The 71,613-nt window shown below is 43.9% G+C and overlaps 1 protein-coding gene and 1 long non-coding RNA gene across 5 annotated transcripts; both read left to right on the forward strand.

Annotated features, from left to right (window-relative positions):
• The first annotated feature begins 21,372 nt into the window (after positions 1–21,372).
• NKX2-1 (NK2 homeobox 1) lies at positions 21,373–25,897 on the forward strand. 4 transcript variants are annotated; one of them, XM_082737800.1, is made up of 4 exons: positions 21,373–21,701; positions 21,988–22,219; positions 22,903–23,288; positions 24,238–25,897. In XM_082737800.1, the coding sequence occupies exons 1-4, from the start codon at positions 21,629–21,631 to the stop codon at positions 24,978–24,980; spliced, it is 1,434 nt and encodes a 477-aa protein (XP_082593926.1). In that variant the 5' UTR covers positions 21,373–21,628; the 3' UTR covers positions 24,981–25,897. The 4 variants fall into 4 exon arrangements, with proteins under 4 accessions (XP_082593926.1, XP_082593927.1, XP_082593928.1 ...); XM_082737803.1 differs by lacking the exon at positions 21,373–21,701 and adding an exon at positions 22,661–22,805 and having other exon boundaries at positions 22,033–22,219; XM_082737801.1 differs by lacking the exon at positions 21,988–22,219 and having other exon boundaries at positions 21,375–21,712.
• Positions 25,898–42,525: 16,628 nt separating this feature from the next.
• Positions 42,526–51,176, forward strand: LOC309867582. Its single transcript, XR_014313252.1, has 2 exons — positions 42,526–44,494; positions 50,903–51,176. It is a non-coding gene; the product is annotated as an uncharacterized lncRNA (long non-coding RNA).
• The last annotated feature ends 20,437 nt before the right edge of the window (positions 51,177–71,613 follow it).

Below are 71,613 nucleotides of genomic sequence, written 5' to 3' on the forward strand. Positions count from 1 at the left end.
GACAGAGATCACAAGTAGGCAGAGAGAGGGGGAAGCAGACTCCCTGCTGAGCAGAAAGCCCGATACGGCCGGATCCCAGGACCCTGGGATCTTGACCTGAGCTGAAGACAGAGGCTTTAACCCACTGAGCCACCCAAGCGCCCCAATACAGATTTAATACACATCATTTCACAGTTTAATTATGTTTGTCCTTAAACCATCCACTTCCTTTATACATTCCTGCCTGCCTCAAAATCAGCTTTCTTTCCAACTCAGTCTGCTATTCTATATCATCTTTTGTATCTTATTTCATAGAGTTAAGATTTTTTTTTTTTTGAGAACACTAAGCAGATGTCCTGTTCTGGCAGAAAATCTATTTTAAAATATGTTCTTCTTACCCATCTTAAAGCTGTTTTCTCCATTTTTCATTTTTTAGAATCCTTTCCTATCACCTTGTGTTCACTTTCTTTCTATTTATTGTCCTTAAAGAGAAAAGGTCCTCTCGGGTCTGGTTTTCCTCCATAAACAGGGAAGGTGTATTCTGCTTGGTTCCCTCATTGTCCCCAGGTTGTTGTTATCCTTCTCTTTTCAGTTGTAGTCTGGTTAATATAAATTTTGGTAAACCAGAATCCTAGGACCCATGAGAAGAATATTGAAACGCTGAAAAATCCAAGCAGAAGAACTTCCTCTCTCTAGTGTCCCTCCACTCTGTCTACTGAAGCTGTTGTACTGGAAGCTAAACTTCTGTATTCAGACCACTAATACTCTGTTTCCATTTGGCCAGATATTCATGTTAAGTAGAAGTATTTTACAGGGTTTACCCAACTACATAGACACAAGTTCCTGCCACTTGACTAGCTCTGCTCTTGGTGGTTTCCCATTGTCACTTCACTTAATAATGGCTGATTTGCACTGGTGAAATGGAACCAAGTGCTCCTGTGTGGTTTTTTTAATGTATCAACTGGCTGGGCTGAACTACATTTCCCAGAATTCTCTTTCCTGTATGTTTCCAGCTAGGGTGAGCTACTAGAGACATTCATGTATGAGATTTAAAGGGCAAAAATGAGCATGGCCTTTTTTTTTTGTTAATAGTTCGCATACATTTGCACTCACCTGCTAGCTCACATTGTTGGTCTGCAACAACTCCATCTCCCCACTGGATCCTCCTTCAGCTTTTCCAACTCCTAAGCCAGGTGCCAGTTTCTCCTGCGGGACGCTCATTCCATCAAGACCAGAGGCAGTGAGAACTGACACTTTTTTCAGTTCATCCTTGTGGGTTTCAGGTCATGTATTTGGGGTCCAGTTTGTCCTTTCTCCCCTGCGCTTTAGATCCATCTTCCCTTCCCAGATGCCTACCCTGTGAACTCCAAACTCTATTGTCAGGTAAAACCCACAACCTTGGGGCGCCTGGGTGGCTCAGTGGGTTAAAGCCTCTGCCTTTGGCTCAAATCATAATCCCAGGGTCCTGGGATCGAGCCTGCGTTGGGCTTTCTGTTCAGCAGGGAGCCTGCTTCCTTCTCTCTCTCTGCCTGCTTCTCTGCCTACTTGTGATCTATCTCTCAAATAAATAAATAAAATCTTAAAAAAAAAAAAAAGTCCACAGCCTTAAAAGACTTCTGGATTAGCTCCTATAGTTGAGGTCAAATTCCTATAACAAAACACTGTGTGTGTGTGTGTGTGTGTGTGTGTGAAACATATCTCAGTATAACTATCTTAAGCTATCTACCTTATCCCATCTGTCTATCTACCTACCATCTATATTTCCTAGTGATTCCGCTTCTTTAATTGAATCTTGACCAGTAAATCTCCCCGTCTGATCCATGACCCACGTTAATTCCGGTTATTTCACTTCAAAGTTTGGAAATCCTCATTGGTTTCTCCTAAAGTCTCTTCAGTTTAGCTTTGTGGTTATTTTGTTGGTTCTTAGGAAGGGGCTTGCACTTCAACAGTCAGTAACTTCCTTTTCTCCAGTTGAATATGCATTTTTTAAAAAAGATTTATTTACTTATTTGGCAGTCAGAGATCAAAGTAGGCAGAGAGGCAGGCAGAGAGAGAGAGAAAGGGAAGCAGGCTCCCTGTGGAGCAGAGAGCCCGATGCGGGGCTCGATCCCAGGACCCTGAGATCATGACTGGAGCCAAAGGCAGAGGCCTTAACCCACTGAGCCACCCAGGCGCCCCTGAATGGGCACTTATTTAACAGAAACTCCCTCACTTTTTGGGCTCATGATGTTCTCTTCGCCTGGTAAACCAGAAGCAGGGATTGATCCATGAGGGATTTAGGCACACGGGCTTTCATAACCATTTTCTATAGCTGCTTCCGGGGAGGAAAAACATTATCAGCCTAAATCTAATTCTATGTTCTTTGTCCATACAAATATCACTCTACTAACTCTAGCACTTGGTTTGAAGATTTGGGGGAATTAAAAAAAAAATAGACCACAGGTCCCTCTTCTAGCCATGACTAACTGCAAGTAAACAGACGTGTGAAACAAATCTTCAGACACTGGACCACAACTAGTGCAGAACTGCGATCCTGAGAAAGAGATAGATGAGGAGAGCCCTCTGATCACCCCAGCTCTCTGTCTGCAAGGACGACTTAGACAAAGACATGGAGAAGGGATCTCAAGCAGCATGTACTGTTTTTGCTAAGCTGAGACAGAGATCAAAGTTTGAGGAGGGAAAAAAAAAGTTTGAACTTATCAATAACGAAGCTGGAATGTGTGCCACAGTTCTAGAGAGGAAGGATCTATGACAAAAAAGGGCTCCAGAAGTATGCATAACATATCCTTAAGTTTTTGACTGAATGTAAGAAGCACGTACATAGGATGACATTCCAGAAGGCTTAGGTAGGAAATGGAGTTGCCAACTAAAGAGTTGCCATATTTCACACTGGATGAGCGAGTTGTAATAAATAGTGGAATGGGAGGAGTTTCTGACCTTTATGTTGTTGTTGTTTTTCTTTAAGAGAGGCCACAGTTACAACTAAAACTTAGTTGGCCACAGTTTCTATGATGAATCATTATGATGGGTGCCATCCAACATTACTATGGAGAAAAAAGAAAATGAGACCCATACCCAAAAGATAATCTGTGGGATACCAACTCTAGGATGACCCCAATGTTGAAATTAGCAGATAAGCTGGGGCACCTGGGTGGCTCAGTGGGTTAAGCCGCTGCCTTCGGCTCAGGTCATGATCTCAGGGTCCTGGGATCGAGTCCCACATCGGGCTCTCTGCTCAGCAGGGAGCCTGCTTCCCTCTCTCTCTCTCTGCCTGCCTCTCTGTCTACTTGTGATCTCTCTATGTCAAATAAATAAATAAAATCTTTAAAAAAAAAAAAAGAAATTAGCAGATAAGGATTTTAAAGCAGCTATGGTAACTGTGTTCAAGGGCATAAAGGAAAATATGCTTGTAGTAAATGAACAAATAGAAACTATAAATAAGAACCAAATGGCATGGCCACAGCCTGAGCCCCTGGTTAAGGAGGAGTTCATGGCCAAAGCAAGGTGGAAGGCTCTGGAGCAGAGAGAATCCAGACCAAGCAGTAAGTTTAGTTTGTGATGCTTATAATTCTAATTAATGATTTTTAAATTGCAAGTTCACCTGATGCAGTCATGTCCTCTTCATCCAATTTCTTAAGGTCTCTCTCTATTTATTAACCTTTTAAAAGCATTAATCTTCTAAGATGTGATCATTAAACCCTCTGGGATAAATCAGAATATCTTTACAGAATTGTCAAGTTCACATTGCTGCTGTTTCAAAGTCCAGCCACAGATCTTCTTTTCCAACTAGAATATGTGATGATGACTAGAGTACCAAGATCAAGTGGAGCCTGTATTGTGCTTCTTGGACTCGGGCTTTACCCCTTGCAAATAGTCACAGTGATTATCAAAAGAGAAGGTTCCAGGAGCTTGGCTATAAAACGTCTGAAAAGTATTTTCTACTGCTACACGCATCAGGATGTAAGGCCCAGAAGTTTAAACAGGACACAGCCCAGTACCTTGTGAAGTTAAGCATGGAGACTTCTGTTGGATATTTTTCAGCCTCAATAGCATGAAAGATGTTGGTTAAACAGGCCTCGAATCAACAAGTCTTTGAGTAGAAGTGCCACTGAGTTCTCTGACCAAGTATGGCAGATCCTACACAAAGCATTCAATGGTATCATTGTATCTGGGAAGTATCTACCGAAACAACCAACCTATCCAAAATGATCGTGTATATGAGAAACTTATTTCTCCTTCTTGAAGACATGTTGGAAAATATCAACTAGCCGAAGTACATACCAATCTTATGGAGTTCTGGCTATATCCATTGTACTGGAAAGAAATCTTCAGCCACAATTTCAGGATAAAAAAGTAAATCTAGACAAACGGGTGAAAGAAAAATTTCATTAATTTAAAAAAATATGAGATTCAACTAAAAGAAGATGGTAAATAAAGATGATGTGACTTCCTTTTAAAACACTCTTCCCGGGGCGCCTGGGTGGCTCAGTGGTTTGGGCTGCTGCCTTTGGCTCGGGTCATGATCTCAGGGTCCTGGGATCGAGCCCCGCATCGGGCTCTCTGCTCCGCAGGAAGCCTGCTTCCCTCTCTCTCTCTCTCTGCCTGCCTCTCTGCCTACTTGTGATCTCTGTCTGTCAAATAAATAAATAAAATCTTTAAAAAATAAAAAAATAAAAAATAAATAAAACACTCTTCCCAATACTCTGGGGGGGGAAAAGCTGATATATATATATATATATATATAGAGAGAGAGAGAGAGAGAGAGAGGAATATAAAATATAAATGCATTATATATATTTAATTTTATTTTATGTATTTTTAAATTAACATATAATGTATTATTTGTTCCAGGGGTACAGGTCTGTGATTCATCAGCCTTACACAGCACTCACTATAGCACATACCCTCCCTGATGTCCATCACCCAGCCATATTATATATATTTTATAGCTACTTATCAAAAGTTCTGGTGAATTTTCTGCTGAAAGGAGAAGTTAAGTCAAGCAATAGTGAGCCATGTTTTGGTTGGATAGTGAAGCAGGTAGAAGAGGCTTTGCTGAGACACATTGCCCAGTAGTGCAAGTTTTGTTGCTGAAGCTTAATCAGGGCATCCACAATTTAATGGATTGATCATACTGGTGAGGTGTTTGCTACACTGTTGGTGGAATGATTGGACCTCTTGAATGGTTTAACCAATCTAATAGCAAGAGATACCTTTACTCAGCAATAAAAATTCTGGTGGTCATGCTTGAAGCAATAAAAATCTTCACTGAATGATAGAAATGTTTTTAAAACAAAAAATTCCCCTCTGTTTGTTTAATGATTGAAAAAGGCATGAAAATGAATCTTTGCTTTATGTTTTTTGATCACTTGATACTGTCTCCCAGGTCACTGAGCTCTGCTTTTGTTTCTAATCATTTTTCTCTCTGCTTTTCAGATCGAATAATTTCTATTGATCTGTTTTCAAGCTCTGCTGTCTCCAATTTTCTCTTGGAGAAGAGAACTCATGCAGTGATTGTTTTCCCCATTTCATATATTGTGACTCTTTAGTTTTAAAATCTCCATTTGATTTTTAAAATGTTTTCCATTGCCCTGATAATGTTCTCCCATTTATTCAGTTATTATTTTAATACCATAGTTTGTATTTGAATGTATACCTATTTTATTGTATGTATTTGCCTCCTTAAATGTACTTTCTTGCTAATTCCAACATCTTGATTATTTGCAAGTCTGTTTCAATTAACTGCTTTCTCTTTTGACATTAGGAACTATCTCCTATGTCTTCACACGCTTAGTTATTTTTTATTATAATTGACCATTGTTAATAATACATGTTAGAGTTTTTAGATTCTGGATTCTGTTATATTCTGTTATTCTTTGAAGAGTTTTGACTTTTGTTCTACTAGGGACTTAAATTTCCCAGCCGATTTCCCTTGAACTTGTGAGCATTGTTTTTACACGTTGCTAGATATATTTATTTGACCCTCACATTGGAGACCAATCTTTTAGTCCTGTGACATCGCCTTTTCTTCCAATGCAAGCTTTCTTTCAATATTGTTCACCAAATCCATTTAACTTGGTAAGATCAAACTCCAAGCCCTCCTGCTCAGCTTTCACATTCTTGCACGTGCTGTTTCAGCTGAGCTCCTTGGAATACCTCTTGTACATATGCCTTTCAGGAGTTAGCCTATGATTTGAGAGGCATTTAAATCCCAATTTTGGGTCTCCCTTCCGCACTCCCACTCTCACCCTCCAACATGGTTTCCTCTGTTCTGGGAATTCCCTACCTTTATTTTCCAGCTATTCTTGCAGCCCCTGACTCCACCTTCTGATATACGTCAAGCTCAAACACTGGGCTTTTCTGCCCATCCTCTCTCTGCCCTGTGCTGTGTGGTCTGAGTAGTGCCCTCATTGCAATAGCCTTGTAAACGCGATTTTCACCCTGTGAGTCCGTTAGAGACTAGAACTGCCTTCAGTTTCTGTTTCTGCCTGCTTTAGCTCACTTTCTGGTACCTTCAAATAATTGTGCGTATGTTTGTGTGTGTGTTGCCCAGAGTTCATTATTGTTATCTGAGAAGGCTTAGTCTGACATAAGCTACTTTCCATTACCAAAATATACACCTACAGGGGCACCTGGGTGGCTCAGTCTTTGGGTATCTGCCTTCGTCTCAGGTCATGATCCCAGGGTCCTGGGATCGAGTCCCACACTGGGCTCCCTGCTCAGCGGGAAGCCTGCTTCTCCCTCTCCAACTCACCCTGCTTGTGTTCCCCTCTCTTGCTGTCTCTCTCTCTGTGTCAAATAAATAAATAAAATCTTTTTTTTTTTTAAGTATATACACTAAAGCAAGCTTTTCAGGTGATTCTTACACTCTCTAAAATTTGAGAGCTACTGTCTTGATAAAACTTCTGCGCTTAATTTTATCTTTTAAGAAGTCATCTTCTTCACAGCAAAAAAGAATTTAAACTCTTTAAGTACATTAGTCACACTCTTTTAATGGTGAAAGTAAAGTCCTAGAAACAGGATAACTATACTCTTCCCCACAGTGCGTTCCTTTTTACCATATTTTCCTAAAAGGACTGAAACCTCTTGGTTAGAAATCAGGAACATTGTCATAGAGTGGAAAGAGTAGAGTGTAGTCCAGAAGTCCTCGGTTGTTAGGTTTTAAATGTGATCATGTCTAAGGTAAAAATGTAAGAATATCAAAATTCTAGATAATCCTATAAAATGGTGACATAATTTTGTGTATATAATTTGATATAGTAATTTTTATACACATTAAAATTTGAGAACTACTGGGGCGCCTGGGTGGCTCAGTGGGTTAAAGCCTCTGCCTTCAGCTCAGGTCATGATTCCAGGGTTCTGGGATCTAGCCCTGAATCGGGCTCTCTGCTCAGCAGGAAGCCTGCTCCCCCTACTCTCTGCCTGCTTCCTCTGCCTACTTGTGATCTCTGTCTGTCAAGTAAATAAATAAAATATTTTTTAAAAATTTGAGAACTACTGGGCTAGACAAGAGGGGGAAATACAAAAGATTTCTCTAAGCAGGTAAATGGACATTCAAACTATCCTGTTGTCATAATAACAATAGAATTAGAATATATGAATGGGGGATAGATAAAGAATTCTTTAAAGTCCCTGTTTAGGGGCACCCAGGTGGCTCAGATGCTTGAGCTTCTGTCTTCAGCCCAGGTCATAGTCTTGGGGTCCTGGGATCGAGCCCCATATGGGGCTCTCTGCTCCACAGGGAGCCTGCTTCCCCCTCTCTCTCTGCCTGTCTCTCTGCCTACTTGTGATGTTTCTCTCTGTGTCAAATGAATAAATACAATAAAAAAAATAAAGTCCCTGTTTGTCTAGACTATGACTTCTCTTGTGTTTTGGAATATAGCATGCTGACAATCAAAACTTAGCTCTACAACTTACTAGTTATGTAATTCAGGGATGTACTTGAGCCTTCATTTCTTTGTCTATAAAAATTGGGAAAATACTACCTTTCTCTTGTAATACAAATGTCAAAATGCCGGGAACATTTCCTGGGATATGTCCAGGACTTTCCCTTTACCTAAGAGTGTTCCTCAAACTTTGTTCTCAAAATGTCCAGGCAAGTGAATTTCTTACAGTCGGTCTGGAAGTCAATCTATATTTTATTACCTTGATTCTAAAGGGAGAAAGGTGTTTTGTTTGTTTGTTTTCATTTTTTAGTGATTTTTAAAAAGATTTTTTAAAATTTATTTGACAGAGAGAGACATAGCAAGAGAGGGAACACAGGCAGGGAGAGTGGGAGAGGGAGAAGCAAGGGGGAAAGGTTTTAACGAACAACTTCAGCTGAGACACAAGGTAACCTTTTGAAAACGTACATTGTAGTTTCCACCTCACTTTCCCAAAAGAATGCATCTTAATGGATAATTTATAGGAGACTTAGGCAAGAGAAGAATAACCATAACAACATCATTCCATCCTGGAAAAGTCTTAAAATAACAATTATAGAAAGTTTAACTCTAACAGTTCCACATAGAAATATACCAGCTGCTGATTTTGAAGCAATCAGTGGCAGTTTCACAATTTCCATATAGGATGCAGTAAGAAGTAACAATTTTATCTACCCACAAAACACAAAACACAAAAGTGTTTTGGGTAGATGGAGGCGGGATCATGAAACTACTCACACAAGGTAATAAAAACAAACTTTCCATATCAGAGTCTGGAGGGAGTTTATAGAGATTATTGGAGGAGGGGTGAAACCTTCTCAATGCTCTTCACTTTTGTGCTGTCCCTAGAAAGAGTGTAAGCCAGAAGATAAGTAATATTTTAAAAATATTGCAAGAAGAAAACAACAACACTGTCCACCTGTAATTCTATACCTAATGAAAAAGTATCTTTGAAAAATGAAGATAAAGACATTTGAGATAGGTGAAAGCTGAAAGAATTCATCACCACCAGAACTACAAGAGATGCTTTAAAGAATTTCTTCAGGCAGAAGGAAAATAGTACCAGACACAAATGTGGATCTACTGAAAAGCACCAGAAATAACAACTATATGTGAAATATAAAATTTTTTTCCCTTAGTATTTAAATCTCATGAAAAGATAATTGACCATGTGAAACAATGGTAACATTTATTATGGTGTCTATTATATGTTTAGAAGTAAAATATATGACAATAATGGCACAAAGGCCAGAAAGCAAATTAGTTGGTATAATATCATTTGAAGATAAACTGTGATAAGTTCAACTATAAAAGCCACTACTGAAATAATACAATGAAAATTATAGCTAATAAGCCAAGAGAAGGAGGTAAAATGGAATCATAGAGCATTGATTAATCTAAAAGAAGGCAAAAAAGGGGCGAGGGACAAAGAAGTCTCAAATAGACTACAAACAACAAGGTGGTCAATTTTGCCTCAGCAATAGCAATAATCACATCATAAATGCAACTAGTCTAAATATCCTAATTAAAGGCAAAAATTGTCTAAGTGAATTAAAAGCAAGTCCCAGGTATATGCTGCTTCCAAGAACCCACATTAACTGTAAAGACACAAATGTGGGCTAAAAGTAAAAGAAGAAAAATGGATATATGATCCCCATCCAAATCAAAATAAAGCTATATTAATATTGGAGAAAGAAGACTTCAGAACATGGAATAATACCAGAAGGAAAAGGATCATTTAATAATGATAAAGTGTTGAATTCAAGAGATACAACATTCTTAAATGTTTCTAAAAACAGAGCCTCAAAATACATGAAGCAAAAGCTGATAGAACTGTAAGGAGAAGAGAGAAATTCACAATTACAATTGACGATTTTAGTACTTCTCTTGCCTTAACTGATAGAACAGGTAAATGGAATAACAATAAGAGCACAGAAGACGGGGCGCCTGGCTGGCTCAGTGGGTTAAAGCCTCTGCCTTCTGCTCGGGTCATGATCTCGGGGTCCTGGGATCGAGCCCCACGTCGGGCTCTCTGCTCAGCGGGGAGCCTGCTTCCCCCTTCTCTCTCTCTGCCTGCCTCTCTGCCTGCTTGTGATCTCTCTGTCAAATAAATAAATAAAATCTTAAAAAAAAAAAGAGCACAGAAGACTTCAATAACATGAAAAAAGTTGACCTAATTGACATTCATAGAACACTCTGTATTAGTTGAGTAAACATTCTTGTCAAATGTATGCATAGATTTACCAAGATAGACTATATACTGGGCCATCAAGTAAGCCTCAATAAATTTAAAAGGATTTGAGTCATACAAAATTAGTACTCTGATCACAATAGAATCAGGAGTATAACAGAATCACAATATAACAGCAAGATCTCTGGGAAATACCCAGTCATTTGGAAATTAGAGAACATAAATGTGCATAACCCAAGAGTCAAAAAAAGAAAAAAAATGGAAATTAGAAAATATTTTGACTGATTTGAAAATAAAAGTTAAAATACAACTTATCACGGTGTATGGGATGTGGCTAAAATAGTGCTTATAGGGAAATTTATAGCACTTAAATGTCAATTTAGAGAAGAAGGTCTTTGCAGTAGGTCAACCTGTGGCCTCCAATAAGATATGTCCACATTCTAATCCCCAGAACCTGAGAATGTTACTTTATTTGGAAAAAGAGTCTTTGCAGATATAAAGTTAAGAATTTTGAGATGAGGAGATCGGCTGGGCTTATCCAGGTGGGCTCTACATGCCATCCCAGCATTTTGAGAAGCTAAGAGAACCACAGAGGAGAAGACCTCTGTGAAGTGGAGACAAAGTGAAAATAGAGAGAGATTTGAGTAATGTAGTCACGAGTTAAGGACTGTGGATAGCCACCAAAAGCTACAAGAGTCAAGGAACAGAATCCCCCAGAGCCTCTGAGCAGAGGGTCCCTGCTAACACCTACAATTCAGACGTCTGGCTTCCAGACTGGGAGGGAATAAATTTCTGTCCTTTAAGCTTCCAAGTTTGTGGTCATTTTTTTAACAGCAACCACAGGAAACTAATATAGTTTCAAATCAATGCCCTCAGTTTTCATGTTAAGAAACTAGAAAAAGAAGAGAAATACAGCACAATGCTAGCAGAATAAAAGAAATAATAAAAATGTGAACCGAAATTATTGAAATGAGAAACAAAAGCAATAGAGAAAGTCAATGAAACCAAAAGGGGATTCTGTGAGAAGATCAATAAAACTGGTAAGCCTCTAGCTAAATTTATCAAAAAATGAGAGACAGAAGACACAAGTTACCAAAATCAGTAATAAATGAAGTGGTGACATAACTATAGAACCTACAGGTATTGAAAGGTAATAAGGAAATAGCTTACATGAATAATTATTTCAACAACTTAGATGGAATGGACAAATTCCTTGAAAGACAAAAACTATCAAAGATCACTCAGGAAGAAATAGATAATCTGAATATACTTTTATATTTTATTCCATCTTATATAATCTTATGTATCTCATTTATATTATATTGTATTATATTATATTAATTATTTTATCCATGAAGGAAATGCCAGACCAGCTAGCTTCATTGGGGAAGTCTACCAAACATTCAAACATTTAAGAAAGAGGGAGCTACACATTCCTCAGAAACTCTTCCAAAAAATTGAAGGGGTAGGAATAGTTCTCAGCTCATCCTGTGAAGCTACCATTACACTGACATCAAAATAGACAAAACCATTATTAAGAAAGGAAAATTCCAGAATAACATGCTAAGAGCATAAATAAAAAAGTTCTTAAGAAACCTTCAGCCAGGGGAACCTGGGTGGCTCAGTTGTTAAGCATCCACTTTCAGCTCAGGTCATGATCCCAGGGTCTTTCGATGGAGAGGCCCACATTGGGCTCCCTGCTCAGTGGGGAGTCAGCTTCTTCCTCTCCCCCTCCCCCTGCCTGTGTTCCCTCTCTCACTGTGTCTCTCTCTGTTAAATAAATAATAAATAAAATATTTCAAAAAAGATTTTTAATATTTTATAATATATATTTTATATTTTTATTTTTATATTCAGCCCATTGACTATAATAATATCTAAAATGGATAACAAATAATGACCAAGTGGAATTTATCCCAGAAAGGTGAGATTGGTTTAACGTTCAAAAATCAATCAGTGTAACTCACCTTATTAATAGACTAAAAATAAAAAATGAAAAAAATTTAAATTTAAATTTAAAAATGATAGTTTCAGGGCGCTTGGATGGCTCAGTTGTTAAGCTGCTGCCTTCAGCTCTGGTTGTGATCTTGGGGTCCTGGAATCGAGCCCCACGTGAGCCTCCCTGCTCAGTGGAGAGCCTGCTTCTCCCTCTCCCACTGCTTGCTGCTCTGCCTACTTGTGTTCTCTCTCTCTCTCTCTCTCTGTCAAATAGACAAATAAAATCTTTAAAAATAAATAAATAAATAAATAAATAATAAAATGATGGGTTCATCTCAGAAGATGCCGAGAAAATGCCGGACAAAACCTATATCCATTTCTGACATAAACCCTCAGCACATAGAAACAGAAGGGAACTCTCTCAAACTGATAAAGAGCATCTACATAAAGCTTATGACTGACATCATCCTTAATGACAAAAGATTGAATGTTTGACACTCACACATGGAAGCTATTCCACTCCTAGATATTTACCCAAGACAAATCAAAGCACATGTCTTCATAAAGACTTGACATAAATGTTTATAGAATCTTTATTTGTAATAGCCCCGAACTGGAAATAAACCAAATGTACATCTACAGTTGAAAGGATAACACATTTTGGTATATCCATTCAATTGAATACTATTGTAATTAAAAAAAAAACAAAAAACAAACTATGGATACATGTCATAACGTTAATGGATCTCAAAATAATTACACTAAGCATAAAGATCCAGACAAAATAGAGTGCAAAATAGTTTTTATGTAAAATAGTGTCTGTGTAGGGATGCCTGGGTGGCTCAGTCGGTTAAGCATCTGCCTTCAGCTCATGTCATGATCCCAGGGTCCTGGGATCAAGTCCCATGCTGGGCTCCCTGCTCAGCGGAGAGCCTGCTTCTTCCTCTCTCTCTGCCTTGCTCTCTGTACTTGTGCTCTCTCTCTGTCAAATAAATAAATAAAATTTTTTTAAAAAATAGTGTTTGTGTAAAATTCTAGAAAATGATGACTTATTTGTGTATCTGAAAGTAGATCAGTAATTGCTTAGTGACCAGGATGAGTCACACGGAGGGGAGGAGATAATGCTTACTAAGGATCAGGAGAAACTTTTGTGGGGTTAGGTTAGATATGTTTATTTCTATGGTCATGATTTTATGGGTATATATATATATTTAGGTTTTATACTGTAAATACGGAGGTTACTGTATGTCAGTTATACCTCAATAAAACTGTATAAAGTAAAAAGAAATGTGAGAAGTCATTGGTCTGCAACCTCCGGAGCTTACTAGGGATAATCTGAAACAGGCCCCCCAAAAAAGGAGGGCAGGGAGAGACTGCAGGAAGAGGCAGATCACAACAGATTAGTAGGTGGCAGGTTTAATGAGCAAGTGAACTTAATTACAAGGCTTCTCCCAGAGGCTACAAGAGGAGCAGTTCCCCCCCACCCCACCTCCCCGGGTTTGTCAAATCCTACATGTCTATACAGAGACATTAACTTGGTTCAGTCATGGATATTGTCAAGACAGTCTCAACCCCACATCACTGTCTCAAGGCTTCTGTGGGCAGCTTCTGTGGGCAGAAGCTTGGGGCAGCTTCTGTGGGCAGAGAAGTCAAGCGGAATATTCATTCCAAGGACGGGGGTGGGGGTGAGGAACCTTTGACAGCCCAGTTTCAGATCACAGGTCAGCCAGCGGTCACATCCCATCAATGACCTCCTTCAACAGCAACTTAGGGTAGCTGGAGAGGAGGGTGTGAAGGGGTAGGTAGTGAGGTAGGGAGAAATTGATTTGGAGAGATATGCTGGATTCTGTCCTGTGGACAAGGACCATAGACTAGACTGGAGAGAGCCTAAAGGAAGAAATAAGAGCCACATGATTAGGCAATAGATGGTGAAGGTAGTACAGGGAGAGAAGAACTGATTATGAAGAAGTGAGGCTGGACCTGGAGACATCTAAGATGTGAAATTGATATAACTTTATCACTAGCTGGATGAGGAAGAGGAAAAGGACATATGTCTTGGGAGCTGTCAGGTGTATGTCTTGGGGGTTGGTGTAGACTGAATTTGTCCCCCAGATTCGTATGTCAAAGACTTAACCCTCTATGTAACTGTTCCTGGAAATAGGGAATTTAGGAGGTAATTAATATTAAATATGTTAAATGAGGTCATAAGAGTGGGGCCCTAATCTAGTAGGACTCCAGCCTTGTAAGAAGAGGAAGAGAGAGAGATCTTTCTCCATCATACATACACAGTGAGAAGGAGCTGGACACAAGCCAGGAAGAATTTCACTTGCAACTAAACCTGCCAGACCTTGATCTTGGACTTTCCAGCGTCTAGAACTGTGAGAAAATAAATTTCCTTTGTTTAAGTCCCCTAGTCTCTGGTGTTTTGTTATGGAAGACCAAGCAGACCAATACAAGAGCCAATGGGGGATTGGGATTGTGGGGAGGAGGAGATTCGCCTAGATCAAGAACACGGAACAAGAAGCCAGCTGGGGCAGTGTTTGAGTTCAGGTTGGGATACATTAAGTTTGGTGGACATTCATATGAGAAGTAAACAACTGAAAATATAGGGCTGAAGCTCTGGAGAGAGGTTGGCCGGAAGTACGTACTCGGGAACCATCAGCCATATGTGGCAATTGAAGCCATGGAGATGGGTATGCAGGGGAGGAGGAAAGTACAACAGTGAAGAAGAAAATGGCCAGAGACAGAGGCAGAGAACCATAACCGAGTGGTGACTTTGAAGCCAAGGAGAAAATTTTGAAAAGAGATGATTAACATTTTCAAATGCTGCAATGCTCTGAGCCCATTTCGGGGGACATGTCTAAGTGTCTGGCGTAGCCCTTGAAATCAGCGACCCAACAGTCTAGCTGAAAGGAGAATGAACATATGAAACAATAAGAAAATCATTCAATTAGAGCAAACGGTCTTATTAATGTAATAGACAAGTGCAATACAGATTCATCCATTCATTCTGCAGACATATTGAGTTCCTACTGTGTGTCAGACATTTAATTTTTGGAAGAGGCGATTGGACTTTTTAAAAATAAGAGTATGACTTATTTATGGGGGTGGAAATGATGTTCTGGCTAAGTGAAAAAAATTAAAAGCAGAATAATTTAGGCACGTGAGGAAGGGGGTAGAGAGAACAGGCAGCCTTGGCAAGGGTCCAACGAGGGGGAATAATTGGGAAGAAATCCTGGCCAGGTGAGATTGTGCCAGAGATTAGAGGTCTAAAGGGCACCCGTCATAGTGTAACTAGTTCCAGAAGTATTCTTGATCCTCTGTATTTTCTAGGTGCTATCCGCCTACTTATGCAATAGCAAGCAGAGCCCCCTTGTGTCGAGCCAGTAGGGCCACTGCTTTCTGCAGCCGAGCATACAGAAAATGCAAGCTACTACACTGGCCACCAAACATGTGTCCAATTGCCGTCAGATATGATGGGGAAATTATATATATATATTTCAAGGGAAAGTATGATTAAAGGAAAAATTAGTTATCACAGTAGTTTCCATGGCCCTGATCTACACAGGAGCTTTTCCAAATAGCTGGTGCAGGAGGCTGGATGATCCCAAGAGACTCATAACACCTCTATTGCAGTGGCTTTGGGTGGGCCTATTGACAGCCAGGCATGCGGTCGTGTAGACAGTATGATGAATAGTTAGATGAGCAAATCCGTAGCGGATGAACTACTGTGAGGGTCTGAACACTACCAGTGTTGTCTGGCGGACCTGGGAACAAAGCTTTCTTTCCCGGGACGGCCCTGAAGATGCAGTTCTCCTGATGGCTGGAAGAGGGCGCTGCGGATCGCATCGGTCCATAACTGTCCAAGACAGACCCGGAGTCTGGGAGGTGAAGGGTGGGGAAGCCGCCTAGGTCAAGTCCCAGAAACCCCAAAGCCGCGGAAATCTCCGGGAGAGAGCCGGAGGCTGGGGGCGGGGGTGGAGGTGAGGGTGGTAATGCAGCTCCTTGAAACTTTGCCCGGGCCCAGTGTTGGAGGTTGGGGGAAGGGTGGGAGATTGGAGAGGGGAAAGGAGCGGAAAAATAAACCCCAGAGCGCTGCTGGCGACTCAGAGGAAAACGCAACTACTGTATAGGCCCATGGGCGCCCACTGCTGGGGCTTCGGTTTGATGGGAGATGAAAGGGAGGAAGAGCTGAAGGTTTCAGCCATCTCAAGTTGTTTGCAGCTGCACAGGTCCTAGGGCGAAACAGCCGCGCCGCCACGAGGATCCTTCCTGAATCTGGCATTTCGGCTTCATCCGTGGCTCCAAAACTTTCCCGCTAACTGCACGCGCCTCCTGGGAATGTTCGCATTCCTTAAGATGGGGGTTTCCCGTCCGTCCAAAGCAAGGCGGACTCACCACCGTCCGCTCTGTTGCCCACTTGCAGGCTCTTAATTTAAACAGAAACGAAGAACTGGGAGGAAACCTCCCAATTCTCTATAGGGCTTAGGCTCTACTGGTGCCTCGGTCTTCCGGGGCTCCCCGCATCGGCCTCGCCGGGTCTCCCAGCAGTTGCAGGCCAGCCTCCCCCCACGTCCCACCCCTGTCTTGGCTTCTCCGCATTTCAAAGGTGCTGCTAGCTCTGAGTCCCCCCTTTTCTCACTACTTTGTAGTCCAGTCCCCCAACTTGCGGCTACCCTAGATCCCTTCCCGCCAGGGGGCGCCCTGACCATAGGGGCTCTGACTGTAACTTGGGACAAGTTGAATCTAGGTTGGAATGTGCGACGAAAATAAGCAAGTTCCGAGACCACAGGTGTCAACCTCTTCGACAGCAAAAGCCGGAGAGTGGACTCTCCTCTCTGGGCGGACTCTGGCCTTCACGCGCACGACCTCATCTGCCACTCCAACCGCAGAGCGCGCCAGTGCAGGGAGAGAGCGGCACTGGAGTACTACTCTCAGACGTCCTAGGGTCGCCTCCCACCCCCACCCCTACCTCCAGGGCCTGCCCAAAGGCCATGGTTTGAGGAGAGCGTCCGCAAAGGGAAACTGGCCGCCAAACACCCTAGACGCTCAAACCAGGACGGGGGGCAGTAGAGGGAGCGCGCTGTAGCTCCGGATCGGTTCCTGGACCAGCGCCTGCGAAAGCTTCCCTGGGGAAAGCCGCCCTCCTGCAGGCCCCCGGGCTTCGCGCAGAATTTCCAGAGGCTCTCAAGTCTGGTGCCTGGAAAAAAGGCGCAGCGAGTTCCAGGGAGGTCCTTCAGAGAAAGAGAGACGCCTTCCAGAGGGGGCGCCGTATTCTGTTCCTTGGATCTCGAGATCGCGGAGCAGCCACATCCTCCTCTCCCTGGGCCTCGCTGCGTTCCTGCTTTCCTTTACCCGGTCGGGGGGGAGTTGCCTCAACCGCACCTGGGAGCCCGACTCAGCCAGGCCCGGGAGGAGGGGCGCTGCCCCCGGCTGAGGAAGGCTAGTCTACCGACGGCCTGGGCGCAGGAACAGCCAAGGGCCCAGAGAGATTCATGCTGAGTTAGAGGCCTGGATTCAGTTTCTATAAACTCAAGATATAGAACCGCAAGTAATAACTCCTTCCATCTGCTAGCGATTTTTGTGCTTTACAAACTCACGCACACGATCTCATCCTTAAATACTTGGATCCCAAGGGGCGCCTGGGTGGCTGAGTGGGTTAAAGCCTCTGCCTTAGGCTCAGGTCATGATGGGACTGAGCCCAGCATCGGGCTCTCTGCTCAGCAGGGAGCCTGCTTCCTCCTCTCTCTCTCTCTCTCTCTCTCTCTCTCTGCCTTCCTCTCTGCCTACTTGTGATCTCCATCTGTCAAATAAATAAATAAAATCTTTATAAATAAATAAATAAAAATAAACTTGGATCCCTAGTACAACCTGGGAGGTACACAAACAGAGATTAAGACACCTTTTTGTGTGTGTGTGGGGGGCTTCTCAGGAATCAGGTGCTAAGAGGCTTTGTTTCCTTAATTCCTTAATTTCTTGAGGCACTGGAAGATCCAAGGATAAATAAAAAACAAGGTTTCACTATAAGGGAGGGAGGCAGTAAACACCGCCATAGTTTACTCTGGCCATGATGCGAACAGCTCCTGGGTATGGTGGGAGTCTGGGAGAGCTATACCACAGAGCTGAAAGGTGGCAACACCAGGGCTTGAACCCCAGGGATTCTGACTTCTACTCAAGTGCCCTGCCTACCACCCCTAAGCACTTTAAGATCAGAAATGTGAAGAACCTACCCCATCCCTGCTACACACACACACACACACACACACACACCCCTTCATCAAAACCCCTTCTATCTCAGTTGAATCCCAGAGTAACATTGTCACAAAGGGACTACATGCATATCATTTGGGTGATTTATTGTTAATTTATAAGCTCTGTGAGGGTAGGAGCCACATCTAGCTTGTTTAAAGCTGATTTTTTAAAAAGATTTTATTTATTTATTTGACAGAGAGAAATTACAAGTACACTGAGAGGCACGCAGAGAGAGAGAGAAGGAAGCAGGCTCCCTGCTGAGCAGAGAGCCCGATGCGGGGCTCGATCCCAGGACCCTGAGATCATGACCTAAGCCGAAGGCAGCGGCTTTACCCACTGAGCCACCCAGGTGCCCTAAAGCTGATTTTTTAGGCCCAGCACAGAACCTGGCACAGAGCCAGTACTCAATAAATATTTGTTGAATAAATTACGAATTGCGATAAAACTTGGAGCAAAATAACACCACCAGGGCACATGGTCTCTCACGGATCTAGAAGAGGTGTGAAGGACCATGAAGAGAATTAGAAAAATGTGGTGAGAAACCAGGGAGGACTTTTCATTCCTCTGGCTGTCCAAGCTACAGACCCTGAGTCATACAGCCTTCCGGAAGAGTCCTCTGTTCTAAATTCTCAAAGAAGTGACTCTGTTGGGACAGAAAGGGGTTTCCCTTCACCACACAGGTGGTGAGCAAAGGTTGATGGCAATTCTGTCCTCCCACCCTGGGCCTGAGCCTGAGTCTCTGGGGCTCCTTAGATTTCAGGCCAAGCTGCAGAGAGCAAAGCAGTGTGTCAGGGACTGAGGTAGGCTCCCCGGGCCCCACCAGGGAAAGCTCCCCCAGAAGCCAGAACTGGGCCCCCACTGCGCCCACTCTGCCCAGGAGAGTTACTGAAGTCACAGGGGTCCTAAGGGCGGGGGGGGGGGGGGGGGGCAGGGGACACTCAGGGTTCCCAAGTATTTCCTGCAACCATGAAGAAATTACCAGTTTAACCAGGGTCGCCCTACTTAAGATGACTCTAGGAGGCAGCTAAAAAAAAAGGACACTCCTGGGTTAGGAAGAGGTGTGGGGCCAGGGGAGGGACTCTCAAAGTCTCTGCTTGATCAATTCCGAGATCGAGATACCAGTCTTCCCCCTACCACCTCAGGCTAGACTAGACGTCTTAGTCTTGGCAATGCAGCACATCTGGCAAAGAGCGTGGGGCGGTGTGTGTGTGTGTGTGTGTGTGTGTGTGTGTGTGTGTGAGAGAGAGAGAGAGAGAGAGAGAGAGAAAGAGAAAGGTAGAAGAGGTGGCGGGGGCCGCAAGGTGCAAAGGCCCAGGTAAAGTCTAGTCTACGGCTGGTGTGGGTGCGCGCGCCTGCTGGAGGAGGTGGGGGTGGGACAAGGTAGCAGCGGGATCTTGGTTGCGGGGGAGGGGTTGCGTGGAGGAGCTGCCGTAGCCCGGCACCGCCCCCACCTCCCAACCCCTGTTAGCCTTCAGCTCCCGCGGTGTCTCAACCCCTGCTGCTTGGTTGGGGGTCACTGTCTGGTCGGCAGGCCTTGGGCGAGGGGGAGGTGGGGGCTACTAGCCACGTGCGCCGCCGAGCCTGCTGCTGGGCTGGAAAGCTGCCGAGGGACGAAGGCCGAGGCTCAGGGACCGCGCAAGGTGCGCCTAACTCTCCCCTTCACTCAGATTCAAGGCCTTAAAGGCAGGGCAGAGTGGGAAGTGTACTAATGACAATACAGAAATCTCGAGCTCTGGCAATGAAATTAGAAATTTTCCAAAGCTTTCAAAGCGCTTTTATGTGCCCGATCTTATTTGAATTTCAGAGAAACCTTGTGAAGAATCACCTCCTTTTCTAAATGGCATTGAGAGCGGAGAGGCTACAACATTCTATACCTGGCGTTTCTTGTATTTACCAATAATATGAAATAATGGAGAGGGAGAAAGAGAAAGAAGACAGGGGAATGGAAAACCCACCCTGCCTTGTCATTAAGACCCCAGTCCAAACACAAGCCCAGGGGCTAGGGGCGCCTGCAGGCAAGATCTGTATTCAGTTTTGTCAGATCTCCCCGACGGTTCACTTGAGCCCCACGTCGTCTTCTCTCCTTGCTCCCAGGGCTTAGACATCACATCGACCAAAGCTCAGTTGGAGTCTGAGTCTTCCTGAGAGTACCCCCAGAGAAGCCCCTTGATTAAAGGGCAAGGAGCCGGCTTGGTGCTTGTCCTTCGTGGCACAACGGACAAGCAGGTCTCTCCGTGCCCAAATGCAGAGTTGTCTGCCCCAAAGCCCAAGGGCCATGCGTGAGAATGTTGGCCCATGAGGGAGGAAGGGGGTGCCTTGGGCTTCCTCTCCTCTCATAAGCGATATAGGTGGTGGGGAAAGCGAATGTCAGTATAGAAGTTGCCTTTGTATTGAGGGAATACAGAGCACTTCTCAAGGAGAGAACTGAAAATGCTAAAATAACAAGCCAATAAACAAAACAACTTTCCTTACTACAACTGCTGTTAATGGAAAAGGCGCCTAACCTGCTGAATTAAATCGTTCAAGAGTGCCTGTTCATTACTGGGGGCTCCTTCTCTACAAGGAGGGGAAGGAAAATTTGAAAACAAAAAACAAATCCGAGAAGCATCCTTAACTGGCCCCCGCAGTGTCTTGGAAGCCCCAGCCTGGCCAGGGAGTGCTCCACCCTCCCAGCCCCTAGCCCAGAGAGGAGCCTCAAAGAGCCGAAGAAAAAGCAAAGCAAAACAACAACAAAACGGTTAGAATCCAGGAGGGGAAAGTCGGAGTGGGTCTCGGGATCTGCGTGCGACACTGCAGTCCACTGGACTGGAGGCCCGGGCCTGGCCGGAGCAGCACGGCGGTGCCTCTGGCCGGGCTGGGGAGCGAAAGCCCACAGCTCCCCCTCTCCAGGCGCCCAAGGACCCTCAAGGCGCGGGGCTCACACTTGAAGCCTGGGAACGCGCAGACAGGAAACCCACTTCCTCCTAAGCAGTTTCTTGCTCGCCGGATGAGAGGCGCCCAATTGAAGCAGAATGATCCTCATCTACTAATATCCAGCGTGGCCACAAAGCGACTGGCCATTTACGCCGCCACTTTAAACAAAGATATTTGGTTATTCCCGGGGAAGCAAGTGCACTTTTGCATGGCTGAGCTCCGGGCGGAGGCGAGCCTCAGCCCAGCCTCCCGCCTGCTGGGTTGCTCGCGCCTTGGGATTCGCCCCCTCCCGGCCAGCTGGTCCCGCCGGGGTTCAGGCTCAGTTCCGCCCGGCAACAGGCGGGCGGGTACTCACGACGCTCCCAGCCCGCGCCCTCCCTGAAGCATCAGAGGGGAAAACAGCGTGGCCCTGGGCTCGGGTGCTGGGGCTGTGATGTTCTCGGAAAGTCAGCTCCAGCCCCAGAACCCCGCGTGTCCGGGCGATGGGCGAGGGTCGGGGACACCAGGTTTGTTCGAGGTGGGGCAACTTCAGCAATGGCCCTTGGGGTTAGTGCCCCCCAGCTTCCCAGCACTGGCGGCCAGTAGTGTGCTTGCCTTGGCCGGGAATGGGGGTGGGGAGAGGGTTCCGCGTGTGGGTTGTGGGGGGGGGGGTGCGTGATGGAGGGGGCCCTGGACCGCTGAGAAGACCCCGAGGTGGGGGGAGGGGGACGCGGGGATCTGGGACAGCCTCTCGGAGGCAGCCGATCCCTTGCTCAGCGTCCCCTCCGCCCGCTGGGATTCTCTCTCGGGTAGGGGGAAAGGGGGCGGGGAGCAGAGGTGTCCCTCTGACGGCGGCAGAAGAGGCAGACAGACGGACAGACACGCAGACCAACAGTGCGGTCCCAGGGTTCGTCCCCAGACTCGCGAGCTCGTTTGGTGGCGACTGGGGCTCGGCGCCGCGACGCCCGATGTGGTCCGGAGGCAGTGGGAAGGCGCGGGGCTGGGAGGCCGCGGCGGGAGGGAGGAGCAGCCCCAGCAGGCTCAGGTGAAACCCCTACCCTGTCCCTTGGCCCCTTCCCTCTAAAGACTTGTCCCCTCCCGGGAACCCCGACTGTATTGGAAAGTGGTTCACTTTGTAACTCCGAAAGTTGGTTGCAAAGCAGCATTCACCTTCCTTCCTCCCCACCATCCCTCCTCCTCGGCTACTCCTCACCCCACCTCTTGCCCTCCCCTCTCTCGGTTCCCTCCTCCTTTCCCTCCCCCGTCTCCCCCCCGCGCGCCGCCCGCACCCCACAAAAAATGGGGTGGGGGTGTCCGGGGAGGGGGAAAGAAATGCTTTGGGTCGCGTCTCTGCCTCTCTCTCTCTCTCCCTCTTTGAGACCTAAAAAATCCTGACAAGTGAAACTTAAAGGTGTTTACCTTGTCATCAGCATGTAAGCTAATTATCTCGGGCAAGATGTAGGCTTCTATTGTCTTGTTGCTTTAGCGCTTACGCCCCGCCTCTGGTGGCTGCCTAAAACCTGGCGCCGGGCTAAAACAAACGCGAGGCAGCCCCCGAGCCTCCACTCAAGCCAATTAAGGCGGACTCGGTCCACTCGGTTACGTGTACATCCAACAAGATCGGCGTTAAGGTAACACCAGAATATTTGGCAAAGGGAGAAAAAAAAAGCAGCGAGGCTTCGCCTTCCCCCTCTCCCTTTTTTTTCCTCCTCTTCCTTCCTCCTCCAGCCGCCGCCGAATCATGTCGATGAGTCCAAAGCACACGACTCCGTTCTCAGTGTCTGACATCTTGAGTCCCCTGGAGGAAAGCTACAAGAAAGTGGGCATGGAGGGCGGCGGCCTCGGGGCTCCGCTGGCGGCTTACAGGCAGGGCCAGGCGGCTCCGCCGGCCGCGGCCATGCAGCAGCACGCCGTGGGGCACCACGGCGCCGTCACGGCCGCCTACCACATGACGGCGGCGGGGGTGCCCCAGCTCTCGCACTCCGCCGTGGGGGGCTACTGCAACGGCAACCTGGGCAACATGAGCGAGCTGCCGCCGTACCAGGACACCATGCGGAACAGCGCCTCGGGCCCCGGATGGTACGGCGCCAACCCAGACCCGCGCTTCCCCGCCAGTAAGTGAGGCCGCCCCACTGCCGGGCCGCGGGCTGAGTACGGCAGGAGCGGGGAGAGCAGTCCCGCAGGCGCAGCGCCTGCCGGCTGCGCACTGGGCGTCAGGGTGGGCGGCCCGGAAGCCGCGCCAGGGAGCAGGGTACGGGGGCCGGGGATCCTTCCCCCTGCCGGACTGAGGGGTCCCAGAAGGGACACTTGATAACGCTGGGGACTTGCGGCAGATGCTAGCCTTTGGCGTCTCCCAGATGCGGCCGACTGGCAGCTCTGCTCCGCTCAGGAGACCTCGGAGTGCCCAGGATCGCCCTCCGGGCCCCCGAAAAATTAAGGGAGCTGGGGGCAAGCAGGGAGCAGAGAGGAGCGGCCTGGCCGGGCGGGAGGCTGCCCTACTGCGACGCGCTCAGGGGACCCGCCCGGCCGACTCTCGAGTCTAGGCAGGTGGAAGGGCGCGCGGCGTCAGAGGGGGCTCTAAGTGGTGCGAGCGGGTGCCCTCACTGGGGCTCACAGGAGAGAGCGGCCAGGAGGCAAAGCGTCTGGGACTTTAGCTTTCGAAAGTGAACACCCCACTCTCCCAAACTCCCAAAGCTGGGGTCTACGGTGGGACCCCAGGTCCTGGTCTGGGCCCAGTTCGCCGCCTGTGGCCCGCTAACCCAACGACTCTGGCCGGGGTTGGGCAAGAAAGGGACAGAAGCGGCCTTTCTCCACTTTGTTTTGGGGCCGGAGCACTGAGACTGAGGGAGGCAACCGGGGTTGAGGTGGGGAGCTTTCCAGTAAATCCCTCGACGGCATGGCCTGGGGCAGGCGCTAACTGTCGGCGCTTAGGCCTCTCAGGGCGGAGGCGGCCTAGGTGAGGAGGGCGCCGTCGGGGTGGGCCGGGCCGGCCAAGGGCACGGAAGGCAGAGGTGGCCTGGCCCGGCCCGGCCCCCGCCGACGCTGTGCGTTTGTCGCTTACAGTCTCCCGCTTCATGGGCCCGGCGAGCGGCATGAACATGAGCGGCATGGGCGGCCTGGGCTCGCTGGGGGATGTGAGCAAGAACATGGCCCCACTGCCAAGCGCACCACGCCGGAAGCGCCGGGTGCTCTTCTCCCAGGCTCAGGTGTACGAGCTGGAGCGACGCTTCAAGCAACAGAAGTACCTGTCGGCGCCCGAGCGGGAGCACCTGGCCAGCATGATCCACCTGACGCCCACTCAGGTCAAGATCTGGTTCCAGAACCACCGCTACAAGATGAAGCGCCAAGCCAAGGACAAGGCGGCCCAGCAGCAACTGCAGCAGGACAGTGGCGGCGGCGGCGGCGGCGGGGGCGCCGGGTGCCCGCAGCAGCAGCAAGCGCAGCAGCAGTCGCCGCGCCGCGTGGCCGTGCCCGTCCTGGTGAAAGACGGCAAACCCTGCCAGGCAGGCGCCCCGGCGCCCGGTGCGGGCAGCCTTCAGGGCCACGCGCAACAGCAAGCGCAGCAGCAGGCGCAGGCTGCTCAGGCGGCCGCGGCCGCTATCTCAGTGGGTAGCGGGGGCCCTGGCCTGGGTGCGCACCCGGGCCACCAGCCGGGCAGCGCGGGCCAGTCTCCGGACCTGGCGCACCACGCCGCCAGCCCCGCGGCGCTTCAGGGCCAGGTCTCCAGCCTCTCCCACCTGAACTCTTCGGGCTCGGACTATGGCACCATGTCCTGCTCCACCTTGCTATATGGTCGGACCTGGTGAGAGGACACCGGGCCGGGCCGGGCCCAGCGCGCTGCCTCATCGCTTTCCCTCCTGCCGGCCACACATCACCATCTGCCCGCCGCTCCCTGCGCTTCGACTTTTCTTAAGAATCTGTCCCATATAGACCAAGGGAAAACACACACACACACACACACACACACACACACACACACACGCCAAACTGCTGGACGTCTTTTTTTTTTTTTTTTTTCTAAAATTTGTGGGAATTTTTTAAAAAAAGAAAATAAAAACAACCAAGTGAATCCAATTCTTTAAGGAGTCTTTAAACAGAGAAGGACATAACAAAAAGAAACAGCTTTTGGGGTGTCTTTTAGGTGATCGAAATGGGTTTCCCTCACTCAGGCAGGGTGCAGTTTGGAGAGGGCTCTACTGTGACGCAGCTCTGGACTCTAAAGATGGCAAACTTCACTCTGGGTACCCTGTGCCAGCAAGGTGGACTCGCTTGTAAATACCAGGATTTCTTTTGAAGGGGAGATGGGGGCTGGGGAGAGGACAGACTCTACGACAGGACCCAAATGTCAATGACACAAAGGAAATGCCCCCTCCCAGCACCCGCTGGCCACCCTGGCTCAGCCCCGGGAAGAGCCCTGGCTAAAATTGTTTTATGTTTGATGTGAACTTGTAGCTGTAAAACGCTGTCAAAAGTTGGACCACACACCTAGTTTTTAGTAATCTGTACATTTTGTTGTAAAAAAAAAACCCACTCCCTGCCCCCAAGCCCATCATATTTTTTATGGGCATTGAAAAATCTGTGTATATTATTTGGCAGTTTGGTATTTGCAGCGTCAGTCTTTTTCTGTTGTAACTTATGTAGATATCTGGCTTAAATATAGTTCCTAAGAAGCTTCTAATAAATTATACAAATTAAAAGGATTCTTTTTCTGATTAAAAGTCCACCTTTTGTTTGGTTTTGATTTGGCTTTGAAAGGCATTTTTGGGTGGGGGGGTGGCAGCTCATCGTTGGCCTGACGGGATTGGAATTGTTTGGGAGCAAAAGGGATTCTACACCAGCTAAGGAGCTGGGCACAGAGTCCTTGTCCCATAGGGAAATGGAGTTTTGTTCCGTCTCCAAATTGAGTAGAACCAAACCTTTAACGGTCCTAGGACTTGGCAATAGAGAGGGAAAAAGCTAAACTACTTCCATGAGGAGGGAAAGGGAGAACAGAAGAGAAAGCAACCAAAGGACTAGTTTTCAGAGCCAGGCTTCTGTTTTTTGAAACCTCAGAAGTGTCTACTGTGGTCTTATACAGCTAAGTCTACGATTAAAACTTTAAAGCGGTTTAAATAACATACATTTTAAATAATCCTGAATGAGGGATCATTTTTACTGAACAGATGGTCCCTGTATATTTCAACACCAATCCTTCTTTCTAATCTGCTGCTGAGCTTTATTGAAATTAGAATTTGGTGGGAGGCTGTTTTCAAAAGTGGGGAAGTCTATCTCGGTCTTGTTTCTGCTCTAAAACAGCTATCCCCAGGCAGGGCTGGACATGGATCCCCAGCCTCTCGGAGTCCTTCTGGTCTTGACTCAACTACTGGCCTGGGGACGCTGAAAGCAGGACTTGGGAAGCTGGGCTTTCCCTCTTTGTTCCACCGGTTCCATCTTTGGGCTCCTAAATATCTTTGTAGTAAGGAATCTTTCTCCTGTTCCCAACTTTCTACTTCTCGCTGCCCCAGCCATCCCTGACACCTCAGCAATCATCATCATCATCATCATCTTCTTCTTCTTCAATTTTTTTTTCTACTTTGAATTTCCTGGTCTCTTTGGTGCCCAGATGTGGTTTGGGGGAAATTCTTTGGGTTGCCCTGGAGAAGGAAAAAGTGGTTCTGAACAGAGAAATCATAGTCCCTAGATGGGCTATTGCCCCTTCTGTGTCACCCTTGATAAACCTACCTAGCAAAAGTGACCAAGTGGGTCCCTCTTAGCCTGAAAGTGTTTGTGGGGGGGTTGATTAATTTGTATTTGTACTCATTTCATGCTTAGAATTTCATGTTTCTTTTTCCTTTCTTGTACTCATTTCATGCTTAGAATTTCATGTTTCTTTTTCCTTTCTGGTTCTCTTCGTCTTTTCTTCCTCTCTTCTCCTCTTATTCTGTCTCTGATGTCTCTTTTCATCCAACTTCCAACTTATCCCACCCTTAGGAAATTGTGAGGGAAATTGCCTAGGCCAAAGCCTTGCTCCAGACTAGCAGTCCCTCTTTGTTGATTTCCTAGAGGCTCCTCTCCCCTGGTGCCTTAGGTGTAGGGGTCATTCTGGGTCAGGATGCTGAGATATGGTTTCCAATATCCAGAAGAAACCCAGAGAACCTGAGGATGGTTGCTTGGGTCTGCAGAGTGTGCTTGTTGGGGAAAATCTCAGGAGGCCTCACATTTTGGAAAACAAGCAAAAATCAGTGAAGTTTGAACACTTGTGTTGAAATGAGCAGCTGTGGTCTTGGGACAGGGTGTATAGGTGGTCAAATCACAGCTCCATCGGGGGCTTTGACTGGGAAGATGTTTGCTCTAACATCCCAATCCCAAGGGGATGGGAGCTTCCGCTTAACTTTTTTTTTTTTTTTTTTTTTTTAAACCAGCACAAGTCTGGTCTGGGGCCCCGCAGGGAGCGCGGTGCCCCACAGCAGCAAAGGCGGCTGCTCCCTCCCCCACCCTGGCCCAAAGCGGGCACCTGAGTGTCACAATTTTTGTAGGTTGTAGTAACCTCGGCCTTAGTACCCTTTGTATTGGAAGGAGTTTTATAAAATACATTCTTCTCCCTGCCACCTCAAGCCGGCTTAGTCTGAAGTCTGTTTACTTGTTGGGGACGGAGAGGAGGGAGGAAAGTGAGTTGAGCCCTATCTCCGGATGGGACAGAAACTAACAGAGACTTGGCCGCTTCTCTCCATCCATCACCAGGGGTCCACCAGCTCCAGGTCCTTGGCGGGCAGATTCTAATAGCTTCAGGAAGCGGCCCTGGAACGCGAGCTGAAGCTTTTTGATAAAGAAGTACCTGCGCGCTGGGTACAGCAAAAGACCTCAGCCTGGGGACATTCCCCACCCGACATCCCGGTGACCCCCTGCGTAGCCGATTGTCGTCTTCGCCTGGATTGGACCTCTCCTAGGTCTCCAGCATCTCCGTCCCAGTTTCCAGCCTGGAGAAATCAGCCTTTTGGGGATATCTCTGGCGCTGACGTGCTCTAAGAGCCAGAAGCTTCCCCACGTAGAGGGGCAGCGCAGTTCGCTCCAAGATCGAAGAGAAGCTGAGCACCCTTGCCTAAGCACCCTCACTCATCCCCCAAACCCCGACGGCTGCGGAGAGTAGGGGAGATTTTGCAGACAGCATCCCCTCTTCCTCCTCTCCCCCACCCCCACCCTGCCAAGTAAACACGGGGACTTTCTCGAGAGCCCTGGAGAGCGGCTCTAGTGGCTTCGGGGCCTGAAACCCCAGGCTTGCCTTGTTTGATGTTTAGCATCCCAAAGCCGCACACCACCATCGCCCCAGCCTGGGAACCTGGAGCTTTGGGTCGGAGAGGGAGGACGGCCTCCCTCTCAATCGGCCTGGCCGGGGACTGGGCTGGGCTCAGGGAAGGCGAGAAGAGCGGGACAGAGATGCGCTGAGCGGGGGAGAAGGGAGTCCGGGCCGCCGCCGCCCCCAACAGAGACACTTGTGGGTACAGCTGGAGTCCTCAAGGCCGGGAGGCGGGTGGGGGCAGGGAGTGCCTCAGCAGCCGGGGCAGCGGCTCTGGGATAGGGGCTGGCCCTGAGGGAGGTAGCTTAGGGTCCGCTAGTGAGATCAGACCCAGGCCGGAGCCAACGGCGCGAGAAACGCTCGGACACTTCCTCCTGGAGGCGGAGGAGGCCCCGCGCGCTCCAGTCCACGGGCCTCGCAGGAGGCAGGGCTTCTTCCCACTGCTTACGACTTGGCCTTTCAAAAGGGAAGGCTCGCTCGGGAGCCTTCCAAGGGATCTTAAATCCTCCTGGGGGCAGGGTTAGGCCTGGGGCTGGCATCCAGGTCTCCGATTTGAGACCCCAGGGAGGAATTCTCCGACTCATGAGGCCGCACACTCTGCGAGCGCGCCCCCGGGCGTAAGGAGGCATCCGTGAGGGGCTATCTCCAGGCGCGAGTGCACAAAAGGTAGCGCGAGTCTCTTCTCAGGCGACTCGAGATAAGAGGAAATGAGAGCGGGGTTTTCTGACTTCCAACTCATTAGGGACCAGGTAAGGTCAATGCTTTCTCTATTATGTCTTTATCTTAAAAGCGGGTCAATTTAAGATAAGGGAAAAAAAAAATCCAGGATCTGTGTGAACCGTGCTGATAAAGACTGACCCCTTTCCAGAACTAAAAGCAAGCCAGGCAGACATTCATTTTCTATAAACAAGAGAGTTGTGAGAGGCTGCCTTGAATTCTGATCGAATGTCTTCAGTCTCTCTAGACATCGCTCACTCCCTCCCCCAATTATTAGAGCGGGGAGCAGAGCGAGCGGGGATATTATTTGTGGAGAACTAGAAATCCCGTTGGGAAATGTGAATCCGAGACGATTCGGCTTTTAGGCATGGTTTGCTGGCTTGTTTGTTTCAAATGCGTCTTTCTTTTAGAATGGAAGTGACAGACATGAGGAGTATTGGGAGGGATGACGCTGTAGGTTTTCCTTGCTCAGCCAGGTTCCTCTTAAGAGATGCTGGACACCAGGTTCGTCCGGCCCTCCCTGACTTCCTGACTGTGTGTTTGTGGTTGTGCAGTTGCATTCTTTTTAGCTCCAGGCCACCCTCTGTGGGGCCTGGCTCCTACCTCAACTTGGAGCTGAGGAAATTTTCTTGTGCTCCTTCAGGCAGTAGCTTCTGGAAGGAGTGTCCCATCCCGTCACCCTCTCTCTGTGCCTGGAGGCATTGTGGATGGGTAAGAGTAGTGGAGAAAATGTGTTTTATTGCAAGGGAGGCCTAGGGTCTGCATGCTCCCTCTTCCCATGTAGCTGTGTTTCTCAACTTGATGATTCTGGAAGGAGCAGAGGAGGAGCGGGCTCAGTGACTTGACAGCACAGTTTCTGCCTCATCTGAAGCTACTGCTGAAGTGGCAGGCTGGGTTTCTCTCTGATAGTGACCTAATGCCCTACTTGGAGGGCATCAAGGCACAGCCCCAGGCTTCTCATTTGATGTTTCCCGTTTGGCCTCTGCTTCCTAAACATTTATTGTCTTTGTTATTATGAGTTGTGATGAAGTTTTGGAAAGGATGAGATTTAAATCCGTTTTCTTGGTTTATTTATTTTTTAGTTATTTGTAGGACATTACACTATAAATTGATTATTGTTATTGTTCTGCTTGAAATGAAAATAAACATTTTTAAAAAAAAATTGAAGACAATAGGTCTTGTTAAAGAGAACACTTTCCTCTAATACAATATTCACATCTGATTCTGCCCACTCCTTCCGTGGGCATAAGTGGATGTATACAGACACCTGTCTCTGTGTGTATTACAGAAGCATACACATATGTATCTATCTCACATATCTATTTTATATGATATTTAAAAAGAAAAAAATTAATGTAGGGTTCTCTTCGTAGAGGATCTTACTGAACCTGTTACGTGTAAGAAAGTTGAAGGCATTCATTCCTCAATTAAGATGCCACATGAAACTGAGTGTCCCTTTAAAAATCAAGAAAAACTTTCTTTAGTTTTGTCTATTTTGAATTGGAATATTAATTTATTTTCCCGTAAAATTCTGGGGAACTAATTATGATTGGGGGAATATTAAATTTTGTTCTTAAAGAAAATGGACTTGTTGTCTGAGACACACAGCTGGGGCTGAGACTTTCTGAAGCAATCTATAGCAAATTGTCACTTCCCACACCTACATTGTCCGTTAACAGATATCGTTCATATGAACACTATGGGTCCGCTAACAAAATCAAACGGAAATGTTTCAACCCCTCATTTGTAGCAAACGTCCCTCCTATTCTGGTCTTCACAGAGTAGTGGAAATAAAAAGGCAGGTCTGAGTGTAGTCTGACAAAAAGAGAAAAAGACAAACTTTTCTCCTCTCTCCCCATTTCCTACATTTCCAGGAATCCTCTCTTTGATTGCTAGATGAAATTGTCAATAACACCAGGCTGTTGGTAAAGGGTTAAAGGTTTCATTTCTCAGGTTTTCCGTGATTTCTGATAATTTCATTTTTACAAAATCAGAGATGTTAGGCAATGAAAAGTGTCCTTGGATACCCTTCCCCACTCGCTATGCACTGGAGCCATTCTGTGGAAGATCACCCAGAAGGGTAGGGCCTCCGCCTTGTCTAGCATTCTCCCTCTCAATACTGCTGCTAGTAGGTATTCAAAGCTCTAGGAAAACAAGGGTTTATTTGGTCCGTGCGCGCGCTACCGATTTACCTGATTTCCCCGGCACACACACAGCTGAGTGCGCGCGCGCAGATGTAAACCTGGGAATTACCGTAATGACACGAAGAGGACTGAGAGCTGGTTCCTCTAGTCTGGCTGCTCCCTCGGTTCTAACCTAAGAGAACAGGTCAATGGTTTAACAGATCTGGCTACGCCGGTGTATACAGCAAACCCCGCACGGTTAGGGTCCCTGCAAGGTGCCCCCAGAGCACTGGGTTTCTAAACAGATTTGGAGCGACAGGCTTTTTCAGAGGGGGACTCTGAAGCCAAAGAGGATTAAACCTCTCTCCCCGCCTGGCCACTCGATGGTGCCTTGAGGTCTGCAAGGCGCGTTTTCTGGGTGGCGACTAAGTGGGGGGAGGGCGCTGAGCTAGGCAGTGACGGCTTCTCCGCCCCCCCCCCCCCCACTTCTGAGGGTGCTTCAGAAAGAATTGCAACCCTTTCACCAAAGGCGTGCACAGAGCATACATCCCCGCCCCTAGCCAGGGAAGACAGAAGTTGTAGCTAGTTCATTACTACTCACCAACTTGCACTATGAACTGAGATGTTGGTTACTGTTTACTGGCTGGACGGCTGAGGCCTGGGTGTAGTAAACTTTGGAAGTACTGCTGGGTATCATATCTATGACTCACATAGCCGGGAAAGCCCAGATAGTTCTATGTAGTTTACATTGGCTTCCTGCTGAAATCAAATGGGAAAGTCTTCGGAAATACTCCACAAAAAGCCAACCACCCACAGCCATAATCTAGCACTGGATGCGGGTAAAGAGAACATCTTTAAGACCTATGGTAGCATACAAGGAGCTTCATGCATCCCCAAGAGATGGCATTAACCTTCCTATATGAACTGTTTTCTAAACACTATAATGCCACGCCAATGCAAAATTAGTTGTTGAAAATTCTCCACATGGCCAAATACTTCGATTCTGTTGGTTGGGTGTCTGTGGAAGCTGGAGGGCTGTAGGTGTGTGGTTCTGCACAAAAGAGAAGAGAGGAAAGGAGAGGGGACTGGAAAGGAGGGGAGGGGAGAGAACGACTGCCTGGGGAGAGTGTGTGGAGTTCTACTGGTGTTTGTGACAGCTAAGTCGTGCTGGTTATAGCTGGTCTTTGGGTCCAAGTATTGGCGCAATGGATAAGTATGTGGTGTATGTGATTTTTCGGGTTTGATGCTAGTGGAGAGCAGGGGAACCGGCTGAAAGGCAGTGTGGTACCACCTCTGCTTTGGGTCGGTAACACAATGGGAACGTAATTATCTAGCTGAAACAAGCTCAAATGGCAAAAAGTTGCAAAATAGATCGACCTCCCTGAGAAGAGAGGGAGCCGGCTACAGAGGTCTGCAGCCATCATCCTTTTTTCAATACATTTTAAACAAGAGGATCTAGGGAGTGATTCCGATTCAATACACATAATCAGTTTGCAAGTCTTATTTCCATTTGAAAACAGGGCCATTTGCAATCATAAGAGCCGGACAGGCTGAAAGATACAGAGCGCTTTCCGAGCAGATGATGGGTGACAGAATCTACAGGCAAGCACTAAATATTTTCTTCTAGTCTCAGACCGCATGCATCAATCTTTAGTCCTGGTGTATTTGAAATCGAATATTCCTGGTGTATACATGGCTTAATTGCTTAGAAAATTGAGACTCCATAGTTGGGGAGGGAGAAAAACAGCAAGAAAGGTGAGAGAGAAACCATGTTTGTGTTTCTCCTCCGTGCTGGTTAATAGTCATTTAGGGAAGAGTACACGGGTAAAAGATTTGAGATAAAATTGAAACTTGTTTTTAAAGGAAGGGCCGCCAGAAGAGGTTGCTCGGAGCCAAAATTTCACGGGTTGGAGTGAGGAAGCCCTGCCGGGGTGTTCCGGGGCCAGCAGAGCGTCTGAGGGGGCCCGATCGTGCGGTGGTGACCAAAACCCTAGGGGTGGCTCCTCGGTCTCCCAGTGGCACCGCCAAAGACCCAAGGGCCCCTAGCGGCCCCGCGGTTTCAAATTTGTAGTCAGGGAACTCAGAAATGTGGACACTTATAATCTCGAGCTATTTTATGGTCTCTCGTTATAGAAAGTTTCAGTTCTAGAACCAAGAGAAGCAGATGTACGCGACCTCCCCCCTTCGCCCGCGGTCTCCCCCTCTTCGCGCCCCCCTCCCCACTTCTCGCTTATCCCAGTCCAAGGCCTCACCCCGCCCACCCGCGGTCTTCCAACTCGCGTGCAGCCCGCTGCATCACTCCGTCATCCCACTCAGCCTCGCGACGCGCCCCCCATCCCCGCCCTCCATTCCCCCACCCCCAACCCGAGGCTAGCAGGTGATTCTCCAGCCGGGTCTCAGTTCGCGCCCCAACAACCTCAGCTCTGAGCTGTCTGCGGACCGCCGCCAGCCCCTTCTGGAGACCACACTAAGTCTGCGGTACGGAGGAGTCGAAATTTCCCGTTAAGTGTGACCCCAGAATGTGTTGATAATAAGTTCACTGGGTCAGGATGATGATCCAAACCCTAACCTGAAGAGACTTTTTTTTTTTCTTTTAAGCGATCTGAAAACACGATCTTTCTTTAGACAAATAAACAAAAACAAAGCCAGCGAACTGCTGCTGTTTCTCTGGTAAGTTTTCCTACGGCAAAGAAAGAATCCGCCCAGACACGAACATCTAACGAACTTTCTGGTAGGAAGAAACTCAGTCTAATAATAGTATGTGCTTAACGCCTATTCCATTTTTATTACAAAAGGGGATAATTTATTAACCTCCTCAAGTTAGTGCCTCTTAGGCAGGCGCTGTGTTTTTAAACGTTTTAGCAAAGCATTTTCACCTTTGGGATGATCTAAGGAGAACCAATAGACAGGAGGGAGGGTTAGGGGGATTCTGCACAGCTCCTGCCGGCTTGCTCAATTTTCTACAAAACTCTTCCTAAAAGCCCCAGTGTTCTCTTTAGCAGATGTCAAGTTATAGAGACCACAAAGATCTAAAGACACCCTTCATGCGCGCGCGCGCACACACACACACACACACCACAGCTGTAGACTCACTAGATTTTTTTTTCCGCTCTAGAATTCATTCTGTGTGGTTAAGCAAGAGTGAGTGGTCCTGAGGCATTAATCCATCCTGAGTGGAGGTGGGAAGGTCAGGCAGGCCTCCTACAACAGGGAGTCTTTAGGCTCCCTATTTTTGCAAATCAGGAGGACAGAACTCCTACAACTGACAGGAGGGGAGAGTGAGGCTGGGACCAGTAGGACCCAGTCCACTAGGGTGAACGTGAGCCAGCTCACCCAAGCAAGGAGGGAGCCCAGCCTCCCTAGGTAGACCGAGACGGGGTACACAGCAATGTATCCCAGAATAGCAGAGAGCCAGAGTAAGTTCCCAGGGCAGACCGTTCCAGCCACCTGATAGCTCCATAGACACATGGCGACTATGTGGCCATTTCTAGCAGTGGTGGATGGTGTGTAGTGATCCCTTCCCACCCTCCAGGGCCTTCCTAGGGACCAAGGGTACACAGGCCGGGGATTGCTTCAGGAGTAATTCCAATGGGGGAGAAGAAACTTAGCCAGTCTTCCTTAGGGAGCTCCCACCCAGTCTGCCAAGGCAGATGTGGGACCCCTTCATTAGGACCCAAAGATCACCTGCAGGAGCATCATATTCTTGTATATATAGTCTGATGTGACTCTATCATCTACTTTTTATTTGTTAGTTCATCCTACTTGTTTTTTATTTCTTCATTTCAATACCTATGTTTTCCTGGCTTGCTTACCCAATTCTAGCCTCACAGCTGCAGTCACACTTCTCAGGCAACTCAGTATCATTTTCCTAATGTCGATACTAAAAGGAAAAACAAAGTGGATGTGCTAAGCCATATAGAGTAAAAGCCAGTAAAGCCCATATGAGAGGCCCGTTGGAGGGGGGTAGTAAAAGGACCAGTGAACCACCAAGGCCAGCCTATCAGAGGACTAGCGAGAAAAATGACAGAAGCAAAGAGAAGCAGCAGCGCAGAGAAATTGAATTAATGTCAATAGATGTGAAGGAAGGAATACAGCCCCGACCTAATGCATACGTCTGGCGCGGACAGACACAGAAAGGGATGAGGAGGAAGCAGAAGTGTATACTGTGTGTACGCTGGTCTGACTGCAAGCTGAGAGGTAAATCTGGCAACCTCTTCCTTTCCTCCCGCTAGACCTTAAGAATAGAGACTTTCTGCCAGGGCAAATCGAAGGGCTAGGGAGCTGAGGGGCAGGAACTTTGTTCGCTTCCCAAACTCCAGCCGGGCCACTCGGACACTACACCTCGGAGAGGGAAAAAATTCTGAGGAGCCGGGGGCCAGAGGGCGAAGCCAGTGGCAGTAGAAATAGAGGTTTCTGGAAACTTCCGGGAAAATAGACAAAAATCCTTTCTTTCGCACAAGTGCCCCACCCTGCCTCCGTGCAGTTGGAGAAGGAACTTAGGATCAAGGGGAGACTCCCGGTCTCTCCCCACCCAGGCTGTTGGACAGCGCCCTCTTTTGTCCCCGCCTGCGCGGCCTCGAAAATACCACGTGGAGAGAGCCCCAGCTGCCTGGGAAAATGGCAGGGCGATTCCTCTGGGACTCAAAGGCGAGTCCGCCCCCCGAGCTCTCATCTTCGGGCCCTGAGCCTCTTCCCACGATGGAAGGCGGGTCCTGAGAAGGCGACCGGTTCCCGGCTACCAGTCGGGCCCCATCCTCCCGGCGGCGCGCAGCGGGAGGGGCCGTGTCTGCCCTCGAGATCCCTCCGCGGGGCCGGGCTCGCTCCCCGCCCCACCCCCCCGCCCCCGCCGGCTCTCCGGGCGGGTCGGGCTCGGCGGGGCACTCTCAGCCTCCCGGCCCCGCGACTGCGGCGGCGCGGGAGGAGACCGGCCTTGCCCGGCCGCCGGGGTTCTGTTCCCTGGAGAGAAGGGAAACCACCCGCCACCCCCTCCAAGGCACACGACCTTCTAGGACGGGTCATTTCCCTCCACCCACCCCGACGCCGCCCGGGACCCAGCCCGCCTGGGGCTTCTCCGAGGGGCCTGGAGCCCCGGGGCCCTTACTTTCTTAAGAGTGTCGTACGCACCGTGATACATTTTAGCTGCAACACCTTAACCCTCTTAATACTCCAGCATGACACAGGTGTTAGTTTGTGTCTGATTTGGTTGGTGACCTCAGAAGGGCACATCTGAGGCGCGTCCCCAACCTGTGAAGCACAGGCCGGCTCCCCGTGGGCTCTGGGGCTCTAGGGTGAGGTCGGGGAGAGGGACCCGGGCCGAACGCCGGCTAGTCGGGGAGGGAAGGCCGCCGCCTCTCGGTCCCAGCCGCAAGGGGCCGCGCGCCACCCGAGTCCGCACCTGGCGGCGGCTCTGCCGTCGGGGTTTTCTCGCGAAGGACTAGGTGCTGCCGCGCGAAGTCAGCCCGGCCGGTTCCAGAAGCCCGGGACCTCACTCTTGGACCCGCGTGTTAGCCTCTCTTTTCCCTTTATATTCTTCGATAATTTCGGAGGCAAAGATTTCAACTTTGGGGGAATTTGTTTCATCTCTCCTAAATTCAGAAACGGATCCTTCAAAAGTCTTAATGTGTGTGTTTATTTTTTTTTTTTCTAGCGTTCAAATGAATGCGAAGCCACGGATCGAATCCCGTCACTCATTTGGGGTTAGCTTCTCCCGATATTTCACACGGAAAACAAAACTGGGTCCCTCTTATTTGTACTTGTCCTTAACCTTTGCAGCAACTGCTGTAGATGAGGCTCTGTCCATTCTCTAATAGATTTTACTAGGGGCTGGTGACAGAGAACTGATTTCTTTTCTATTAGGGTTTAGCACATCTTTGTTGAAGGCCCGTAGAATGACCAGGGATTAGATTTGCATCTCTTAGGCGCCCTGTGTGGTCTTTGTGCGAAGCTTGTAACTGTTAAAAATGACTTGTTAGGAAGCGTGTGGGCTCTCATCGCTCTCCTTTTGACAGAATGATTGTGAAATTCAGATTGGCCCTGTAGGATTTAGCTCGCAGATTCCACCTGAACCCTAAGCAATTATACCCTAATCTCACTGCAATCATATTTGAGTTAGGATTTGTTGCACTTTGTTTACTTCAATTAAAAGCAGTGGAATATATTTTTTTCAGCCTTTAAAGTGAAATCTCCAGGAGTAAAACCTCAGGACTTCTCAGAAACGGTTTTGGTGGTAATGGGGATTTCTTTTCTGTACGGTTTCCTCCTACTCCTCCCGCCCGCCCCTCCCCCATTTAAATAACTCCTTTCCCCCCGCTTCTTCTTCCCCTGTTACTCGCTAATGCCTGGAGCATCTTCATAGGGGTTGAATTCAGGTCGCCTTGGGAAAAGAAAAGCGCGGAGATGACTCCCAGCTGCAAGGGGCGCCCAAACTCCGGGAGTCCCCCTGTCCCCGACAGAGCGCCTACGTCCCTCTCTCGGGACAAGCTTTGCCACACTCGCTGGCCACGCAGCGTGCGTGGGCTCCCGGCAGTGGGCGCGGGCCCGGCGTCTGGCTTCCTGCGGTGGAGTGGCTTCTAAGGCTCCTGGCGCCCGCAGCGCCGGAGGGTGACTGCCCAGACGGCGTGGTCAGCCCGAGCGCCGCGTCGGTCCTGGAGAGGCCCCTAGGATTCCCTGCGGCCTCCGCTTGGGCTTAGCTCCCGCCCTGCGGCCTGCTTGCTGCGCGCACAGTCGGCCCCGGGAGGTGGGGGGAGGTGACCGCTCCTCTACCGGGGCTTCCTCTGCGCGGGTGGCCCGCCGGCCGGCCTCGGGCCGCCTGATTCTGGCGGTCCTCCGGGCCGGGAGCGCCCGCGGCCCGCCTCTAGCTTCCTCTGGCCGGGCCCCAGCGGCCTAGAGCGCTGGCCTCTGGGCGGGCGCCGCCGTCTGACGGACAGCGGAGGGTCAGTGGCCGGGGGCCTCCGGTTCTCGGCAGTTCTCAGGGCATTTAACCCCGATGCAGTTCCTAAGGGTCGCCTGCGGTTACTGTCAAGTCAGGTCATTTAGTAGTATTGCTTGATCTGTGGTGAGTTTATCGCCTTCATTTATTTATCTGGTGCGACTTTGTTACTTTTTGAGCCTGGGTTATTGTTTTTCTATTTTGATTCGTAACTATTTATTTGGTCCTAGCGAGTTTGATTCGGTTCCCTAAAATACCGCTTCGCCCTTATCAGTTAATACAAAGGTGAAAGCCAACATAGGGTGTAAACTGGAGAAATTTTCTGGCACGGGAGGACCTCAGTGCCATTTACTTGAGGGGGGAAAGGGAGGCGCCACCTTTTAAACTTCCCAATAAACTTTTTAATAGCAAGTGTGTTCTCATTGTCACGTGTCAGAGAAAAAAAAATTAATGTTCTTTGTATTTGATTCCGTAAGAATGAAAGCCAGCCTACAACCTCTGCCTTTGTAACTAAGACATTTTAAATGAGGAGAAAGTACTTTTCTGACGCTAAGTACTATATAAATGTGAGCAATGCCAACTAGTTTAAGCAAGTAGTGCTCTCTTCCAGTATTTTCTGGGATGGAGTCTTTTAAATAGACTCATCTTTTTGGATAATTCTAATTGCTAATTATTCTTAACTTTATTAAGAATTTGTAAGGTTTCAAGGGCATAAAGGAGATTCTGTCTTGCCATGGATGGGGGGGAGGCGGGAATGTGGTCTTGGGGTAAAGAGGAACCGGGAGCAAGACTGTGATAATCTCTTTGAGATCTACCCAAAGAAATCTTGATCTATAGATTGAGGATCCCTGCTTTAAATCAATCCTGTGTACAGTTTAGGGCAGTTTTTCATCTGTGAATAGGAACTGTATCAAAACCCTAGTGTGACCATGACAATTGGGTAATCACACACAAGGCATCTTTGCTAATGGAGAGATTCTGTAAATATGTTTCTAGTGAATACACAGATAACAGTCACAGTGGAAGGGTCAGGTGCCACAAATCATAGATTACTCTGCCAAGGGTTGCCAGCCATCTGAGGCTTGGAAGGACATTAACCGCCTTTGCATTCTCCGAATACTCTCCTCAGTTCATGATTTCACTTACTTGACCCTACTTCTGTTATTTAAAAGCTGGCAGGCACAATCAAGGGCAAGCAGGTTGGCTACCTACCCTTCTGGCAGCTCGCCAGTATTCCCATTTAGCTGCCAGCAGACAAGGAGAGGAGTGAATCAGTCATGTAATCCTACAGTAGCATCTAGAAGGTATCAGGAAAACTTCAGTGGCAGCAGGAGGGTCCACCAATCAGCCCTGTTTCTAAATTCTCCACTTCGTATCTGTAATAAATCCCTCTGGGGGAATTCACTAGTGGGAAGCGCAGGGAGGGGAATGACACAGGGGCTCTCAAGCAGTTTCCTTGAAAAGTAAGTTGTGAGTGCATTACTTGATAGTCCCAATTTTGAAAATGGCCATAAATAGAAATAGGATTCTCGTTACTAACAGGAGCAAAAATCAGGAAAGGCGTCCCTTAGCAGCAGTAGGGGGAAAAAAATCAAGAGCTTTTAATAAAATTTGGAGGATTATAACTTCTTGTCAATAGAACAAACTTCTGTCTGTTCCCATTTGCTTTCATAGATAAATTATTGCTAACTTAATAAGATTTAGGCACTCCACTTTCAGAGAAATTATATAAAATTGAGATTATATAAAAATAGCTTTTTCTTACCTCAAAGTGAAACAAGTAGGTATTTGGCATACAGGGACATTGTAAAAGCAAAATACATCTGACTCTAACATTAGCATTTTTTCCTTGAGGATGTAAAATCTAGAATTCTAACATAAAAGAACCATAGGGTGAAACGACACTTCCTGGGTCTCCTTTGTTGGAAGGCTAGGCCCTTTTTTCATACTCTTGCGTTGGAAACAGCTTTGGGGTCTAGAATGAACTATCAGGATTGAGGATGAAGTCATAACTTTTGCTAGTAGGTACCATGAAAAAAAAGTAAGTAGACTGACTTCATCAATGACGTTTTCTCCAGGGGATTGCCTTTGTAAGAGGCCTTGTTGCACTTTTTAAGCAGAAAGGTACAATTCACTGAAGTATGAATGTTCAGGAAGGCTAGCAAAGTGTATTTTTAGAATAATATTGTATTTTCTAATATGTCAGGAGGTCTCTAGATGTGAGATATAAAAAACCTAATTTTTGTCAAAATTAGACTATCATTACATTAGCGTGTTCTTAAAGAATGAAGGTGGACATTACTCATCTACAGTAGCAAAGGGGAAGAATATTTAAAAACCAGATGACAGCTATGTGCCTTGTAATTTCAACAATACTGAATGATGAACAATCTTCCAAGTTCATTTAAGCAGGAATGGGAGAGAATCCCTATAAAAGTGAATTAAAAAAGATCTTGTACAAATACAAATCTTGTACAAATAAAAAAAGATCTGTACAAATATGCCTCACCCTCCATTTTATTACCTTATAATGCAAATAATTACTTACTCTTGCTACTAAGAGCCATTTTAATGTAATGGATTCATTTCAGACCCTCAAGAAAACCAAAAGCCTATGTCCTTTTATAAGTTTGGGAGGAACTTTCAAATGGCTGTGCCCAATTTGAAGACATAGATATATATATTTCCTGCTTATTAAGTTACAAATTTAGAATTTATGCTGATGAACATTTTCCACCTTGACTAATACCTCCTGCTAGAGAAGTTTTCTTTTCAAGAAAACAAATAACAAGTGGACAGAATGAAATTCTAAGCCTGTGTGATTTGATAGTGGTCGCATTTTACATCCTGAAATTTAGAGCTATAAATAGCCATTTTAAAATTTTGTGTCTCTTGGTTAATATCTTGTATAGTTCCTTGCACATAATAGTTGTTCAATAAGTTTGCTGAAGAAATGAATTTGTGAAACATTTTTACTATTTACCTTCTAATCTTCTCTGATGTGCAAAAATGAAAAGAAAAAAGGGGTATTAACATTTGTCTTTTTTTTATGTGAACAAAATATTGTTAAAATTCTAGGTGAGTTTGACTCAAAATGCCAGAAAAGAAGCCCCATTCTATGCTAGTTAGTAAGGGAGGAATCTCTGACATTTCCCTGCCTATTCAAATGAAAACTGTTTGAGGTAATACTGCAATGTTTAAAACAAACAACCCCCCCCCCAAGCACAGAATGAACTTTACAAATTAATGACTTGAAAAATCCTTAGAGTTAATCTCTTTTTACATTCCAGACTTCAATTTTCTATGGCACACTCACATTTCAAGACCTTTAAAAATGCTAAAGGGTAGCCATCTTCCGAAGGGGTGAGGGGAACAGAAGGTCGCAAATCCTATCATTCTTTTTTGGGGGGCGGGGTTGAGAACTGGCCAGTGTGGTCTCATCTACTAGAAAAGAATTTAAGAACTAGTGTCGATTGTTAATGATGATGCCACACAGGGCTGCTCTATCTAGGGAAGGTGGCACAGAGGCCAAGAGGAATCTGTTCTTCAAGAGCAATGGCTGCTCTTACTGTGTTCCCAACTCTTAGCCCTTAGTGAGCACCCCTCACATTTGAGTAGGGGGCTGCAGCTTTGGGGCACCATGGAACCAATGGAATGGAGGTAGGGGGAATCAAAAGATTGGAAGTAGCTTCAGAGTTGGGCGGTCCTCTACCTTATATTGGTCCAAAAAACAGCTGGAGTCTCTCTCCTCATTGATTTGGGGCCTGGCTCAAGATCATGTACATGTTTTAAAAAAAGGCAGACTGGCAGATCCTGTTCCATTTTGAATGTGAAGCCTTTCATCAATGAGTATGAGGGTATTACTTCCAGTGGAAAATGTGTGCTTATATACCAAGGACGTCCTTGGCTTCACCTGGGCAGGCTCCCTAGGAGATGATTTGCCATCTCCCTAGCATTTTCTCAGGAAGATGAGGAAAACTGGAAGGAGCCAAACAGCAAAAGACCCTACATAAGATAAATCTCAAATCTAAATTCCATTTATGACTAAACATCCTCTTTTAAAGCAGTCCCTTGGTGCGAAGATATGGGTATTGTTTCCTGTATATCCAAATATACATTTATACTCTTAGCATTGTAATAGGTCATCCTTCCACTTGTGTACCTAACAAGAAATGGATCCCTAAAAGGAAATGTTCCTTACCAATGTCTGGTACAATGATGACCTGCCGTTTCCCCAAGAATCTTCTTTTTTTATTCACAAGTAGATAAGAGTTGGTATTTTGTCACCAGGTTCATGCCAATGTCAATTCATTATAGTAAAGGAGTATTTATAATATTATACTTTTTTAATAGAAACCAAAAGCGGAGGTTGATAGAAATACCCTGCTATCAATACATATCCAGTTTAACCATTATATGGAAGAACTGGGTGGTATCACCCTAAGACATAAAGGTTTTATGATAAGAAAAATAGATGGCCTATTCATTGATTTATTTGTTCAGTCAGTAAACATTCATGAGTGCTTACACCAGGCAAAGTTCTATGCATGGAGAAAAAGATATGTCTCTGACCTCAAAGACGTGTTTGGAGAGACAGCCATGAAAATAGATGAGTACAGTTTGATGCAATGAGTAGAGTAATGTGAGGTCTGTGCAAAATGCAGTGGAATTCTAAGGGAAGAAGCATCTGTATGTGGCAGAAGGAGAAAAGGTAACACTTGAATTCACTCTTGAAGGAGAAATAGAGGTCCAGGTGGAGGAAAAAGTGTGTGCAAAGGCCCTGAGGCAGTGAAAAGCATATTCTGTTCAGGAGATCATACCTAGATTATATTGCCAGAATAGGAAGTTTGAGGAGACCGATGGGAGTACAACTGAAGGGGTGCTATGGGCAAACACTTTGAAGATCCTCAAATGCCAGACTAAGAAGTGTAGATTTATCTTACATCAGATGGAAAGTCATTGAAAAAATTCAAACATAATCAGATGTGTATTTTAGAAAGACCACGCAGTCCGTGGACTGGAGCATGGATTAAAAGTGGGGGGGCGAACTAGTGACAGTGAGCCTTACTGGTGGTTGTTTTTACCTCCCCTCCTTGGTATAAGTGTGTTAATGAGTGACACTTTATTAAATAGGTACAAATTCTCAAACCCTAAGCAAAAAGGAAGGCATAAAAATATTTTCCAAAGAGGCATCTTTTTGAGGAAGATAATTGTGCACATTGGTAAAGACCACAGATTAATTTCGTATGCCCCATGGATAGCTTTTAGGGTCAAGAGGGCATTGCTCATTGTTTTATTTTACTGTATGATTGACATCCACCTGAAATGACACTTCGGTTACTGCATTCAAAGACTGTGTGGTGTTGTAGAAAGAGTGCTACCAAAAGTCATGAGACGTGTCTCTAGTTGAGCTTTATGTCTCTGTCTTTGAAAGACCTTGGGGAAGTCACTTTACCTCTCTGGGCTTTATCTTCCTCAGTTGTTAAGTTGAGGGCACAGTGTAAGTTATTTGTAACATTACTTTATTTATATTGTTGTATGATTTGTGAGTTTGCCCTTATTAATCTCTCCTAATGTTTATTTCTTACCTTGTCTTTATGCTTTCTCACAATTTTAAGAGAGACAGAAGTATTTGGAGAATAACGTGTCCCAGGACATGTTATTTAGGACAGAATTCTATCTTTATTGCACTTAATATACTTAGCTTTCCTACTGGAAATATTAGGATGTTGGTAGCTGTTTTGAAACTGTGGCGTTTCTGCTTGCCTGAGTCACATTCTATCCTCATGAGCACAAAAGGAGGACTATTTAATCACTTTCAACATCTACCAGGCTAAATTAATAACTTACCTCTACTTTTTAAGTTATACATTTTCCCTTCCAAAAGGATTGTTTCTTGGGTCAGATAATTATATGTTCTCAGAAAGCTGGTGTATGGATAAAATGGTGGCACTCAAAATTATAGAAATTGTACTGCTTTTAATAATACTCTATTTTAAATTCTGCATTTCCTTGGAAACTTCCTGTTATTTAATGCTCTTTTTTTTTTTCCCCCTTCACTTAAGAGGCTGTTTACATTAGTAATATATCTTCTAGAGCTCTGGGAGTTCAGAGGGTTCGTACCTACAAAACAGCACAGCACTGTGACCGTGCTTTCAAAGACATGCAGGGGTCCCAGGGCAAATCAAAATGTTTTTAAATGTATGACATGTGTGAAGTTGATGAAAATTCATGACTTCTCTCTGTCAGGGCTGCTTGAGCTTAAATCATCAGAGAAAGGTGAGTGCAAAGAATTTTATTTAATACTTTTAATTCTGAAATCCTTTCTATCCCCTTACTTGGGTTCTGTGTTTCAGCTCCATGCTATTTAATAGTCTGCTAACAAAAATTTAAAAAAAAAAAATTGGCTGCATGTTCTAAATTGCTTTTCAGAATTTCCTTCTTAAACCACCACTCAGATGTATAACTTTTAAAGAGGAATTGAAATGTGGTTTGAGAATGTAATCACGTACTATAGAACATGCAAAATACATGTGAAAGACCACACGAGTGCTGTTAATTTAACTGATTATACTTTATGTTTTAGAAATGTTTTCAAATTTATCTTTTAAAATTGAAAAGAAAATATTCCAGGAAAATGTTAAGAGATTAAAAAATAAAGCCAAAATGCTGTGGATATTGAGATCAGCTGTTTTTAAGTAAAAATCCATTCAAAGCAAAATAAAAGGCATTGTGCAGTGTGTGCCGGCTAAAACTGAGAACACAAGAGCATTGCAGTTAATTAGAAGCAATCAACAGGATGCTTTGCAACATTTCTCACATCAGTGCACCATCTGATTGTTATAATAAAAATTTCCCACAGTCTTGATGCAAAAAGGAGTAGAAATAAATATTTGAGTTATTAAAATATATGATTTCAGTTGCTCTTGCCAATAATTATTTTTACTAATTATGGTTATGAAAATAAGATCTTGAAAATCCCCAAAGGTTATTCTATTTGTATTTTAGGGGATAATCTTAGTTACATGTTTTGTTTTAATTTATATACATTTGAATATGAGAAAAAAATCAATTTTTGGTGAAAATAAAAATTTGAGTTTTTATATGATTTGTGTGTGGCTATTGTACTTATGAAAGATAGCTGGGCTTTTCCTGGGCCATTGAGCCACATATTATTTGAATGATCAGTTACTATATTACAAATAATGAAGTACTACGTTACAGCTCTTTTCATATTAACAGAACACCGAACTAAGGCAACTATATTAACTGTATCATACAAGTCTTAAAAGAATGTACAATACTTAACACTATTATTTTTCTACAGTTCGTTCGCTGCTTGGTTCGACTCAGAAGTTTTATTTTAGTTTCGCTTATTCTAAGTCAGAAACTGTTCTGCTAGGGCAAAAATACTGCTTCGTTGTATCTTTGTGAAATTTAAAGTTTGCTCATGAGAGATATCATTTGTTTTCCTTCTCTCCCTTCCCCTCACCACAAACTTTTAAAAAAAATTTGGGGTGTGTGTGTGTGAGAGAGAGAGAGAGACAGAGACAGAGAGAGACAGAGAGAGAGAGAGAGATTGATTGATTCTTTGTTACGTTGTCTTCTCACATTAAAGGTAGAGCTCCCCCTGGGCCACTGAGGTGCTTCAAAAACACATCCTCAAGGTGGTCTGTGAAAAACGTTGAACATGAATCAGAACTATATACACTTTGACAATAGTTTACAACTTTTTCTCCCTCAAAAAGCAAATCTGTGAAAGTCTAGGGGGTCCCCTTTTCGGAGGCACAGACATAGGTGACACTGCGGCTATGAGTAAGAGAATTGTCTTCTAAACAAGTCAATGATTCGCTCTCCTGTGTTTATAAAGTACAACTTGCTCATCAGAGGAATTTACTCCTCACACGGTGGGCATCTCTTGCTGAAAGAAAACAGGCTTTAGGAGAAAACAAATTGGGTTGATTTAGGCTATTTTTGTTTATTGTTTGTTTTGTTTTGGTCTTATGTCTTCTCTCACATCACACAGGCTGTTTTTTTTCTCTCTCCCGTTCCCCCAAAAAGCTTTTTGCTAAGTATGTTCTTTCTTGAATATGCATTACGTATATCTGTAGAATAATTAAAAAAAAATACTTTCAAGAACTTTCTTCTCTTTGGCACCAAACTATTGCTTTTTGTACTCTTCTTTGCACAGATCTGACCTACTTCATTGCGGGAGGGTGTCCCTTAGCTAGGTTCTCTCTAGGAAATTTACGCTTTCTGCTGCTTTACAGAGACAAATAGCTTTGATGATAAATACTTCGGAACACATATCTCACAAGTCCAGAAAGAGGCTATGTTAGGAGGTAAATATTTTTTCTTCTCAGGAGTCTATTAAATGCAGAGTACTATTGGTGTTTAAATTTTTAAACTCTGATATTTTTGCCTGTCAAGATTGAAGCATTAGCTACAAACATTCACTGCTCCAATGAAAAGCAGTTTTAGTAAACAACAGCCTGAAATTGGCTATGTTGCATTTAGTTTGGCTTATAGGAATTGGAATAATAATGCTCTGAAAATGCATATTAAAATAATTTTGCTTATCTCTAGCATCCTTATTTCTTAAAGCAAACAACTTAGACAGAAAAGTCATTTGATAAAATAATTGATTCGGGCAAAATAGTACTCACATTCTTCTGCAAGATAATGATTCAGCAGCTACTCTTCCTTCATTGGTACTTCATTACACACAATCCTCATTCATCTTAAAGCCTTAAGAAAAAAAATCCACATCCTGTATTTTTAAAAATTATTTTTAAAGAGGTGAACCAATACAGGAAACTAGAATCAAATCTGTAATAGAATTTACTTGCTGTTATTCACATCTTGAAAAATTTCCTTAAGGGACAGAAATGTCATATGCTTAGTTTCAGGACAAAGGCACCTTTTTAAATGAAGGGCTTAAAGAAAATCGATAAAGAAGTTTAATAGAAAGCAGGCTAACTAAGCTTTTGGATGTAAAAATTATCTAGATTACAAATCAAGAAAATAACTAACATTTAATGCACTTTAGATCTGATGTAAGGCTAGCCTTTAATGAAGAGTTTCTTTAAAAAAAAAAAGCAATTATGGGCAACTTCTGGAATTCACTTTGGGTAACATGTCTAGGGGGGGTCATTGTTTTACCGTTTTTCTATGGTAGAGCTGATTTAACTTGGAAGTTAAGAAAAGTTATGTAACTTCAGAGTGTTTCCAGCTAATGGTTTTATGCAGGACTAATGTTATTCAGTTAAAAACAAAAACCAAAACCTTATAGTCATACAATGTTAATAAATTCATTTAGCAATGATGGATTGTTATTATTATGATTATTATTTTACTTGAAAAATGACCAAGCTATATTGGTCAGGAATTAAAACAATTCGGGTCTTAGCAATTTTATAAAGTGTTATTTTACTAGTTTAGGAATTAATAAAAACCCCCTTGCATGTGATTCCTTAATATTCATTTTTATATTTTGAGGCTTACATGTATTTAAAATTTCCAGATCATTAAATGCTTTTAGCTACATAGTGTGTTAAAGTTAAAAAAAAAAAAAAAAAAAAAAAAAAAACTATTGTAAACCGGTTGAATTCATTTAAGACAGAGTTTACATTTACATTTCTTTTTAATAAATACACATAAAGTTGTTATATTTACTAGGTCATTGTTTTTTGTTTTTGGGGGTTTTTTTTGCTAAAATTGCAAGCATTTTGTTAAAATGTCTTATTTAGTAATGAAAACAATTTTATAAATATTAATACATCTTCACTTTTTTACTACTTTCTACCAATTTTTGATTTCTTTAAAAATACAAATTTATGTATTTTTAATGGAATGAGTAAATATGTTTTGAATTCAAATTCACTGTAATGAAAGAGAGTTTAAAATCTTCAGCAGGATAGTGAACTATTTACTTGGCTTCAATATGTCTGTCTGTCTTTTACATGATCTGACAGAACTGACTAGTGAAAACTAACCAAAACCAGAAATCAACTGAGAGAATACTCAAGAAGGAAAAAGGAAGAGTTGCAGGAAATGATATTTTCCCATCAGTGGATAGGCATGCATATATTAAAGACATAAAAGGCAGCAAGGAGAGAAACAAAAGCTGTATACTGGGGGTTCTGCAAGTCTGAATTAACTACATGGAAAAAAATGAAATCATTCTGCTTAAACTTGTTCACTAATAAAAGGAGAATTGCTTTTGTTAAATATGCTTGGTGTGATTATCAAGCAAAATTTTTTTCTCCCAGACATCTATGAATAAAACATGCGTTTGAGCATTAGGTAAACAAACAATAAATGGATGAGTTCAGTTGCAACATAATAACATTTTATTTAGAAAACATATATAATCATATTTGTATTGGCAATCCAAATTTAATGACTTCTTTCAGTAAAATTAAAGTGCCTCACAAATAACATTTTATGCATAAGGATTGCTTATTCTTTGCCCATTTTTTCTATTTTTTCAAAGAAACAGATTTTTAAGGTCTCTGCTGAACCATACATAAACAAGATGAAGCATGATTTCTCAGCAAAAAAATTTTTTTCTTTTGGATCACCTTAATTTTAAGGTATAGATGTTGTAAAAAAAATTTTTTTTTTAATATATTTCTGGGACTGCAGGAGAAAATGTTCTCAAGTCTGGAATAGCTTAGGCTGATTTGAACAAGGCTCTGTGTGTAGCTGAACCAGTCTTTGGCTTATTAGGCATTTCATTAACACAACATCTTCTGTAAACTCTGAATGAGAATAAACCATTTACAATAAGGAAAGCAAACAACAGAATGAATTTCCTCTGTTGGTGTTTTATAAGACTGTTAAACAGAAAATGGAGGGAAGAACTCTCTTTAGACGATATCACTTAATTAAGTAAAGCATCCTAATCAGAGTCCCCTCCAATTGTAATGACTGTAGGGAGTCAAGTACATTTCTGTCTATATTAGAGTATCTAACTGCAATGATTTATTGATATTTATTTTAGAAGTACAACACAAAAGCAATAAAACAGAAGAAGCAGGGAGAGAGGGAACATGCCATCGCTTACTGTGGGTTCAACCAGAGCACTTCAACAAAATTCCCGATTTTCTCGTGGGGGGTTTTCCTTCCTAAAATCAGAGCACACCTTTAGATGAGAATGTTCCTTTCCCGCATTTGACTTTTCCAAATAGTCGCCGTGACGTTTCTTTGTCCACTGGGTGAATCATTGATTCACTTTCTTCCCTACAAGAATTACCGCAAATGAGTGGAAGGGCACCTGCTGTTTTCTGCAGTGACATTACTAGATGCATTCTACACTGATTTGAGTCATAAAGTACAGCTTCTTTGTATGAGAGAGAGATTTGAGGAAGGAGAGTAAATATACTGTATAGGCAGACAGACATTGGCTGCCCTCCAAGCTGCACACAGCATAAACCTGTTTATCTGCCACATTTCACAAATCTCAAAAACATGTGAATAAATCAGGCGAGCAACTGGATAAGTGATTCACACCAGGGAATCTAACCAATATTCTGATGAGAGGGTACTAGGATGCTAAGACATTGGGGCAAATAGACCTGTATTGTAGAAACTGCACATAATAACATTGATTAGTAGTTCAAAGGAGATAATATTCTACACCAAAATGAATCTGAAGAGGTATCCCAACCCTGTGGACTTTCAATGGGTATTTATGTGCAAGTTACTTGGAGAATTGAGTTCAAAAATACACTTTTACCCATACCATTCCAATAATTGGGGCCAAAGTGCACTTGGACTTCAAGCTAGTTATCAAGGTAATTTATTTATGGATACCTGGATCTAAATATTGGAAGCTAGTGCCTGAAAACCCCCAATTACCACGACACATATATGTGAAATTAAATTATCAAACATGCTTAGAACGTATTTGCTTGGTGAAAGCAAACTTTCCTTAGAAAGTTACAATCTTATAACTGAAGATGAATTGCTCAGCAATAAGTGAGTAGGACAAACAAAGGTATGATTATTGCTATGTTACTACTTTATTTTTCTCTTAATCTCTGTTATTTTTGACTCATCTGCTGATCTTTTTAATGGTTATTCTGCCTTAGCATTTAGTTGTAAATGGAAGTTCTGAGAGGTGTGGGCACTAACCTCAAATACATGCTCTGGTTCTGAAGATCTCTTAAAATTATTTATGAATTTCGAGTTTGGATTATTTCCCTACGCTAGACCTGGTTATAGTCACAGCAAGATGAGTTATCCATTTGCTTTGTATTTCTATTGGCTTCCAGTAAAGACCTACCATCTTACTACCAAGAAAATGTAGTTTTCCCTACATCTGTGAACACAAAATACTATTCCAGAATGAAGGGCAATCACACAAGGCATTTAAATTAACACTGCACACCCCACAACTTTTTTTCCTCCTGCAGTGTAGAAAGAGAGCCAAATTGCTAAAACTTTTTGGACCTGCAAGACTTTGTTAGATTAGTAACCTAAGACATCATCATCTTAGCAACAGGAAGTCCTGGAAAAGGTAGGTGGCCTGGAAATTCATGTTCCAAGTGAAATTTTGGTACATTCAAGATTCTTTGCTTAAAGCCTTGCCACAAGAAAACCCGTTGAAGTCTATTGCCAGTTGTGTCCACCAATTTGTTTTCTTTTCTTGGTGTTTTCTCATCTTCTTGCTTCTTGTCTCAGGTTCTGTTTCTGCAGGATCGGGCAGAGACTGACCGAATGGCTGCAGTTACCAGGATTTGAAAACCCAATATCAGAATCTGCCACTGTGTGTGTGTCTGCCCTGAGAGCTCTCTTCTTTAGCAACAGGACATTTGCACAACACGGGAGCATCTTTTCTTCTTCCCTTGGCCCTGACCTTGTAAAATATGATACAAAGTTTTTCATGGCTTTTAAGTCCCGTGCATGGGAAATCTTGCTGGAGATACACGATGACTAAAATGCCTTCCTTAAAAGATGTGCGTAAGTAGGTGTCAAGTGGACGATTGTGGGCGCTCAAGACCAACCTCATCAACAGTCTCAAGGCTAAACACACTGATTTTTGTTAATCCCAGGAAATTTTACCCAGTTTTCTAAATGTGTTGAATTTTGAGTTTATGTCCACAAAGCTGAAGTTGGTTCTGTGAACCTCAATTAAGGTCAACCATAGCTCTTGAATCCGCCCTAAAGAACTCTTTGGAAGATTTGTATGTTTACTTGTAGTTTTATGGTTTTATTAGCACAAGTACGACATGCAACTAAGCTGTCTATTCGTCTTCTTTGCTGGCATTGGGACTGGTGGCTCTGATGGCCAGAGGGGCTGCTGTTTCTACCCTGGCTTTGGGGTTCTCAGAGGCGACATGGTGAGCAGTCTCTGCATGGTGAGATTTGCGGCACATCGGTGGCACCTCAAGCCCCTTGATGCCATGCACTAGGAACTTCCAGAAGCCCCTGGGCAGCATGCGCTTTGTTTTCTTGCTGCTCCTGGAAGCTGCGTTTGGGCATCAAGATCTAGCCCAAGAATCTTCCATTGCACCCATTGTCAGTGCCTCTGGGTTTCTGCCATTTTGCACTTCACTTTGACCTATCGGTCTGAGCAGTGCTGGATGCACTCCGTGGTCCTCTCTTTAATAATCTTGGCCTTCACTGAGGTCTGAGAGCAGCTGTGATGCTTCTGAGGAGGAGATGGCAGCCACCTCCATGGGCAGTGCCAAGGGAGAGCTGGAGAATTTTTAAAGTAATGTTTACTCTGAGTCAAAAATGATCACTAAACCCCAACATCTATACACCATAGGAACCCAAGAAATAGTGGACTGACTGCATGTGAATGTTTTAATTACAAAATTAATTAAATAGCATATAAAGTGAAAAAAATTGACTTTCTTTTCTCCTAGCCCCCACAATCCCATTATCCAGGAGTAACCATTAAAAATAATTTTTCATATGTATTTTTTAAAGATTGTATTTATTTATTTGAGGGACAGAAAGAGCTAGAGAGAAAGAGAGAGAGAGTGAGCACAAGCAGGCGGAGAGTGAGAGGGAGGGTCAGAAGCAGCAGCAGCAGACTCCCCACTGAGCAGGGAGCCTGATTCGGGGCCTGATCCCAGGACCCTGAGATCAGGACCTAAGCTGAAGGCAGACTCGCAACTGACTGAGCCACCCAGGCGTCCCAGTTTCATATATATTTTAATAGACTTAAAAATTTTTTCCTTTTCTTTTTTTAAAGTAATCTTGATACCTAACAGAGGAGCTTGAACTCACAACCCTGAGATCAACAGTTGTATGCTTTACCAACTGAGCTGCCAGGTGCCCTAATGAGTAGACTTTTTTTTAAATGTATTTGTTTGTCAGAGAGATAGAACACAAGCAGAGGAGCAACAGGCAGAGGGAGAAGTAGGTAGAGGGAGAAGCAAGCTTCCTGCTGAGTGGGGAGCCTGATGCGGGGCTGGTTCCCAGGGCCCTGGGATCAACACCTGAACTGAAGGCAGCTGCTTAACCCACTGAGCCACCCAGGCATCCCATGAATAGACTTTTAAAATTCATAGGCAAGCATATCTTAAGTCACAAATAAAATCATACAATGTATTTACTATACTGAATTTGCTTGAATTCACTTAGCCTTGTACGTTGGCTATCATTCCATTCCCTACACATGGGTCTACTTCTAGCAGCTGCGCAGATAGCAAATAATACGCTATTATGGATATAACATTCCCATATTGATGGATACTTAAGTTATTTTTTAGTCTTGTTTTTTCAAATAATACTTCAGCAAACATATGCATATTTTTGTGCACTTTTATAAGTGTATTTGTAGAATTAATTGCCCAAAGTAAAATTGCTATATAAAAACACATTTACAAGTTTTGAATGATATTGCCACCTTAATAACACAACCAAATTGCATCAATTTACCTTTCGCTGAAAGTTTTTGAGAGGCAGGGATTTTGAAAAAGGGCTTCACTGAGTTCTGTGTGTTACATATCTGCGTGCCAGTCCATCTCTTCCAGTTTGCTGAAACATAGTTCGGTTGCCTCTGGGATGGTTGGTGATAACCTAGTGGAGAGTGAGCGTTCCCGTGACATCTGTGCTGGGACAGCAGGGAGGGCTGGGGAGGGGAAAGCACCGAGATGCAGAGGAGAAGAGCCAGGAAGTATAGCTGCCATCGCTTTAGGAATGGTCCAGTCTTCACCATGTCTCTTTGCTAGCAGCCTTCCTGACAAGTGTGGGAGCAGCAGAGCAGAATCAGGAGCCCTTCTCATGACTCAGAGAAGGGAAGAAGGTAAATCAGAACGAGGTTACACATACACACTCACACACACACACAGACCTGCAGAGTCTCCCTCTCTGCTCAAATTCCAATCTGGTGCATCTACCTTTACGCCCTCTCTTGGCCAGGAAGCTAGGGAAGTAGTGTTCTCCTACATCCTGGCTAATCTTCACCTGGCAGGAGCCCTCTGGGCTTCTTTCCTGTTTTACCATTCAGTGTCTCTGCATGTGAATAACCCAGAAAATACACACGACACCATCCTAGTTCCTGGATTTGAAGAGACATCCTCATCCTTGAAACCTCTACTCCTCATTCAATGTTTTCATTTGGCCTGGCATTTTATAAGTCCTATTTTCATCCTTAAATAGAAACTTAGAAGTGCCTCTTGATCTATACCCTAGATCTCAGCCTTTTAAATTGAGGGGTTACTTTAATGTTCTCAAGGTTATAGTTACACAGGAAGTTTATTTTGTATTCAGCATGAACATGCTAGGTACTATGTAGGGGCTGTGGATGCAAAGATGAATGAGATATAATTCTGCATTCTAGAAGCTCATAAAATAATGACGAGACAGATGGCACTAACTAAAATAAAGGCCCCTGATTGGTTAAGTGTTAAAACAGAGGTATTTGATCAAAATTCTATGATGTCCCACTTCTGGAAATATAGCCTGCAGATAGATTTGTGCATGCACAAAAGGACACAGAGACCAGAGGTGTTCCTCACAGTATTGTTTGTGATGGTAAGACTTAAATAACATTCTGAGTGTCTATCAACAAGGACACTCTATGTGGCTTAATAAATGCTCTCTATGTACTGATATGGAGTAATCTTCAGGATATGTTTTTATATGGAAAAAAGCAAGCTGTGGAACATGTGTAGTATATGTTGCCTTCCACATAAAAAATATAGAAAAATAAGACTGTGTTAGTGTTTGCTGGTCTATGCATAAAACATCGGAAGACTTCTTAAGAAACAACAAGTGCTAATCTTTGGGGTGGGGGTGGGCGTCAGAGATTAGTGGGGTGGATGAGAAAAGAGGGTGAAACAGATTCTCAATATATACCTTTATATGTCATTTTCAGTTTTGAACCATGTGAATGAATTATTTTTAAATTATATTAAATAGGGGCACCTGGGTGGCTCAGTGGGTTAAGCCTCTGCTTTCGGCTCAGGTCATGATCTCGGAGTCCTGGGATCGAACCCCACGTCGGGCTCTCTGCTCAGCAGGGAATCTGCTTCCCCCCACCCCCCGCCCACCTGCCTCTCTGCCTCCTTGTTATCTCTCTCTCCCTGTCAAATGAATAAATACAAATCTTTAAAAAATTATATTAAATAAATTTAAGTTATAAAGTCCCTGCCTGCCCCCCCCCACCCCACAGCGCTTTGCATTCTCTGAGGTATTTGCGCACGCTTAGCTACATTTACACGGGATCCAGAATGTAACATGGGACTGGGCAAGGAGGCTCTGAACAGGAGAAAGAAGCCTTCTTAGAAACTACTGGACTTTTCTTACCACAATATTACACCGTCTCTCATGAAAACGATTTGGAGCAGAGCTAGGAGAAAGAATACCATTCTCTAAAAAGTTCTCAGAGTTGGAATATCTCATAAACAGGACATATGCCAGACATGGGAACAATTTTAAAAGTAGATTTCATTCTTTAAACCTCCTCCAGAAAAGGCTGAGGGTGGCCCCCTCTGGTTTCTCAGGAGAGCTTTATAGGAGAGGCATGATTTGCCCATACCTTCGGTTGATCTGCTTAAGTCATGAAATTGAGCAATGTGAATGTTTTCTTCTTTAAACTTTAAATAAAGGTCTTAAGCAGAGTTACAATAAGAGAGACTAGCCGTCTTGCCAGAGAAATGCTACTTTTCTTTGACGAGGACGTGGCTCTGTAAATTCGCCAGAACACCACATTCAGGGAATTTGGAGAAAGACAGTGGGATAGAATTAGATTTTGAGAATTCTCTGGTCACTTTCTGTAAACTGAGACTATGAGGTAGAGAATAAATAACTTGAGAGAAAAATGATTTCATGAGTATAAAAGACCATGTCAGAAGTTTGTGGACGAGTGACACAATCATCACCCAAGCCACCCAGAGACAGAAAAGGCCACTGGTGCTGAGGAGGAACTTGACTTTCCTATACCTTGTGGTATACCTGATTCTCCTCACCATCACTACTACCACCGTTACTGCCCCTGCCTTTTCAGCTCATTGCGGCCATGTTTGTCCATAAGACGACACCCAAGCGATAAGCTCTGGTTCCCCGGGAAGCTGGTGGTTAACTGGGTGGAAACACAGAGGTGAGAGAGCATTGAAGGCAGGTGACTCACCACCCTCCCTTCGTCAGTTTCTTTAATTGCGTTCTCCTATCCACCCGCACCCCGCCCATATTTACTCGCTCAGCTGGTTTCAAATCAGTCCTGTGGGAAGGGTCTGAAAAATTTAGATTTAGATTTCGAACACAAGAACGTGTTAAGGGAGCTACTGCCAGCGATCAGGGCCACTTGTGACGTCACATCAGTAAAAGGCATTCAAGTGAGAGAAAATAATGATGGTAGGTGTTTAGCCCAAATGTATTTCTTTTGGCAGCTAACTGAAATACGTTATCAGTGGAAGTCTTGACCTAAGAGACATACATGTAAGAACATGGGGAAGTTAAATAAGACTTATATACCTTAACAAAAACAATGGCTTTATTTGTACTCTTTTTGCAGTTTTAACTAAATATTGCAGTGAGTAGTGCGTATTTTAAACACTAAGTATTGGGGCATTTATTACCTATGATGTGAAAATACTTCAGGGGTCTTGGATTAACGCTATAGTATTTAGGCACAGATTATAGAGACTTACAATCAAAGATGATGGTGAGACACATGACAAATATCTCCATCTTATAGGACTTAATTCAGACTTGGTCAGATCAGCCTAGGTCTCACTCCTGGCTTCTCAGGAATGTCCCCAAGCAAACATTATCTGCACCAGGTCCAAGGCTGCCCTGTGAATTAACCTTCAGGGTAGGGTTATCTCAGAAAATACAGGATGCCCAATTACATTTAATCTCAGATCCACAAAGAATAGTTTATAGTAGAAACAGGCAGACATATGCCCAGCTCTTCTGCGCTCTGTCTCTGAGGCAAGGTGCCTCACGGGTTTGAAATCCCCAAATCCTGAATTCCAATCTAGCTTCATAGTTTGATTCTCTTAGTGGATACTGTCTCACCCTCTATTGCTTAGGCTTGCTTCCTCTTAATAGGGCATTTTACTCATACTGTATATTTTCAAATAATTTTTTAAACATTAGTAACGAAAGATTAGCTGCCTGGAATAATTATAATAGAATTTTAGAGAAAATTTGAAAATCCATTTTATTTCCTACCCCCAAACCCCACCCCACCAATTTTGATTTTTCAAAGCATGTCCTTAGGATTTGATGTTAGATTCAAATGGTGAGACAGATGTGGAATAAGACAGGAGGGCTCCTTTCTGGCTGAGCTTGTACCCCTGGCTTGTTCTCTCGGGGTTGTGGTAAAGGTAGCTACTCAAAGGTTTAATTTGAAATTTTCTAAGTCAAGCCAAATGCCACCATTACTAAAATCCAGCAACTAAGGAAGTGGAAGAGCCATGTGGGAGAATAAAGAATAAAAAATGTGGAGCTGGAAGATCTGGGATTGAGGCCTGGCTCTGTACCTGACTTAGCTGTGAGATCCTAGGAAAGTCATTCAGCCTCCAGAAGCATCAGTATTGGTCTCAATAAAGTCGAGATCATAGGGCAACTATGACGAGAGATACTGTGTGTAGGAACGATTTGGAAACTTTGAGTTCAATCTAGATGTTTGCAGGGGTGATGACAATGATGGTAAAACTGGTGGCCAAGGGGCACCTGGGTGGCTCTGTTGGTTAAGCATCAGACTCTCTGTTTTGGCTCAGGTCATGATCTCAGGGTCATAAAATCGAGCTCCATGTTGGGCTCTACACTGAGCATCGAGGCTGTCTAGGATTTTCTCTCTCTCCCTCTCCCTCTGCCTTTCCCCCATATTACACTCATGCTATCATCCTCTAAATAAATAAATAAATAGAATGGTCGCCAACAGGTAGAAAGGCATTACAGAAAGTCAGTTATTAAAGAGATACTTTAATTCAGATCCTAAAAATGCTTACTTCCTACTCAATTCACAAGAAATTATATATGTAAGAGTATTGTTCTCTTGGGTTGGAAAAAAGAAAAGACACGAAAAGCTAATCCAATTCCATATATTTTTAGAAGAAAGCTTACTCAAAGATTTGAGTCTAAAAATGGATGTTTAGAGTAGAATATTTTATTTAAGATCATGCTGAAAAATGAGTAATGGAAAGGCACACTGAGAAACATTGGTTTAGAGCCTTTTAGTTCTATTTTGGGTCAATGCTCATTCAACGACCAGCCTATTTAGTTTGTAAAAGCCTCAGACACATTTGTTATTATTATTATTATTATTATTATTATTATTATTATTACTTAACATAATAGCTAGGAGTGTTCAATGCACAGAGGAGGCTCTCATGAGGCCCCAAGTCCATTTGCTCAGTGATAAAGGAGAGGAAGCAAAAGAAAAAGATCTTCCCAGAGGTCCTCTGACTCCCTTTTAGACCTTCCATCCTCTGCTCCAAGAGAGGGGTGGAGGCCACAGGAGGACAGAGCCATCAGGGCACAGGATGTCAATTCTGACTGAAGAGTATCCATCCTTGTTCCATTTTACCTCCCTTTTAACCACACAACCAATACATGTGTGTTACAGAAAATAAGAGAATGTGGATAAGCAAAAAGGTGACCATAACCATCACCCCTAAGTCTAGCCTCCAGAAATTTGGAATACTCATTTGCATTGCTCTGTGTCCCCCTATATGCAAGGAGTATCATTGAGGGATCAGAATTTATCCTACTTTGTCTGAACCCCACAAAGAAGCCCTTGATGTGTTCTGCATGGCTGGATTCCTTAACAAATGCATTTCAGCCAAGGCTTTAAAGTGGTATAGCAGGGATGCCTGGGAGGCTCAGCCAGTTAAAGGTCCAGCTCTTGGTTTCAGCTCAGGTCATGATGTCCCCATCAGGAGATCAAGCCCAGTGTTGAGCCCTCAGAGGAGCCCCCCCCAACACTCCCCACTCTGTCGAGCCCACATGGAACCCCGCGCTCAACAGGGAGTCTGCTCCATGCCCTCCTGCCCATGCACTCTCTCTCTGAAATAAATTAAAAAAAAAAAAAGTGGTATAGCATAATCCCACTAATATTCCTATAATGACGGGGCCAGATAGAAATTAAGTCACTCGATTTTAAAATCGCACTTCTCATACTTTCTTTACTTCCCTTTATAGAACTCCCTAAAGCTCTTAACAAAATACAGAACTTTCCCACAGAAACTCAGAATATAAGTTAGTGGTAAAAGTCTTTGAGATCAAGAGTTCACCAGGTCCTGAGCTCCATTTCTTACAGGGTCTCACATTGTTTTTCTGTCACTTATTTCTACACTTGGTCCTGAGTCTAAATGAGATGGAATCCCAGCTCCAGACTACAAATGTCCCCACAGTTAGAAGTCGGAATCATCTGACCTTGCCTGAGAGAATGAGAGGAGGAGGGTCAAGTGGGACGAGCCCAGCTCAGTTACAAACCTCACTGCTGGAACAGAGTAGTTGCTCAAGTACCCCAGGGTCAGTCCCATTGGCCCCAGGCCCAGATTTTCATGGACTCATTCTGGGTCCTAGAAGAGAGAGAGGACCGTGACTAGAAACCAGAAGACCAACTTTACCAAAACCTCCAAAGACTTCGGAGAGCTTGCCAATCCTGCTTTGGTAACATCTGATGCAGAGAGAAAATGGAGAGGTATCCTCGCCCACAGTGCCACAGACCCCGGAGCAGCTGTGGCCCATTTGGTGCTCTGGGGTTTTGTTGCGAGCACCCAGCACTATCTGCAGGGGTGGTGTCCAGGAGAGGGGTGGGTGCCTTGGGGACTGTGCGGAAGGCAGTGTTTCGCAGAGCGGGGCAGGCGTGGTGGAGCCCCGCAGTGGAGCGGGAGCCGGAGGCAGCAGGATTTGACTTTATATAGAGTAGAGACGGTTGTACCTGCAGAACGCAGTGCTACCCCACAGGGCATAAAAGCCTAAAACATGGCATTTTCCACAAGAATTATAACCAAGCGCACACGAGACACAATATGTGTGTGTACGTGTACGTGTGAGTGTGTGGCAAACTCTAGAGCAGACTCCATGTCAGCCATCACACCTAGTTCCTCTTCCCTAAAACCAGTCCCAGAAGTTCTTATTAAAGTGATATAATGAGGGGCGCATAGGTGGCTCAGTAGGTAAGCATCTGCCTTCCACTCGGGTCCTGGGATCAAGTCCCACATCGGGTTCCTTGCTTGGCAGGAAGCCTGCTTCTCCCTCTCCTACTCCCCCTGCTTGTATTCTCTCTCACTGTGTCTCTCGATCAAATTAAAAAATTCTTAAAAAAATAAAAAAAAATAAAGTGATAAAGTGATGGTCTCTTCTGGTATTTGACTAAGCTACTCATAGACCCAAATCCTTCCTCAAAGCCTATAATGCCTGAATTGGATTCAGGAACCACCACTTCCCATTCCAGAATTTCCGGGCTAATAGTACTACTTATCTTGTATGGCTGTTAGGGGCATTAAACAATATAAGACTTGAAAAGGGCTTGTAACAGTCCTGGGTACATAGTCAGCTTTCCTCAGTATCAACTCTAGTATGACTGCTATCTAAATTTGTCTCCCAGTCAGGCCCCATTCGCTGCTACCTTGTGGGCGGTGCAAGAGACTTAGGCTGAAATTGTGATTCATCACTTACCAGCTATATGTCCTTGGACAGATTAATTAACTTCTTGGTAATGTGAACTAGTGGAGCACATTGGATGCCAGACTTCGTCCCAGGGGCCACAGGCCCACGGATGAGCAGCTCGAACACCACCCCAAACACCACCCTGCCTGGAAAACACTCGGTGCTGGTGGGTGGGAGACAGACAGCGAAATAAGCAAAACAAACAAACAAACAAACCAGGGTCGTAAGGATAGCCCGCCTCTCCAGCTGGAATTAGACCAATAGGTAACAGAGCGACCAACAAATCAATCAAGTAGAGAACCATTAAAAAAAATGTCATCTACATGTTTTAAATGTTTTATTTCAATAGAAACAGATTAGAAGTTGCCAGGGAATAGACGAGGGGAGGGAAAGGAATGATTACTTAAAGGGTACAGGGTATTCTAGGGTGATGAGGTTTGAGACTAGAGAAATGCGGTGGTTGTACAACACCGTGAATGCACTAAATGCCACTGAGCTGTACGCTTTAAAGATGGTTAATTGTATGTTATGTAAAATTGTCCTCAATAAAACATTATATAAATGGACATTATTTTACCACTATTTTGGTGTATAGCTAAGGACTCTTTAAGGATGTGCCCATAACTGAAGCCCCAAGGCATCTTTCTGGCATAAACCACACCCCCCTCAAATATATATATATATTTTCAGCCTAAATTTCTTTAACTTAGGACAAGAACTTAGGTACCTACAAATCTATCTTAGAGTAGAATCTGCTTAGATTTGTGGGGTTTTTTTCCCCCATTTATAGCTTTTCCATCCATACATAACATGACAACAGTTTTTTAGCAGCTCATACTTAGGAGCCTACATTATTTTTTTTAAATAATGGCAACAACATCTATTTAGTGAGTGTTTACTCACTTCCTTACATTTATTCATGGGCCCTTCCATTCTGGGCCATGACAAAACACATGCCAGAACCAACTCCTGGAAAGATCTGAGGACACATGGGTTATCATCACTGCATCAAAACTAATAACCCCTGTGGACCCAGACAAGCCTGTGGGAGAGGGAGAGGTAGAAAAACCTACCTGTCTCACTGCTTCTGTGCCAAGTCCAGGAATGGTGTTTTTGCCCTGTGATGTCTGAGAACAAGAAACAAAGGAAGAGGTCATCAGAAGTCAAGGTATGGTCTTAGGAACAGTCATTACAATAAAGGCACTGGCTTCATTCTTGGGCAGATTGACAGTCCGCGAGGTGCCTAGTTCCTTTGACTAATATTCTTGTTCTTGAGTCTGATCTGTAGCTGTTTTGCTGTTTCAGCTCTGAGGGTCGTAGAAATAAATTAGAAATTTAAATAGCCCGCCCTCCCCTAAAATGGCTTCAATTCTAATATGAAAATAAGTGTTTTGATGATCTGGTCATCCACACTAGCTCTCACACCACTGACTGAGAGTTAACTGTCATCAAATATCCATCCGCCCAGGAGGAGTAACCGGTTATGGCAGGTGAGTAATTTGATGGTGAATAATACTAACGCAATTTATTTTACAGTTTACTCTCTTGTGTCAGAGGAATCAGCTAGTAGAGGAAGGACTATGGACTAGTTCTTTAAAAATTTTTGTCTGTGGGGTGCCTGGGTGGCTCAGTAGGTTAAGGGTCTGACTCTTGGTTTCGGCTGGAGTCAGGATCTCAGGGTCGTGCGATGGAGCCCTGTGTTGGGCTCTAGGCTCAGCGTGGAGTCTGCTTGGAATTCTTTCCCTCTCCCTCTCCTTCTGCTTCTCCCTGTGCCTACACTCACTCACTCTCTCTCTCTCTCTCAAATAAATAAATGAAGTCTTTAAAATATTTTTGTTTGTAAGTCTTTGTCTCATCCATGTTAAGTTTAAACGTTTTTCAAATTTAACTTATTAATTATATTTTTTGTGCATGAATTACACGGTTATGTCCTTTAGCCATCTACCCACTGAGGTGTTGGTAATATTCATAAATACGTCTGAATAAATTTTCATATGTTTACAGATGGTAACTATGTTCCATTTTGTGGTGAATAGTCTTCCTTTTTTAATTTTATCATTAGTCATTTTTATTGTTTAGAAGTTAAAAATCTTTTGTAACTGTGTCTGACCATTTCATTTCACTTCTAATTTCTTCTCTTGCTCCAACGATAAGAAAATTATCACCTAAAGTGGGATTAAAACCCCTAATTTTCCCTTAGGATTCCATTCCCAACCATCCTTAAGATCTTACACTGACATTCTCTGGGCCTCAGAGCCCAGGCCCCCTAACCCTTCAGTACATTTTTTTCACAAAGGTTGAGCACTCGTGTTAGGACTTCAACAGAGCAGGTACCTGCAGAGTCCATTGTTTACCTGTTTAGCCTGGATTTAGAACTTTTTCTTATGTTTGCTGATATCTGAGAGGGTCACGGCTTACTCCGTTCATACCTAAGTTGGGTGTCCTCATTCACCCATTCATCCTCTCACTTATTTACTCATTCATACATGTATGCATTCAGACATTTGTTGTATGTGGCAACAGACTCACATGTAGCCCCCAGTGAGCCCTGCTTTCTGGTGTTCACCCGTGAGGGTGGGAAGGACCTATATGTATGACTTGCCTCTAATAGCAGAATATAGTAGAGGTGACGCAGTGTCCCTCCTGTGATTGTGTTACATAACAAAGACTGTGTTGCTGGAAGATTCGACCTCGAGACGGACTTTGCCTGCTTGATGAAGCAAAGCAGCCGTGCTGGAGAAGCCCACGTGGTGAGGGGCTTTGGGCAGCTTCCAGCCAACAGCCAGGAAGAAGCTGGGATCCATGGTCTTAGAGCAGCAAGGAAGTGAATTCTGCCAAGAACGTGAGTGAGCGTGGAAGAGGTTGCTTCCCCGTTTGAGCCTCCAGGAGGGAGCACAGTCCAGATGACACCTTGATTGCAGTTTTGTAACACTGTAAGTAGAGGGGCCGTCTAAGCCAGGCCCTGACCTGAAGAAACTGTGAGATAATAAATGGGTATAGTTTTGAGCTACTATGTGCACAGTAATTTGTTGTGCAGCAATAGAAAATGAATACACTGCGCCATGCTAAGTACCATACAGGCATCTCTCACTTAGTGCCTGAAGTAACCTCATGGGCCTAATCACACTAATAATATTCCCATTTTATAGATGAAGACAGCGAGGCTCAGGAATTGAACTCCAGAACAGTCTGCTGTCAACAACTGAACTCCTATGGCATATTTCATTGTAATGTATGGTATTATTTTATAAATTCAAGTTTCATAAATTCAAGTTTATGGTATTATTTCATAAATTCAAGGTTTAAAAACTTATCTCCTGATCACACAGACTATATTTAGGACAAGCTCTACTTGGCACACCTAGTACACAAAGTAAACATTTTTATAAATTCAACATTACAGGGAACTTTCCTATTACTCTTTAGTGCTATGTTTTTACCATGTATCTCACAGAAAAATTATTAGATTCAAGAATAAGAAAGTTTCTCTTTTGTGTTAAAGCAGTGATAGACTGTAAACTATTTAGGAGGGAGAATGATTATGGTTGATATGAACTCTATATTCCCGGGAACTGACCTAGAATTAGAACAGCCAAGTCGGGGCGCCTGGGTGGCTCAGTTGTTAAGCATCTGCCTTCAGCTCAGGTCATGATCCTGGGATCCTAGGATCCTAAGATCAAGCCCCACATTGGGCTCTCTGCTCAGCGGGGAAGCTTGCTTCTCCCACTCCCACATTCCCTGCTTGTGTTCCCTCTCTCGCTGTCTCTGTCAAAAAAATAAATAAAATCTTTTAAAAAAAATAGCCACACAAACATTAGAATGTGCTGGATCTTGGATTCTGTCTTTAAATTTGCTGCCAAACAAAAGAACGTCATCTTGTATCCTAACTTTCCCACTTCTGATCAGGTATAGAGAAAAATTAGAAAGCAGGGAGATTTAGAATTGCTTTTTTAATTTTTGAACAACTATTTGTTTCAGTGTTCTGAGAAGCTGAGATAGGATTATGACCCCACTACTGTGTCTTCTAATGAGAGTTCTTCCTATTCTGCATTTATCAGATGTTAATTATTCATCCTGCATGATTGAGGATTTTGGAGTCAGAGATTCACCTGCAATATTTGGAATACCAGTGGAGGCCTACATCAACACAGAATTTATAAAGCAGCTGGTGCTAGGCAAAGCTAATGATGGAATTTCAGTTTAATAAAAAGACCCCCAACTGAGCACACCATCTTGAAAAAAGTATACTTATCAAACGGCTTTCAATCAGCTCAAGAGAGACACCTTAATTGGGAAGAGGAAGATTTGCAGAGTAGTTTGTCATTGTGCCAATTCCAGATCAATAACCGCATGTCTGCTCTTCCGCAGACGCGGCTTTTCTTTATATGAAAGAACCACATCAACTTCCTCTCCATTTGGGTAACTCTGTTTCATTTCATGATGTTAAATAATATCTTCTTTTTTTCTCCCCAGATTTTATTTATTTATTTGTCAGATATATATAGAGAGAGCACAAGCAGGGGGAACGGCAGGCAGAGGGAGAAGCAAGCTCCTCACAGAGCAGGGAGCCCGATGTGGGACTCCATCCCAGAACCTTGGGATCATGACCTGAGGCGAAGACAGTTGCTTAACTAACTAAGCCACCCAGGAGTCCCAATAATATGTTCTTTTAGGTCACCTCTGTGTCTTCATAATAAATACAACCAAAATTAGATTTGTGATTATAAAGGTCATTTAAAAAATATTTTAAGTAGGGGCACCTGGGTGGCTCAGTGGGTTAAAGCCTCTGCCCTCAGGTCGGGTCGTGATCCCAGGGTCCTGGGATCGAGCCCCACATTGGGCTCTCTGTTAGGCAGGGATCCTGCTTCCCTTCCTCTCTTTGCCTCTCTCTGCCTACTTGTGATCTCTCTCCCTCTGTCAAATAAATAAATAAAATCTTTAAAAAAATTTTTTAAAGTAAATTTTATATTTGCAAAAAAAAGGAATACTTTTCAGAATTTTAGTATTTTCAAAATTGTTTTGTTGGGTAGAACTAAATTATGGTGGCTTAACTATAAGAAGAACATGCTGAGCAACGATAATCTAGATTCATATAAAATTATTTGGCAAAGACTGTACAGAATCATCTATTAATAAAAATAAAATGGGTCTACTTTTAGAGGGAAGGGTTTGGAATACTGAAGACTGTCATCAACTCTTAGTTTCCTTTTTTGTTGGAAGGAGATACTCATTCAAACTGGTGACTATCAAACTGGTCTCAGTGGTATATTAGAGGGAATTATGGACCAGACAGGGCAGGAGGAGACAGAGAGGGTGATGGAGCAGGAGCCCAATGTGGAGGTCAAGGCCAAGCTTGGGGGTTGGGGGAGGGCTCTAGTTCCCTTTCTCACTTCAATCAGGACAGATCTTTTCTTTCCCTCCCCCCAACTCCTTCTCTTCCTCTTTCCTTCCTTTCCTTTCCCTCCTTCCTTCCTTCCTTCCTCTATAGCTTCCTTCCCTCCCTTCTTTCTTTTTTTCTTTCTCTTCCTTCTGTTTTTTCTGTCTTCCTCTCTCTCTTCGGCTTCCTTCCTTCCTTTTTTCCTCCCTCCCTCCCCAAATCTATACCTATGTATATAGATATGAATTAACACACAGAAATATCAAGTTTCTGCATAAGATTTCTTTTTGAAAAACAGGATTCTACTGCTAAAATAGAGTTTGAAAATCAGTGGACTAGACAATTCTAAGTCCTTTTACTTCTGTGAATTTCTTCCTTCTAGTAATTTTTCTAATTACTGTTGGGATTCCAAGATCTGGGAACAAAATAGCAAGGGAGACCGAAAATATTTTAAAATCCATAACAAGTATCTATCTTACATGAACTATAGTTCTCCTAAAAGCTGTGGGTGAAATGGTATCTTACAGACCCCTATAGAGATATGGGATTATGACTAAAAGGTTTAGTTTTTTGCAAATTAACTACACAGAACAGACCTATCCTCTCTTACGCATTTCATCTACTAGATGATGTGTAGGCAAAGTGACAGAATTGTGGCTTAATTTAAAAAATCAAAAGTATTCTTGCATTTAGAGAATCTGATACAAGAGTCAGTGGGATACTCTGAGATCCTTTCTCTCACGTTATCTACTCATTTATCCATTAAATTAATAAGTTTTTATTGAATCTGAGTGTGTGTCAGCCACTACGTTATGTGTTGAGGTTATAGTATATTGCTCCTATCCATATAGAAATGATGTTTTAGTGGAAGAGAGAGCAGTTAAACCCATAATCATACACATAAGCATACAATCACATATTTTTATGAGTGCTATTAAGTAAAAGAGCAGGGTTCTCTGAGAACATGTGTCAGAGAAGACATGAGAACAGTAGGCTTTAGATGGTGAAAAGGACTTATGTCAAGTCATTGCGCAGGGCATCAGAGAGCTGACACTAGACCCAATCATGTGTTCTCTGTCTCACCAACTTGGCAGTGAAAGTTTAGGCTGAGTGGTGGAAATCCCAAATCCGTGAGCTCCTTTCCTGGCTTCTCCACTATTTTGGAATGCTGGGCAGCCTTGGGAGACCCCTAAATATCGGCACCAAGAATGGATGTTTCAAATTTTTGAAAATCGTTTTCTTCTTTGGTTAAGATCTCTCTGCTTACAGTGGGGTTGACTAGAGGTTGGCAGAGGTAACAATGTCCGTGATTAAAGAAAAAAAATTCCTTAATGGCCAAAGAAATCATTTAATCATTAAAACTTCCAGGCTGCAACCACGTTCAACAGCTTCTTTGAGTCTACTTTGTTGTGAAACCACAAAGTTTTGTTCCTTTAGAAGGTTCGGTCAAAATGTACACTAATTCCCATTACAGACTTAAAAAAAAAAAAAAAAGACTTTACTATTAAGTAATCTCTACACCCAATATGGGCCTTGAACCCATAACCCTAAGAACAAGAATCATAACTCTTTCGGCTGAGCCAGCCAGACACCCCTCCACTATAAACTTCTGCCCAAATAAGTTTACCAGACCTATCCATTAGAAGAAAATGCAAGTAAAAGCATCATTTAAAAAAAAAAAGATTTTATTTATTTATTTGACAGAGATCACAAATAGGCAGAGAAGTAGGCAGAGAGAGGGGGGAAGCAGGCTCCCTCCTGAGCAGAAAGCCCGATGTAGGGCTCGATCCCAGGACCCTGAGATCATGATCTGACCTGAAGGCAGAGGCTAAACCCACTGAGCCATCCAGGCACTCCTAAAAGCATCATTATTAAAATTATTAGCTAACAGCAACCAAAATGAATCCATTCTCCTCTTTGGAAACCAAAGCAGTTGGAATATGGATAGTAGCCCATATAGATAGCAGAGTTTGAGGTTATTTTCTCTTGAAAAAACCCGAAGAGTAGGGATAGGATGATTGATGGCAAATCCATATACTTTGGAGATCCAACAAGCACACAGCCAAAAAGCCTCCTTTTGAGAACACTGAGGAGCTTTGCCTGCCTGCCTGGATGCCGTCTACGTCGGGGAAGCACCGGCCATCGGATGGTACAGCTTAAGTTCTTTCTAGTGTTTGATGGGATAAGTGACTGACTTTCCTCAATCTACAGCCTCAATCATAGTCAAATGCAATTCTGTTGAAATGTTTTGTTTGTTTTTATATCTTTTTATTATATTCAGAAATTGTTTGCACATATATACTATGTATAAAATCTTTGTATTAATGAATAAATGGGATTATAGCATATATGTTGGTTTTTGGGGGGGGGGTACAGACTAATTTTTTTTCTTTTCTTTTTGCAAAGCTCCTCCCTTCTCTTCTGTTTTCCTGCTGTCCTGAACCCCCACCCCAACCCATGTCATCAAACTAGCTTGTATTTTTGCAAATTTTTATTTTGTCTTTTTTAAAGATTTATTCATTTTGGGGGGTGAAGAGAGTATGAGCAGGGAAAGGGGCAGAGGGAGAGGGAGAATCTCAGGTAGACCCCCCCCCCAGAGTAAGGAGCCTGACTTAGGCTCTTAGGACCCTGAGACCATGACCTGAGCCCAAATCAAGAGTTGGCTACTTAACGATGTAGCCAACCAGATGTTCTATTTTTGCATATTTTTTATTCATGCTCATATAATCTTATGTAGGCATATATATGTACACAAAAGCATATATAGTCCCATATGTGGGTTTTGGGCACCATTTTTTAGAAATCATATTATATACCCTTTCGACATCATACTATATATCCTTGTCCTGCATTTGTCTTTCTCACTAGGAAGCACCTCAGGAGACTATCTCCAAGTCAACTGACATAGCTCCACTTCATTTCCTACCACTTCTCTGGTATACCATGTACCATGACTTACCTTGTTTTCAGTTTTCTGCTACATTGAACAATGTGGTGATTAACTCCTTGTACATTTGTCCTGTATACCAGGGCTCTCATTTTTAAAGGAGGGCTTTCCAGAAGTGAGAATTCTGAGTCAGAAGATGTAGCTATTTAATTTTAATAAATGTTATCAGATTATTTTCCAAAAAAGTATTATAACAATTCCCATTTCCATCAGGAATAATGACAGCATCATTTCTCCCTGCATCCATATCAGAATGTATGTTATTATTCTTTCTTATTTTTGCCAGACTAATGGGTTTAAACCTTGCTGTTACTTTATTTTTCATTTCCCTAACTACTGGTGATTTCAATCTTTCACAAAGCTGTACACTACCTGGTTTTGCTCCTCCACAAGTCGGCTATTTTCTTTTTATTTTCAGTTTTATGTTTGAAGAGCTCATTGTATAATGATATTATATTTTTCATTTTGCAAGTTTTTTTCTAAATTTCTAATTTGCCCATTTTTGTTATCATTTGAAATACATATTTTAGTATACCTTAAATTGTATATCTTTTCTTTTACAGCTTCTAGGTTTACTATCTTAGTTATGAAAATGTCCCAAAACATGGACATTGTTGAAACATCTTTATTCTTTTGTTTTGTTTAAGCTTTTAACCCATCTAAAATCATTTTTGTATAATTTTCTAGGCCATCTGAAAATAACCCGCCCTTCTCCCACTGAATTGGTCTAACATCTCCATCATATATTAAATTCTCATATATATCAAGGTCTATTTCTGGATTCTGTGTTCTGTTCTACTGATTTATCGATTCGTATGCAAATACTTTGTTTTTAGGCCCTTTATGAGAGCTCCTGACATTTGATAATGTATGTTATTCCTGGCTGTTCTTCTCTTCCTTCCATTTAAAATATGACTGGGCTGGGCGCCTGGGTGGCTCAGTGGGTTAAGCCGCTGCCTTCGGCTCAGGTCATGATCTCAGGGTCCTGGGATCAAGTCCCACATCGGGATCTCTGCTTGGCAGGGAGCCTGCTTCCTCCTCTCTCTCTCTGCCTGCCTCTCTGTCTACTTGTGATCTCTCTCTGTCAAGTAAATAAATAAAATCTTTAAAAATAAAATAAAATAAAATATGACTGGGCTGTCTTGTGCATTGATGGTGGGAATGCAAATGGATGCAGCCACTGGAAAACAGTATGGAGTTTCCTCAAAAAGTAAAAAATAGAACTGCCATAGGGTCCAGTAAGTCCACTGCTGGGGATTCATCCAAAGAATACAAAAACACTAATTCAAAAAGGTATGTGTACCCCTATGTTTATTGCAGCATTATTTACAATAACCAAATCATGGAAATAGCCCACGGGTCCCGGTAGATGAATGGCTAAAGAAGATGTGGTACACACACACTGGAATAGTCCTCAGTCATAAAAAGAATTAAATATTTCCATTTGTAACAACATGGATGGATCGAGAGACTATAATGCCAAGTGAAAGGAATCAGTCAGAGAAAGACAAATATCATATAATTTTCGTCCTATGTGGAAATTGAGAAACAAAACAAATGAGCAAAGGAAAAAAAGGAGAGAAAGAGACAGTCAGAGAGAGAAGCAAACCAAGAACAAACAGATGGTTACCAGAGGGGAGGTGGGCGGGGGATGGGTGAAACAGGTGCTGGAGATTAAGATTTCACTTATCATGATGAGCACTGAGTATGTGTAGAATTGCTGAATAACTATATTGTACACCTGAAACCTATATAACACTGTATGTTAACTATACTGGAATTAAAATAAAAAAAAATTTAGTTATGTTTTTCAGGCATTTGTCCCTTTAAGTAAACTTCAAGGCCAATAAGTGCAAGGAAAAGTTGTGTTTCCTGGACAGAACCTTTAAAAATCAGAATATGATGTGCCCCATCTTCTTTTCCTATCTCGGTGACGGCAAAAGCACTGACTGAGATGAAAGTTCCTTCAGCCTGGGTTCCTAGGTGACAATATGGTGAGCAGAGTCACCCTCATGACCCATGTTGGACAAGTAGAATCAGTGAGAAATAAAGTTTGGTTATGTTAAATCACAGAAACTGTGGAGTTGTTACTGCACATTACCTAGCTTGTTCTAACTTATGAGACCGTTGGGAGGCTTGGATCAGCTAACACATGTACAAACACATTTCTAAAATAACTTGGAACCCTGTTACAGATCGATACATGTTAGTCAATATAATTAAAACCACTAGCAAATAGCAACGAGACTGAAGCTGCTTCCAAGTCTTGAGATGAGGCTTTCTGGCCATAGGGTTTAGCTTCAGGTGTTTGAGAAGATACATGTACCAGAAGAAATATCTGACTTGCTTGCTAAATACTGTGGTTAAAAGTTTAATGCCTATAAAAATGCAAACCATCTCACAATGATAAGATGATAGTCCATTACTATAAGGAAGGAAACTTAGAACACATTTGAAGATGATGAGCTACATCAGTGATTGCAAACCAATGGCCCATTGCTCCAAACCTAGGCCTAGGTTTACTTTGATCACAATGTTTTAAAATCAGAGAAACACACACACAAACACACACACACTACCTCTCGTGGGAAAACTGGAAGATCTTGCCACTGTAAGATTATACTTCTGCATGACCCAAATCTCCAGAGCTGAGTAATGGCATTTCTGGCATTTTCTAGTTCCCCAGGGCCCCCGCCCCAACTTTGTTCCCTTATACCCAGTCCACTTCGCCCATGTACATTTCCTACTTGTCCAGGGTTGTGTAGGAAGGTGGGACCCCTGACTGCAGAAAATGAAAATCTGATTAGTTCTCGAGTAGTAGGGTACAGTGAGGTCTAGATACACTATGAAGGAAGGAAAAGTGAGGTATTGATGCCTAAGCCCTTTGGTATCTTTTTGATAAAACTGGTTTGTGGAAGAAGAGACATTTTTCTTTCTGCAGAAAAGAATAAAAATAGGTTTTTATTTTCCACTCTGTTCCAGACC

This window comes from Mustela nivalis, assembly GCF_964662115.1.
Source record: "Mustela nivalis genome assembly, chromosome: 6".
In the NCBI taxonomy this organism is placed as follows: Eukaryota; Metazoa; Chordata; class Mammalia; order Carnivora; family Mustelidae; genus Mustela; species Mustela nivalis.

What these genes read in the sequence shown, in the direction of transcription:
- NKX2-1 (XM_082737800.1), top strand. Translation starts at nt 21,629, where the DNA reads ATGTTCTCGGAAAGTCAGCTCCAGCCCCAGAACCCCGCGTGTCCGGGC. An exon ending in GCGAGGGTCGGGGACACCAG is followed by an intron (nt 21,702 to 21,987) that starts GTTTGTTCGAGG and finishes TCTCTCGGGTAG; the next exon opens with GGGGAAAGGGGGCGGGGAGC. An exon ending in AGCAGCCCCAGCAGGCTCAG is followed by an intron (nt 22,220 to 22,902) that starts GTGAAACCCCTA and finishes TTCCTCCTCCAG; the next exon opens with CCGCCGCCGAATCATGTCGA.